This window comes from Benincasa hispida, chromosome 10 (genome assembly GCF_009727055.1).
Source record: "Benincasa hispida cultivar B227 chromosome 10, ASM972705v1, whole genome shotgun sequence".
Classification (NCBI taxonomy): Eukaryota; Viridiplantae; Streptophyta; class Magnoliopsida; order Cucurbitales; family Cucurbitaceae; genus Benincasa; species Benincasa hispida.
The window spans coordinates 14,759,105-14,831,193 of record NC_052358.1 but is presented as its reverse complement, the minus strand read 5'-3'; the positions used below and the strand labels follow the sequence as shown (position 1 = coordinate 14,831,193).

General features: G+C 33.0%; 4 protein-coding genes across 8 annotated transcripts; 2 read left to right on the top strand and 2 right to left on the bottom strand.

Moving 5' to 3' along the window:
* Positions 1–2,423: 2,423 nt before the first annotated feature.
* Positions 2,424–2,887, bottom strand: LOC120087630. The gene has a single exon (XM_039044469.1). It carries the CDS (start codon positions 2,858–2,860, stop codon positions 2,519–2,521), a length of 342 nt encoding a protein of 113 aa, XP_038900397.1. The 5' UTR covers positions 2,861–2,887; the 3' UTR covers positions 2,424–2,518.
* Positions 2,888–22,335: 19,448 nt separating this feature from the next.
* LOC120087645 (histone H2B) lies at positions 22,336–23,097 on the bottom strand. The gene has a single exon (XM_039044487.1). It carries the CDS (start codon positions 23,002–23,004, stop codon positions 22,546–22,548), a length of 459 nt encoding a protein of 152 aa, XP_038900415.1. The 5' UTR covers positions 23,005–23,097; the 3' UTR covers positions 22,336–22,545.
* Positions 23,098–35,536: 12,439 nt separating this feature from the next.
* Positions 35,537–40,754, top strand: LOC120088446 (putative pentatricopeptide repeat-containing protein At5g59900). 5 transcript variants are annotated; one of them, XM_039045752.1, is made up of 5 exons: positions 35,537–38,664; positions 39,040–39,111; positions 39,248–39,311; positions 40,132–40,273; positions 40,403–40,652. In XM_039045752.1, exon 1 carries the CDS (start codon positions 35,718–35,720, stop codon positions 38,424–38,426), a length of 2,709 nt encoding a protein of 902 aa, XP_038901680.1. In that variant the 5' UTR covers positions 35,537–35,717; the 3' UTR covers positions 38,427–38,664; positions 39,040–39,111; positions 39,248–39,311; positions 40,132–40,273; positions 40,403–40,652. The 5 variants fall into 5 exon arrangements, with proteins under 5 accessions (XP_038901680.1, XP_038901681.1, XP_038901682.1 ...); XM_039045753.1 differs by having other exon boundaries at positions 40,359–40,652; XM_039045754.1 differs by having other exon boundaries at positions 35,537–38,677; positions 40,132–40,754.
* Positions 40,755–46,180: 5,426 nt separating this feature from the next.
* LOC120087892 (histone H2A-like) lies at positions 46,181–46,842 on the top strand. The gene is made up of 2 exons (XM_039044900.1): positions 46,181–46,488; positions 46,573–46,842. The coding sequence occupies exons 1-2, from the start codon at positions 46,282–46,284 to the stop codon at positions 46,813–46,815; spliced, it is 450 nt and encodes a 149-aa protein (XP_038900828.1). The 5' UTR covers positions 46,181–46,281; the 3' UTR covers positions 46,816–46,842.
* The last annotated feature ends 25,247 nt before the right edge of the window (positions 46,843–72,089 follow it).

Sequence of the window (72,089 nt, the reverse complement as noted above, 5' to 3'; positions counted from 1 at the left end):
TGCTTTGTTTCCTTTCATCTCTTCTCCATAGGGTTTTGCCATTGTTCCCAATCGGCGTTGTTCCTGGTGGGTTTCAGAGCTTCTCCTTCTTCATTTCTGTCGATCGAATGCCATTGTGGTTCTCTTTGGTCGGATTTGAAAAAATCTTTCATAGATATAGACTATGGTATGTTTGGTAGTTTAGATCTGTGTTTTTCTCTAGATTCGTAACTCGTCCTCTTTCATCTTGCCATTCCGAACTCCACCTCTTTCGGTTCTCTTTGCTCTATTTACTCAAAACGAAGGTTTCCCCTTGCCGCTTCTTTTGGTTTTTCAATCTTTTGTGTTGTCCCTCCTGTCTATCTAAGTTCGAATCGTATAACCATGTTGAAACTCAGATCATGCTTGGTAGGGGATGGAGGATGGTGTTCGGATCTTGGTAGGGTTACCAGATCCAATGGTAAGTCTTCTTTCTCTTCACAGCCGATGATGAGCCCACTATATATTTTTCTTTCTTTCTTTCTTTCTTTCCTTTTTTTTTTTTTTTTGAAAATTTGTAAGCTTATTTTGCTCTATGCTTGATTTCAATGTTCTATTCTTGGTCTTTGATTATCGGTCTCTGATGATCAATGTATCTGTTATGTTCAATGATTGTTTAGGAAAGAGACGTTCGATGGTTGGGTGAAGGTAAAATTTCATAAACATTTTTTTTTCATTCATCGTCACCTATTATATTGACTAGTCATACTCTCCATGTAGAGCTATCCTGTAGCAAAAGGGCTCTTGAACAAGTTATTCTCATATTTTGATGACCTAGCCTACGTCTTTGGCAAGGAACGTAAAATTGGAGAAGGGGTAGAGACATTTGGTGACATGGCCTCAAATGTGTCAGGGCGTATGCATGAAGGTGCTTCTACTAATAATTCACAGGAACATGACCTGTCATAGGATGAGTTTCATGGAACCCCGATTGATTTTTTGTTCCAAAGGAGGCAATTCATCAAGGGGTAGTAAAAGAAAGCATCATGGATATCAGTCTGAGTTGGTTGAGGTTTTTAAGAATGCAGTGGACTTGTAAATGACGAATTGTAGTTCATTGCTGAATGACCAAAAAAGCAGCGTGCAACAAAGGTTGAGCTGCGTGCCAAGGTTGTGAATGAACTTAACGAAATTCCATAACTGCAAACCTGACATAAGGTGAAGCTTATGAATATCATATTCCACAATGTGCATAATATGGAAAGTTTTTTGTCTGTTCCAACAGATATGAAATTGGAGTATTGCGAGTTTCTTCTTATAGACAACGCCTGACCAACTATTTTCATCACCGACTTTTCCATATTTAATTTGGACATATATAAATTATGACTTGTACTTTATAAGACTTTTTATGTTTGACTCCGTACTATTTGATGAACATGAATGTGATTTAGTTTTCTTGTTTTGCTGTTTGTGAAATTTCTCTATCTCTACATACATTAATGTGTTGGGCAATGATTAATATCCTTTGAAAAGAATGGAATCGTATTTGTTGCATGTTCACGAAGTTTGATACGTCAAACAAGGTTAAAATCAGTAGAATGGACAATGCAATGTTCAATACATTTTATACAAATTGGTGGAACAAATAATTTTATTTAGGTTCATGAAAATATGATATTTCATTTAAAAAATTTTCCTTTGATATACGGAAAAGTATAATCAATTGTGATATATACTAAGATAATATGCATTTAGTTTACATACTGTTATAACCGACTATTATAATAATTTGCACCCAAACACAGATTATTATAACTCAGATATAATAACCTACCCAACAAACACAGACTATTATATCACATACTATAATAACTTGCACACTAAACAAAGACTACTATAATAACTTACACTTTCAAACACAGATTATTATAACACAGACTATTATAACCACGAACTATAATAAATACTTACTATTATGACTCACTCAGCGTTCCAAACGCCTCAGTGGCCCTACTATTTGGTCAATTATTAGAACCCCTTGAAATTAGGAGTGTTTTAAAATATTTGGTAAGTATAAGAAAATGAAGATACCAAAAAAAAAAAAAAAAAAACAATGAAGATGTTTCCAAGTGCCCCAGTCATATTTTAAAATTTTTTAAGTTTAAATTTTAAAATCATGACACGGAAGGCCTATAAATTTTATATTTGTATCCCATAATTTTAATTTAAACAAGGAAAAAAAATCAATTTATATTATGAACTTATCAAATTTGGATCCTCAAACTCTTACTTTGTTAGATTAGACCATAAACCTTAATAAATACTGCAATTTGGATTCATCCACTACTTCTATAGAAAGTGTAAATCTACATAAACTTTAAATTTTCAATAAAATAAAGTTGTGCAAATAAATAAATAATGTATAATTGTCCAAAATTAACGTATTTTGTTTAGGCCTTCTACGCATAAACCCTTTCATATATCTTGTTTCATCTCCGAAATTTTCAATTTTATCCGAAAACAGAAACAAATCCCCACGAATTGCAATCGAAAAATCTCAGAATTCTTCCCACAATCCCAGTGATCTAACGAAGCAAGCCGAAACGCCGACGCCGAGAGCCGCAAACACAGTAGGAACGAAGAAATCCAAACTGGACCGATTCACCATTTTCGCCGGCAGGCAGAGAACATCGCCGGGAAGGTCAAGCGGGATCCTGATGTAGCCATCGCGACGGCAAGATTTAGAGAACGAGGAATGGGGAGACGTTGCATTTGTGAAAATGAACTCCGGAGCAAAGGAGGCCACGGCGGCGGTTAGCGCTAATAGCGCCGTCCATTTGGCGGCGGAGCGACAGTGCGGCGGATCTAGAGAGAAGCGGTGGAGGAAAGAGATGGGCATTGGGAAGAAGAAAGGAAAAGAGACGGATTGTGATGCGGATGAATTATGAATTTGGGTATGGCAATGGGGAGGTTTTATTTGGATGTAGAAAGAGGGAAAATGGGTGCACGTTGGTTTAACCAACTGTCTCAAGAAAATTCTTCTTTCTTTCGTGTTTCATCATGTCGGGTTGCCACGTCTTTCTCTTTCACTATCTTATTTTCATTTTGTTCTAGTGTGTAGTCTAAAAAAATAAATACTTCTCTTTCCTTTTGTTTTATTCCAAGTATTTTTCAAAATAACAATAATCGTCAAGCATGAACAATGGTAAACCACGAATTATAAATGGAAAATTGCTTCCATTTGAAGAGTAAAAATGACAGAACCTGTGAGAAGTTCATTTTTGTCAACCTCTCTGAATTTGAAGAAAAAATAACTTAAATCAGTCATATAAAGATTCAAAAAGAATGAAAAAGCACTCAGTTTTATGGGTTGGACACCTTTTATATATGGTTAAAAATAAAATGGAGAAACATAATCATCGAAGTCGATAGTACAAACACTATGTACGTTTATATTGGCAAATGAATGAACTTAAGTTGAATATAAAAATATAAATTAGTATTAACTATTGATTATCTTTTCAAATTATCACATCAATACCTAACTTATTATTTAAGAGATAAAGATGTTAGAATATGAAAAAATTTATCTTTTTATTTCAACTTAATTTTTAAAAATGTATGAATTTATATCTTCGACCATTTTTTTACAAACATTTGAATTTCTCTTCTACTTAGGGTTGCTTTTCTTCTTTGTACTCGCTATATATATGTTTTGTTTTGCCTTATAACTTCTATTATAATATTGATTACTTTTGTGTTGAAATATGTAAATATTTTGTAATTTAAGAGAAAGACTTGAAGATATATATATCAGGGAGTAGGAAAACGTTACAACGTCAATGGAGGGCTTTGAGTTAAATGTACAAATATTCTTTCTTAGGATGTATTTAGTTTCTTTTAAATAATAATCATATTATTACTAATAATAAATATAAAAAACTTACTTACTTTCTTTATCTGTTTTATCTAGAGAATCATTTTTACTTTAAAAAAAAAAATCAAAATTTTTTATATGTACCCTGCTTAATTATTTTATTGTATTAAATGTAAATTAAAAAAAAAAAATCCATCCCACGTCTTACAAATATTGATGAGTATGAAATTGAAAAATCTATAATATTTAAAAGGGACTTCGGACGAAAAACATTCGTTTTCGCCTTTTTTAATAAAAAAAATATTTTTGGTTAAATTGGTTTGAGAAATTTGTCTTTTGCATAGGCTATATGAAATTGCACCAATAAGGATGTCCAACACAGTGAAAAACTAGATGTCAACTTATCTTCGAGATCTCCCCCAGCCTTTCGATTGTTGGTTTTTACTTCAGGTTTCTTATCAAAAAATTAAAATAAATAATAATAAAACTTATCAAAAAAATTAAAGAAAAAAAAAACACAATATAACTTCAAGGTTTCTCTATGTTATTTCTGTTATTGTGATTCTGCCATTATCCTTTCTTTATTTAGTAGGAGGATTTAGATGTTAGTATTTTTCATCTTATCTATCATTGAGATAAACTCTATTTGGAGTTATAGATAGTTGTAGATAAGCTCTATTTGTCAATTGTTTGTTTTTATCTATCTTATTCAATACTATAGAAATATTTGGTCATCAATCTATCCATATTTATATTATCTAAAGGGGCTAAGGAGAGAAACTCTTTTACCCTTTTTAATGATATTATAGGCAATTTCACAATTAAGATCATAAAATAATTCAAGTTTTTCCCCATATTTTGAGCATATGTCGTAAAGGGAAAAAATAAGTAAAAAAAAAAAATCTTATTTTTCCCTTTTTAGCGTCACATGTAAAAGGGTTTTTAATTANGATTATGTTCTTTTAGAGGATTATCAAGAAACTAAATCATATGAAATTTAAAAATATATATAATGATATTTTAGTTTGTGTGTTTTTAGAGTATTATCTTCATTTTGTTAGAAAATTGTTTTTAGATTTTTTTTTTTAAAAAAATCAACGACACATTATTCAAAATAAATTATTTATGTTTGATCTTAAAATTAGATTTTCGTTTTTAGTTTTCTTTAAATTATTCCTCATCATATTAACTAATTCAAAAGATTTTATTCAAAATAAATAATTTATGCTTGATTTTAAAATTATATTCACGTTTTTTCACGTTAAAAATATTTTTTTAAAGAAAAAGAAAATTATCCACATTAACTAATTCAAAAGATTTCATTCAAAATAAATTAACTCAAAATATTTTGATTGAAAATAAATTATATATCTACACATATACTAATTAAATATAATTGATGTCCATATAAAATTACTCCTTTTTCAATTTTCCAATTCTCAAATATTTCTTTTCTAATATTTCAATTCTCGATCATCTTTTAATCTAACCAATATATGTATGCAAGTCACAAACAAAGTGAATTAGTACATAAATACACATGGATCATAAATATACATGGATCCTCACACAAAAAAAATAGCGGAGAAGAAGACCGGTCCTTCACGTTAAGCAATTTAATGGTTCTTAGGCATTTTTTTTCACTTTTCAATTTCCTAAATGTTAATGAACACCAATAAATTTACTTTAGTGATTGTTGTTGAATGAGAAATTTCAACAAATCACGAGTTGCCACATCATCAAGGAAACTCCGAGTCTATTGAAAAAGTTATAAGTTGGATTGGGCCGAGTAATTAAAGTTGCTCAGGCCCAACCCAATTCAAACCCATTTTGAAATTTTGGGCTAAATTAAAAGACTACACACAAATCCAGTATTTTGACCCAACAATAAATGAGCCAAAATCCAACTTTAGGCAAACCCAATTTGGGCCCAATAAAGTAATTAGGCACAAGCCCATGTAAGGCCCAACCTCTATAAATAGAGGTCTCATCTCTTCATTTGGGGAAGGTTGGAGGAAATGAAGGAAAAATCTCTCTGAAGATCTGAAGTTTGAAGCTCCAAGAATCTGAAGAACATAACTCCTCTAAAGCTTTGAAGATCAGAAGATATTAAATCTCTGAAGATCATAAGACATATCAAAGCTCTGAAGATCAGAAGATATATCAAAGTTTTGAAGATCGAAGTCCTTTGAAGATACAAGCATCCTGACCACACTTGAAGACTGAAGTCCTTTGGAGATACAAATATTATGAAGACCGAAGTCCTTTAAATATACAAGCATTCTTCCAAGACTTCAACTTCGAGATCATCACATGCTTCACTTCCTCGAATCAAGCGTACACATTCGAGTGAGAGAAAATCAGAGGATCGAGTACTAGAGATCAAACCACATCGTATCAAATCAACATCAACATCAACACCAACTCAAGTTCAACTCTACAAAAAAAGGTTCTTCGTAAGCCTCGTGTGAACACTAATCCTTTAAAAAGATCATAAGGCCCAAAGTTCGATCATCCAAGAAGATCAAAAAGCCCAAAGGTCGATCGTCCAAGAAGATCATCAAGCCCAAAGGTCGATCATCCAAGAAGATCAACGAGCCCAAAGGTCGATCCTCCAAGAAGATCAACAAGCCCAAAGGCCGATCATCCAAAAAGATCATCAAGCCCAAAGGCCAATCATCCTAGAAGATCAACAAGTCCAAAGGCCGATCATTCAAGAAGATCAACTAGCTTAAAGACTAGTTTATTTTGAAAGAATCGAAATATTATGTATTAGAGATTGTACTCACTTTCCACAAAATTAATACAAATATAAAGTTCCAGTTCCACGAAATAAATTTCTATTGAAATCTTGTACGAACAAATTGGCACGCCTAATGGGACATCTCTACCTCTCATCTCTCTTTCGTCATCCTAGTCAACAAATCTACAAATCGCACCAAAGAAAGTTTCATCCAAAGCTACCATTGCAAGCAATACTTACATAAGCTCTGTCATCACGGAGAAAATCGGGGACCAGCTGATGGAATCTCCTGAAGGCGGGATCGTCATCAGAGAAAATTCCTTGTTCGACAACTATGCTTCTGCTACTGATCTATCAGAGAAAGAATCACATTTTGATGTAGTGTCTATCATGATGACTGACATAATGACTGAGTCGACCATGGCAGAGATGGAGGTAAAGATAAATCTCCTAATGAAAGTTATAGAAGAGCAAGATCATGAAATTGCTGCTTTAAGAGATGAAATACAGGCTCGAGAAACTGTTGAGTCGAGTCAATCTCCAGCTACAAAAGCCAATGACAAAGGAAAGACTTTCTTGTAGGAAGACAAGCCCCAACAATCTACCTCTGTCACCACCCTGTCAATTCAACCGCTGCAGAATATGATTACAAACTTCATAAGGGCTCAGTACGGAGGACCATCACTATCGTTCTTTATATACTCCAAACCATACACCAAGAGAATCGACAACCTGAGAATGCCAGCTGGGTATTAACCTCCAAAGTTCCAGCAGTTCGATGGAAATGGCAATCTAAAACTACATGTTGCACACTTCATTGAAACCTGCAAAAATGCATGACCCAGAGAAGACCAGCTAGACAAGCAGTTCGTCCATACCTTGAAAGAAAATGCTTTCGATTGGTATACTAATTTGGATCCATAAGTGATTGATTGTTGGGAACAGCTAGAAAGGGAGTTCCTGAATCGCTTCTACAGTACAAGGTGCACTGTTAACATGATGGAGTTGACGAACACCAAACACTAGAAGGGAGAGACAATCATCGATTACATCAACTGATGGAGAGCTCTGAGTCTGGATTGCAAAGATAGACTCACTGAATTATCTGCAGTGGAGATGTGCACTTAAGGCCTACAAGGGATAAAGCCTCGTACGTTTGAGGAGTTGGCAACATGTGAACTCTGAGCCCTAATTTCTCTACTTGAGTATGTTTCTTACTGAGACCAGTGTGATGAGTAGGTTGATGTGGAAATTAATGTGTGATTGTAGAGAAAATGGTGAAAAATTAGAAGAAAAATGTGAATTTGAAAGCTTGACTCTTGGGTAAAGCTTGGAAAAATTGGCTAAGTGTAACCCATGCGTTGGAAGCTAGAAAATTGGCTAAGTATTATTCCATACGTTGGCCTTGCTCATTTTAGAGGTTATTTGGACGTTGAAGGAAGCCAAAGTGTGGCCAAGAGAAACGCATGCGGCAGTCAGTGTCTTGAGGGATTAGCAAAATATACGGTAGCCTCAAGTTGCACGGACATGGGCGTTGGGTGTTGGAGGTGCGCACGCGAGACGATCGTGTAGTAATGAATGGGCGCTGGACTATCGTGTAGCAAATGAGCAGCACTACATCTGTCTCTTATACACATCTAGATGTGTATAAGAGACAGGAGCAGTGCGGTAGGCTGTGTGCTATGCGATAGGCGCAGACGCTATGCGGCAGCAGTACTAGACGATGAGCTAGGCGATGAGATAAGCCATGGTGGGCGCATGGTGAAACATCTTGCGTTGCCAAGGCTTGTGGTATATAAGGTTGTTATGCGTTGGTGATGTGTTATGTGCTAAGGACATCCGAGGGCATGTGGGCACATAGGATAAGGCTAATCCTATGTGTTGGCATTGAACGCATGGTGTGAACTATGCGACATGCTATATGCGTTGGACATCCGAGGGCATGTGGGCGCATAGGACGAGGCTAATAGTATGGTTGGAAGAGTGTTAGTCATTATCTTAATTGAGCGCATAGGGCAAAGGTAAGCCATGCAAGAGAGAAGGATATGTGGCCAAAGGTAAGCCTTGTGAGCATCTAGCATATGTGACCAAGTTGCGTCAATTGGATGTACAAGGTAAGATTGAATGAATGCATTTTTTATGTTGGATGAACGCATTTGAGGTTGAATGAACACATTTATGGTTGGATGGACGCATATGTGGTTAGATGGACGCATTTTCCAAGATGGCTTGCGATCATGAGAGTGTGGAATGCGCCAATGGTGATGTTAAATCATCCAGACATGTGGCTTGTTGGGGAGAAATCTTGGGCCTTAAGTAAATAAGGTGGATGCACAAGAAGACATGCAAATTTAAGCATTATGTGTTGGCTAAGGAAGAGGAGGACACCTTATATTGCGATGGCATGAAGGTTGCATCGATATGTGGGGAAAAGACACTTGGACATGCGGCCAAGTAGGAGGTGTCGGCCTTGGAGAGATTTTGGACGCTTATAAATAGGGCCAATGACTTCTCTTCAAATCATAACTTAAATTCTCTTCAAAGAACATTAAGAATAGTGTATGAAGGATGATTTTGAGGAAACTATGCGTTGATGAAAGAACGCATGCGTTGGTAGTAAAACCATGCGTCGGTCATAAAGTTTCAAGAGGAGGAGATGTTGTCGTACAGTAAAGTCTGGAAATAGCATCAATTTAGGATGAAGATATCTCCTAGCATACTCGTGCGTTTGGAGTGATTCCAAAGCCACCTGAAAGCTCCGCAAGTTTAGTTTTCAGAGGTCTCTTATACACATCTAGATGTGTATAAGAGACAGAGTCTAGGTTTCAGAGTAGGGCTTCTGGAGAAGAATCTTCAAGGAATCGGGCTGGAAAGTGAGGAAAAGACAGAAGGGCAAGCTGTCGGGTAAGCTTGGGTAAGTCTTGGAGATTTAATGATTCCGGTCAAACCACAAGAATTTATAAGCTAATATTTTAAGGTAAGCTTCCTGAGACATTGTAGAGCATGTTTACAGAAGGAAGTATCTCAAGATAAGGTATAAAACTATAAGTAATCTGAGCTTTAATTTGAATCTGGATCTTAAGGTTCAAAAGGGAGCCCGAGGAAACCACGGAACTTTTGGAGAGAAAAGTTCCTAAATGACCAAGGTGAGTGACTAAATATTTACAATATTTTAAAGAAACCATGTTTTAAAGAAAGATTATTCTCATGCTAGCTAGTTTTACAAAGTAATTTTCAAGCAAAACATGAGTTATATTTTAAACGCATGCCATGTATGATTGTTTATTGAAAAACTATTAATGTGTGTTTAAATACACCAAGTATGCGTTAGTATCTTTAAAGACATGTCTTTTATGCGGTATGCTTTACATGCTTTAAAGAGAAAGTCATTTTATGACTAGTTTTACTTAAAACTCGACACCGAAGGACATTTGAGAAAGTATCTGACCAACTCGATACCGAAGGACATTTGAGAAGGTATCCGAGCAGCTCGATACTGAAGGACAAGTTTTGAGAAGGTATCTGAGCAAAAGTACCTAAGGTATGACGGTACTTAGTATGGCCACGTGCACTTAGGTAGTTAAAGTCAAAGATTGAGCAAAAGGGTTCTCTCTTGACAAGCAGTTGATGTTGGGATTTAACCACAGTAAGGTTATTCTCAACTAAGGAACAGTTTTAATGTTTTCTGATAAAAACAACTTTATATGCTTTATACTTGGAAAATGTTTATACTGCAGCACAAGGTTACTGTATAAATTTATATTTCAGTTTAATCTCTTTATTGAGACTTTTGCATGAGAATCAGTTTTCTTTCTTAAGTCACTCACTAGGCTAGCAAGCTCACCCCATTTTCAAATGTTTTCCTTTCCCCCAGGTAGCGGTCAAATCCTCAAGAGATAGCTTTGCATCTGCTCTGCCACTAAAGGACAAAGATATTGTAACACGTCGATTAGGTGGTTATTATAAATATTGTACACATGTTACAGTTGTTCATGTAGGGACTAAGGTTTTGGGCATCAAGACTTGTGAAACTAGTGATGTAATCACTTTAAATATGTTGTGTTTTTTTAAACTTAAATGAATTTTTTCTAAGAGGCATTCGGTGTGTATGAGTTACATGTTGGTATCAAAGATTTCTGCTAGAGTTATTAGGCAGTAAGTATCGACAAAAGGGTTAATAACTACTACAGTCATATCCTTTCCTAGGCTCAGAGAGTAGTCTGGGGCGGGGTGTGACACAACACGCGCTCATGATATGAAGCTGAGCATCGCCAATAGGGAAACTAAAGATTTTTTAGTCCCTAAAGGGGAAAATACAAGAATGAAGTCAAGGGCACTGAAAAAATTGTGGATANATCGCCAATAGGGAAACTAAAGATTTTTTAGTCCCTAAAGGGGAAAATACAAGAATGAAGTCAAGGGCACTGAAAAAATTGTGGATAGTGCCATAAAATAATCTATGGTTGTTTATGTGATCACGCTGAAATTTTCCTCCAAAGGAGAACAAACAAAATTTGAAAGAAGGCACAATGAGGGCGAGAAGCGTCGTCCAACTCTTAAAGAAAGATAGGAGAAGGTTTATCCATTCCCGGATTCTGATGTGGCAGATATGTTGGAGCAACTGCTAGAGAAGCAACTTATTCAGCTGCCAGAATGCAAGCGGCCGGAACAAACGGGAAAAGTAGATGATCCTAACTACTGCAAGTATCATCGGGTCGTTAGTCACCCAGTTGAAAGGTGCTTCATGTTGAAAGAATGAATTTTGAAGTTGGCTCGTGAAAAGAATTCTGAAGTTGGCTCGTGAAAAGAATATTAAGCTAGATTTGGATGAAATAGCCCAGATAAAAGAATAAAGGTGCTATAATAGCGGCAATTTCAAATGTTCCAACACTGTCGGTGTCCCGTGCTCAAAGACAAAGCATGATCCCGTTTGGAGCCTTCAAGCCTATAGTTGTTCGATTCCAGCAAAAGATTCAAATAGCAAATTCCAAAAAGAAAGATGATCTCGTTGAAGATGACAATGAAGGGTGGATAGTTGTGACTCGTCGAAAAAGAAGACAACTAAACTCCACCTAAAAAGAGTCGCGTTCCCATTGAAGCTATAGAAGAAGGAACAAGACTCATAAAAAAAAAAAAGGCAAAAAGATGATGTGGAAGCCTAAGCCTGCTAAGAAAGAAGACGAGGACTTCCCTCAATTCCGACAACCGGCAAATTTGGCAGAATTTCTCCCAAAAAGATTTCTCAATAATCATCCAAAGAAAGTATCAGAAGTTATTGCATGTCACACTGTCGGCATAGTGGAAGTCGACAACAATCATATAACTACTAAAGAAGTCAACGATTCAAAAGAAATGAAGCAAAAAACTTATGTCTTCGATCGTATTAAGCCTTCAAGTGCTCGATCTTTATTCTTTCAAAGATTGAGTATGGCCACAGTAGGAGAAGAAGATCAATGTCCAACGACTACTTCTACTCAAACTTTAGCCTTCAAAAGGCTAAGTATATCCACATCAAAGAAAGAACGATCTTCAGCATCTACTTTTGATCGTCTCAAGAGAACAAGCGATCAACATAAAGGAAGGATGAAAATCTTGAAGGCAACGTCATTCCATTCGTGGTCCAGTCTATATTCACATTCGTGTCTCTTCATACATGAAGAGAAAATTTTCTATTGACATAAGTACAGAAGGTTTCTTGATATTCAAGCCAAAACTCATCATATTGACGAATCCTACAAATGAAAAGTATGATCAAAACCATGATGAAAGAAGAGCTTCTGAAGTTTAAATGAAGAAGCTCCTCATCGTAAGAGCCTAAATTGCATAGTTCTCCTAGCCCGAATGAGCTTAAAAGGTGAATGGCACAAAAAAAATATCTTTATTGAACTACGTTATGACTTTATCCCTGTCATTGTAAAGGGTATATAGGCAGCTTGAACGAAATTTCAAGTTCAGTCCAGTAAACAAAAAAACATTTGAATTACGTCATGACTTGATCCCTTTCTTCAAGGGTACGTAGGCAACTTAAAGAAATTAAGTCTATAAAAAGAGTACCACAATCACCTTACGTATGACGCTACATGACAGATTGAAGATATTCATCTCTGTTGGGGGCAATACAACAAATTGAAGATGTTCACCCCTTTAAGGAGCTAACACAGTAAATTAAAAGTACACACTTGGAATGGCGCTTCGCTTCCTCTTTGAAGTCAAGTTCGAAAGCTTCACCACTTTCTCTTTGAAATCAAATTTGGATGTTTCATTTCTTCCTTGTCGAAGTTCAAGTTTGGTGTGACTTCCCTATTTCCCCTAAAAAATATTATTCCCTGCAACTTCGCTTCTTCTCTAAAAGTTGTTGTACTTCTACCTCCTCTACAAAGATGTTGGCACTGCAGTTTTTTCATCTCCAAGTTCGAGGATCAGACTGTTGCTTTGATAGTTGCACCACTGTTTCTCCATCTCCGAATTTGATGGTCGCACTGTTGCTTCCCCGTCTCCAAGTTCGAGGGTTGCACTATTGCTTCTACAACTCTAACTTCGATGGTTGCATTGATGCCTCTCCATCTCCAAATTCGATAGTTGCACTATTGCTTCTCCATCTCCAAGTTCAAGGGTTGGATTGCATACCGCTCCATCTTCAAGTTCAAAGACTTCGTCGATGTCCCTCCATCTTCAAGTTTAAAAGCTTTTGTAAGAGTATATCAATATGCAGCGGAAGAAACAAAGATCAATAAGCATTCTAATTCATTAATTTTGGCAGAAACTAAAGCATGCTCATCTTAAATAAAAGAGTTTGTAATCATACCTTTGTAGAATTCTTCAAGATCTTGTTCTTCAGCAGTTGTCTTCTCCAAAACTCACCATGAACCACCTCAAGATCTTCCCCACTATCCTCTTGGAGCTTTAGAACGAGTTGTGGGACTCGAGAACAGCTTGAAACAACGGAAAACCAGGGAGAAGCTCACTGCACCAGTTTGTTTGAAGAACCTTTCTTCAACACGAAATTTTCTCTAAAATCTCTTTGCATGCATGCCTCAATTCCACTCCAATCTTCTTTATTTATTGCAGGTGAACATGCAAAGAAGATTACTGCATAAGATGCAACTCATGTTTGGAGTAATTGAAGAGAAGAGAAGTGGTGTTTGTGTGAGCAAGTAGAAGATGGGTAATGGAAAAATCTATTTTTCCATGTTGTGCATATTGTTGTAATTTTTCATTTTTTCCAAAAATCAAATGATTTCAATAAATTCATTTGATTTTAAAACTGAGAATATTATTAATTTTATAAAATTAATTTCATAAATTATTTTCTAATAAACATTAATAAATAATCAGTTAAATAATTCTATTTTTAATATCAAATATTAAATTATTTTTTTACACAAATTCATCTTCATATATATTCAAATCATATGTAAAATAATTCCCCTATTCCGTTTAATTCTAATTTGAACATTTCAAATTAACTTATCAAGCTACTCTAAAGCTTATCCATTAACGAGCTAGTAAGGGAACTCGCGGACCTACAAATCATAGGCTCTAACAATTCGAGATTAATTAGTTAAACTCATTAGACGCAATTAACCCTCGTTCGTTAACTAATGGGTCACTCCATTATAGCCCATAGTCGAACTCCCTTGTGAACTCCCTTACAAATCATTACACAGGTTTGTTCGTAGAGTTAGCTTAGGATTAAGATCGAGTTAACCTAGATTACTTAATAAATGAAATAGTTAGTTTTAACAGTAAATGGTCGTTGTAAAGAAAAGTGACTATTTTCGTAGTCCAGTCTATATGATGTCCCACTCATATGCAAACTCATTGCATGGATCATTCGTTGTAGCAGGATGAGATACCTAATTTCATCCATATACTTATTAACCATTTACGCTAAATACTGTTAACTTGATATTTATGTCACTACATAAGTTACAGTATTCAATACTATAACCATGGATATGTTTATTAGATGAATTATTATTGATAAAAGAATGTACACGAACTGTGAGTTCTAGGACATTCCCAACAATCTCCAAAGTCTGGTGTGGCCCGCTTCATCTCCAAAGTCTGGTGTGGCCCGCTTCATCTCCAAAGTCTGGTGTGCCCGCTTGCATCTCCAAAGTCTGGTGTGGCCCCGCTTCATCTCCAAAGTCTTGGTGTGGCCGCTTCATCCAAAGTCTGGTGTGGCCGCGCTTCATCTCCAAAGTCTGGTGTGCCCTCGCTTCATCTCCAAAAGGTCTGGCGTGGCCGCTTCATCTCCCAAAGTCCTGGCGTGGCCCGCTTCATCTCTCCAAAGTCTTGGCGTGGCCCGCTTCATCTCCAGAAGTCTGGCGTGGCCCGCCTTCATCTCCCAAAGTCTGGCGTGGCCCGCTTCATCTCTCCAAAGTAAATCTGGCGTGCCTCGCTTCATCTCCAAGTAATCTGCTGGCCTCGCTTCATCTCCAAAGTAAAATCTGGCGTGCTCGCTTCCATCTCAATCTCCAAAATCTGGCGTGCCTCGCTTCATCTCCAATCTCCAAAATCTTGGCATGCCTCACTTCAATCTTCAATCTCCAAAATCTGGCGTGGTCTCGTTCATCTCCAATCGTCCATAGTCTGCGAAAGTTGGAAAAATACTGAAATATTATATATAATATATATATATATAATATATATTAAAAAATTGGGAAACCCCCCCTAAGAATCACAATCTCTCTTTCTCTCTCCCTAAAAAAATCTCTCTCTCAAAAGTTGATGTCGCCGATGACCACACATCAAGTGCAACATAGTGCTGGTGGGTCTCGAAGGAGATGATCAACCATAGAAGCGTAAGAAAAAGGGTGAAGAAGTAGAAGCAAATAAATAAATAAATAAATATATAAGAGCAAAGGGGTGAGCTTCACTTTCAGTAAAGAAACCAAAGAAGACTCTAAAAAAAAGGAAGAGATTGCACATTGATGCCGAAGAAGAAGGAAAAAATACGATAGGTGAATTAAAAAATAAATAAAAAAACAGTGACCCATAGTGACAACAAAGAGGGAGGAATTTCTTTTTCAACAAGGATCAAACGTTTCCATGGGTTGAAGAATTGGAGAATTTTGGTTGTGCCCATTCTTATTTATAGATAGTGGATAAGAAATAATTGCAACCAACAAGGAGTTCAATTCTAAACACATTCAGGCAAGCCACGACATCGGTGAAATTTCACTCAAATAAAAATAAAACATTCAAAGATCGATTAAAAGCATAGAAAAAAAAGGGAGAAAATTGAAAAGAGAAAATAAATCTTGAAACAAAAAGAAGAGGTGAAAGGAAAAAAAGGGGTCGAAAGCTTGCCGATGAAATTGAAGGAAAAAAAAAAAAAAAAAAGAAGAAGAAGAAGATTGAGAAAAAGTAGTGGAAGAAGTTTTTAAAAAAAAACAATGCTTGTTGGCTAAACCAAATAAAATGGCTGAAGAGTTTTCTCTTCATTTGAGATATCGATACCGATGTAGACATCCCTATTTATATAAGAAGGGGAATCAAATCACAACCACCAAAGATCTCAAATTTAAATAGCAAACAAGAAAAAACCATTTTTCTGAACCACTTCGAAATTTTGGATGTTGTGATTCAATCCTAAGTTAAATGCTTGCCAAAATTCAAGGATTTATTTAGTTAGATTTCTTGTTGAAGACTTCATTTTAGCTCACCTCATATTTTGATAGGTCAGAAATCCACTCCATATTATTAAATTAAAGGCCGAAATTGGGGTAGAATTTTTGTATAAATGGATAGTTGGATTCTAATCTAAACCATATTTTTGGAGTGAGTTCAAATTATATTCAAAATTTGATACACTCCAAACTTGATGCTAATGCCAAATCGTAATTGGAGTAAAATTAAAATCATATTCCAAATTCAAGCCAAGATTTGGGTCAACCAAAACTTACCCCGTCAAAATTTGGATATAATTTAAATGTTGCCCCAAATCAAAATATGGCGTACTCCAAGTTTCACTAAATCAAAGTTAAAGGAAAGAGAAAGACGAAGTCAAAATTCTACTTCAAATTTGCATAAGAATTGAGTATGTTCCAAAATCTAAAAAATGGTAGGATTTGGGATAATACTTAAAATTCTATTTGAAATTAAAGTAGAGCATAAATTCTACTTTAGTTCAAATTAAAGTTTATTTAGGAACAAAAAAGTCAAAGTTAAAAATTCATCTTTTGCTTATTCGATGAAAAGTTGTTAAGCATACAAGATTTCAAATCAAAATTTTGAGCTAAATTCTAAAATTTTGATCATGATGATGCATTAAATTAAAAGAGTCAAAATCATACTTTGATTCCAATTTTTTTTCGAGATTCACACACCGTATAGACACGTATATAAATCTCAAAATGGGGCATTGTTGGATGAGAAATTTGAGTTACCACATCATCAATGAAAGTCGCCTATTGGAAAAGTTATAAAAGTTATAAGTTGGATTGGGCCGAGTAATTAAAGTCGCTCAGGCCCAACCCAATTCAAACCCATGGTGAAATTTTAGGTTAAATTAAAAGATTAAGCTCAAACCCAGTATTTCGGCCCAACAATAAATGGGCCCAAGACAACTTTAGCCCAAACACAATTTGGGCCCAATAAAGTCCGAGCCTAGGTAAGACCAACCTCTATAAATAGAGGTCTCATTTTGGGGGAGGTTGGAGGAAATGAAGACAAAATCTCTATTTGAAGCTTAAAGCTCCAAGGATCAGAAGAACATAACTCCAAAGCTCTGATGATCAGAAAACATATCAAAGTTCTGAAGACCTGACCACGCTTGAAGACTAAAGTCCTTTGGAGATACAAGTATTCTGAAGACCGAAATCCTTTAAAGATACAATCATTCTTCCAAGACTTCAACTCCGGAAGTCTCGTATGAACACTAATCCTCGAAGAAGATCATCAAGCCCCTTTAAAGATACAATCATTCTTCCAAGACTTCAACTCCGGAAGTCTCGTATGAACACTAATCCTCGAAGAAGATCATCAAGCCCTTTTAAAGATACAATCATTCTTCCAAGACTTCAACTCTGGAAGTCTCGTATGAATACTAATCCTCCAAGAAGATCATCAAGCCCAAAGGCCGACTATAGTTTAGAGGTAGAACAACAAGCCCAAAGGTCGATCCCAAAGGCCGATCGTCCAAGAATATCAACAAGCCCAAAGGTCAATCCCAAAAGCTGATCGTCCAAGAAGATCAACAAGCCCAAAGGTTAATAGTTCAAGAAGATCAACCAGTTTAAAGACTATAGTTTATTTTGAAAACATTATTAGAGATTGTACTCATTTTCCACAAAATTAATACAAATACAAAGTTTCAGTTCCACGAAATAAATTTCTATTGAAATCTCGTCCGAACAATTGTATCTCTTTTTTGTTTTCTCAATTATGTTGTACATATGATATGTGAATCATATATTTAAATAAATGATAATATTTTTAGGATTTTTCATTTATATTAAAAACCAATAGTTTTGTTTGAAATTAAGAAAATATCATTCCAGAAATTTGTTAATGAAAATGAGATTTTAGAGTTTGAAAAAAAAAATTAAACCTAAAAAAAAGAAAAAATAATAATAAGAATTTGGTTCAAATTGAAAACGGAAAATAATAGAGAAGTCAATAAATAAATTAAAAAAATCAAATAAATAAATAAAACAAATCATAATTTCTATTTAGATTCAGTTGGATCATTATGTTATATATTTATTTTTAAATTCTATTTTTAAAATTATTTATTGTTTTTTAATTTTGAAAAAATGTTATCAATTTTTCCTTTAACCATATAATTATTTGTATTTGGTTAAAAATCAAATCTATTGGAATCAAAATTTTCTTTACAATAATCAAACTCCACATCCAGCACACCCCCCCTCTTTATATATAGATGGACAAATAGATTGTTTTGATTGTTTTATTATCTACTTAATATAAAAAATCTAAAATTTTATAGTTATTTATTAAAATAATAAACATTTTATTTATTTGTTGTTCAAGGTTCTCTTTCAATATTTGTATTTCAAATTTAGGTTCATGATTTCTAGGTTTGGACAATAATATCTTGAAAATCTATAATTTTATTTTTTTTTAAGAAAAAAATACAAATCATCAAAATATAATATAAAAATAAAATTTAAGTTTTAAATCAGATTTTTTAGATCCTACTTTGGTATTTAATATATAATCAATAATTTAAAAGTCACTTAAACTAAATAAGAAAAATCATTTATCTTAATTCAAGAAACTGTTTTTATAGACAAAATCAATTTATCAATTTAAAGAAAATTTTTATAAATAAAAATTAGATTAACAATTAATAATTCAATTGTTCAAAAAAATATATTTTATAATTTTATACAAAACTACAATATTTAATTTTGAACAAAGATGGTGGTTACTTAATCTAGGTAGATGTGGATTTTTTTTTTTTTTTTGGCAAAAGTATTATAATTAAAATATATGACGAGTCTGACTTCGACAATAGTACGAATACTATGTTAATTGAGCTACACTTATGTTGATTAGATGTGAAATTTTGAGGATTCTTTATTATTTATTATTTATATAATTTAGATAATTACATTCCATTTACTTAATTTGATCATTCGTTTTCTTCTATGATTTAGATAGTCACATTCCATTTATTTAATTTGATGACCATACAGTTTTTTTTTTTTTTTTCGTTTTCTAATTCTTTAAAAGTATTTATTGCATTGCAATTTTTTTCCTGTAGATATCACTATACTTTTTCACAAATATATAGAAAAGTTCTTATTTTTTAGAGTTGCTTTCCTATATAAAGAAATAGCCAAATGTTTCCTTATCCCATTAAAATATATATATATATGAAAATATTTGAAAATATTTTCAAGAGTTTGCCATGTAAATAATTTCTATAAAATTCTTAAACTAGAAAAATAAATAGTTCATTTCCTAAAAAGAAAGGAAAATAGTCCATTAAAACATACATCTTGTGTTCCTTAATTATAATTCTATTTAATATATTTATAAAGAAACACATTGTTAAGACAAATAAATAATTGTGTTTTATTTTTTGTTCCACTGGTTGATTCAAGGTTGTCGACTTTTAACTTCTTTAATACTCATTTTATTTTAAAAATTAAATCGTTACTATAAATTCAATTTTTTTATATCATAATTTAATTTATAATAAACAAAAGATACATTGTAAGAGTCAAACGCTTATGAATTACGTACTAAAAAATACATTTAAAATAATTTTTAAAAAAGGTTGCAATATAATTTTCACAAGTGCAAGCACGTTCATGTCATCTAGCTCTATTTGAGTGATATTGAACTTTCCGACGGTTGAGGGCCAAATTTGTAATGTAATGTAATTTAAAATCTCCCAAACATTTTCTTATTTCTGTTATGTCCTTAATTCATCACTCATTCTAATACTTCTCTAATTTTCAATAACCTTAATTACATTCAAACCTCCCAAACAACTCCTTTAAGGCTTAAATAGGAATTTCAACTTTCATAATTAGGTGTATAAATTGATTTTGTCCCTTAATTTTAATATCTCCGACAAGATAGAACAAAGTCTCTCTTATTTGTTGATCATTTTAGATGAATTAGCAAAGCTTCAAGGATTTGAACTTTTCGATCAAAATAATTTGAAAAATTATCAAAAATAACACATTGAAGTTTTCATCTCACAAAACTAACGCATTTTTAAAAAAATCATTCAAACAATAGTTTCATCTCAGGTGAGGTCGACATATTTAGTTAAAAAATTAAATTGGATTGTTTTAGTCTTTTTGGGTCTTTATCGATACATTCGGACAAATTAAATACGGAATTATGTAATCTATCCAAATCTTATATATTTTAAAATTTTCTTCAAATTCGATTATCTTTTCCAAATATTACATCAAAATGTTACGTAATTTTTTAAATTTATAGCTCAATTTCTAATTTCCAAAACAAGTTACCAATTATCCAGTCTTTTAGATGGATTTCAGTTGATTAATTTTAATTTTAAATTTTTGAAAAATATTTAAATTAAAAAAAGTTAAAATATGAAAAATATATAAAATATCACATAAATCTTGAATAGATTAACACTGAGATTGATGAATATTTGGATAGATTAATACCAAGATTTTATATATTTTTCCTATTTTACCTTTTTTTTCTTTTTGTAAAATTCAATCTTTCCCAAAAATTTGGTATAAGATTTATGTAGATAAAAAATTAGTAGACTCTAATCTAGCTAGTTAAAAAGACATAAAAGGCCAAAATAATTGATAAATTAGAAAAAAAAAATAATAATTTTTTAACCAAATCCCAATCGAAAAAAACTATTTAAACGAGTTTTCAATCAATTTTGTGGGATGAAAACTTCAACATGGTAAGAAAAATTAATATGAAACAAGCAGATTTGTATGGAAAGAATTTAATATGAAACAATAATCAGTAAGGGGAAAGAAACATTTCAAAACAAAATATGGCTATCTCATTACAGAGACAACGAAGTATTCAAATATGGAATTGCCCTGATTGATATTTATATTTGTAAATCCAGATGTGCGCAAGACATTTCTTTATGATATGTATTAGGTTACAGAGCATAGTTCAACTTATTTCAAAACAGAGAGAGAGAAAAAAAAATATCAAAATATAATACTTAAGGATGCAATTGCCTTAAATCTATAATCAATTAACAAACATAAACCCAAAATAAACTCTTAATTTTCAAACTTATATATATATATAAAGAAGGGAAACTGGTAAAGAGACAGAATGCACCGCGGGAACCCGCCACAAAATAAATTTTCAGACGTCCAAATAAGACATCAACAACTTTGGAGTCTTCTAATTACATGCATAGAACAAAGCAAAATGTTTCATCCAATAAATAGCACATAACAAAAAAGATTTAAGAAAAACAAATTAGACCCCTGTAATTTTTTAAGTATTGCAATAAGCTCCTTGTGATAATTGATGTTCAATTAGAAAAGGGCAAACTTGTCCATTATTTGCTCAAAAGAATCGTTGGAGACTTAAGACCAAGTGCATTGGTTCTCAACTGAAATCGATTTTTTCTATGTAATTTAATGGATTTTGAGTTGAAATCCTCTTGGGTTATTGCAAACACTTAATAAATTATAGAGGCTAATTAATCAAATTAAAACTTAAATGGGTGTATTTGTTAGCAGGGGTTGTTTGTGTAATTTTACTCAATATTATGTAGCCCAATTCATCCCTGACATGCTCTAAAAAAAATCTTAGTCTCATTCTTTTATATTTTGGGTAGATACAGATATATCTAAGTTTAAAGGATTAAATTCAATGACATACTCTGTACACAAACGTCCTGTGAAAGTTCATAAGAAATACTAATTTCAACACCGTACATAACAATGTCAAAATTTCAGAAGAGCAAAGATATCAAACACCATACAACTCATATGAACATCAATAAGAGGGTAGAATTCGATTAGGAATAAAGTTACTCCAAAGCTATTGAATCTAATACATATGATAAAATAGGAGAATGTTAAAATGAATAATGCCATTGATAATCTCCACCCAGATAAAATACTCCTTTATGATCAGAATCAAATACCCGTGTAAATAAATGACCTGTTTCTCGATGATAAGGATCAAAATTCAAGTAACATGTTTCAGATAAGATCAATAATTATCGAGTTAACAAACAGATTCCACAAATTATAATGATTTAAAGGCCACCCAGAAAAGTTACTTCAGCAAACAGGAAACATGGATGAACAAAATCACTTCCATTACCGGCACATACAAAGAAGCATTTACAGATCTAAAGCGTCTAAATATGCTAAGAACCTGACAAATCCAAAAGATGTCAAATACACCAACACATCGTAATAATTAAAACAGAGCTACAAACCCTAATTTCTTATAGTTTCTTTCACCTAAATCAACCTATTGGATTTCATCAAGACTCATTCACGATTTAGGAACTTGTGAACTTAGTCACCGCCTTGGTGCCTTCAGAAACAGCGTGTTTGGCCAACTCACCGGGAAGAACGAGTCTGACGGCCGTCTGGATCTCCCGAGAAGTGATGGTGGGTTTCTTGTTGTAACGAGCCAACTTAGATGACTCTTGAGCGAGTTTCTCGAAGATATCATTGATGAAGCTGTTCATGATCCCCATGGCCTTGCTGGAAATACCGATGTCTGGATGAACTTGCTTCAGCACCTTGAAGATGTAGATCTTGTACGTTTCTACGCTCTTCTTCGTCCTCTTCTTCTTCTTGTCTCCGGCAGCAGCCCCGCCTTCCTTTGGAAGCTTCTTACCGGCCTTGGGCTTCTTCTCCGCCGGAGCTTTCTCTGCAACGGTTTTCTTTTCCTCGGCCGGCTTGTCGGAGGCTGGCTTCTTCTCGGCGGGCTTCTTATCGGACTTTGGTGCCATCGGAATTTGATTGAATGAACAAAGGTCGGCGGAAAATTGAGAATCGAATTCGATTCGTTTAACAGCTGAAGAAGGAATGATACTCTGAAAAAATCGTTTGGAGTTATGTATTTATACTTGCGTTCGATCAGTTCTAATTCGCTGATGGCTGAAGCCACAGATTGCTGACATGGTTTGATAACATACGTTCGATCGTGTTTTAGATGAGCATTGAATCAACGGTCAACAAGAGGGATGACTTGAGAAAGTGTCCTCCTTGTCTAGACCGGCCGCCACGTGGTTGTTTCTTATTCGTCTTGCAAATTGGTTGCGGATTGGTGAGTTGTAACAAAGGATTGTGCACTTCTCGACCTTTTTGATGCAAGTTACATAATCATAATATTGGGTTAAAATATTCATTTTTCCCCCTCGTACTAATATAGTTCCATTTTAATTTTTGGTTTAAATCCTATTCTAATTTCTAAATTTTCAATCTCATTTTATCTTAGTCTTCAAATTTTTTAAAATATCTTTAAACTTTTAAACATCTTTAATCATTTAAAAGTACAAATCATTTCAATTTCGGTTAAATAGTTAACAAAATCTGAAGACAGAGACCAAAGCAAACTCTTTTTAAAAGTATTAAAACGGACAGTTTTAAAAGTTTAACAACCAAAATAGAATAATATTTCAAGTTTGATGACCAAAATAGGATTCAAACCATAATTTTTAACTCTAATGTCATTTATTAATAAACATAAATAAATAGTACATGTACAAGTATGTTCTACTAGAAATTCTTCTCAAAAAATGTTCCACTAAGAAATAAAGGAAAGTTTGAGGCGATAAAATGGTTATTATAGTTTTAGGTTATAATAGTTAATGTTTGGGGCATAATTATTTTGGTTTGGATTATAATAGTATGTGTTTGAAATGTAAACTATTTTAATTTGAGAATGAAGTAGTAAACACTATAGTAAAGAATAAAAAAATGATGAATGTAAAATAATAAAACGGTAGCAAATAGTAAATACCATAGCGAATGGGGTTTTAAAATAATGTTGGTTGTAGCTAATTGATAAATACAAAATAGTATTTACCGTAGCAAAAAATGGTTAATATAGTCTTAAGATAGTCATGGCTCCAAACACATTCTAAATGGTAAACTCATATTCAAAATAGCAACCTGTAATGTTTTCTTTGAAAATAAATATTAGTTATCCATAATTTAACCAGTAAAATATCTCATTATGCTATACTAAGGTTTAGGTTCTTCAACTATAGTATATATCCATTTTTAGAATCCAATTATTATTTTAACCACTGAGTTAGAAATAGCGTTAGGGTAGGATTGTTTTATACTTTTTTTTTTTTTAACTTTAAATGCTTTTATATAATATATATATTAAAAAATAAAAATAAAAAAATAAGAGGAGCATTTTAAATAAAGAAAGCTCCATTTTTTGAGTTGTACAAAAGAAACCAATTATCCAAGTGCATATTATTGCACATAGCTAGGACTATGTGCAATTTGTTTTTAGAGGTTGGGTGTTGAGAATAAGCAAATGAAAACAAATTTTGGAAGAGATATCGTTAAGGGTTGTTTGGGAGTTCGAAATGAGATGAGATGACATTCCCCACCCCCCATCGGTCAACTTTTAAAAGGGCGATGGAGATTTAAGATTTTACACACTTATGATATTTTAATGTACTATATATAAATTTATCTTATATATTGTGTTTTGATCATTATACATATAGGGTATGAGGCGTCAGACTATATGTTTGTTAAGCAAATACTAAATAGGGCTTATTTACAGGTTTCAACAACTACTTAGGCATCCAAAAGTAAACATAAAATGTTGTGACTTGTATGACATTAAATATGAAGGGATTGAATCCCAGTGCATAAGCGATTTATCGCTTTTTCCAAATTGTGTTACAGGAAAAATTACAAAACAGAAACAAATGAACTAGACTAAAGATTAAAGAAAAGATAAATACCTTTGTAGAACCTCTTCTTCGAGTCTTCTCCCAAATCATTGTAATTGATGCATGATTGAAAAACAAGCAAGACACGAGAGGAAGAGAGATTTCTATTTAGTTTATTGGGGTTTTAGAATAATACGAGATAGGAGTTAAATCCCCTCACCCGACTGACCATTCCCCTACAATGCATGGGAGTTTGACCAATTATTTAATTTAATTTTAAATTAAAAACTCAATTTAATTTAAATAAAATAAACAAATAAATAAATGATCAAGATAATATTTAATTGATATAATATTTGAATCATGTTCAGGTATACTTATCCTTCATAATCTATAATTTTAACACGAATCTCATTAAAAGTTTAGTGTATATGTTTAACATGAACCAATTTATATTATTTAATATTTGAATCTCAAATATTATGCTCTCATATTATATAGTTTTAAATTGCAATCTAATTTAAATAAACTATATATTATAATGTATCTATATACATAATATTAAAATGTATCATATACAATAAAATTCCCTAAACAATGATTTGAACACTTGAAATTTGCAACACCTAAATCATTGATTGATTTCGTTATGAGCCAGCAAAGGGATCTAATGGACCTACAATTATAAGCTTCAATGATGCGAGATTAATTAACTGAACTCTTTAATTAAATTGATCAAAATTTATTAACTATGAAGGCGCTCCACTATAGAATCATAGTTGCACTATTATGAACTGTCGAATATTTATGTGTCCATTGATTTTTTACCATTTCACGTGAGTTAATCCTTCACAAGTTATTTGTAACTACAAATGGGTCAAATTATCGTTTTACTCCTGTAATTACTTTATGCTTCTTAAGTACCATTAATCTTCTAATGAACAATTTGTTTATTGTCCAACTAAAAACAAAATTCCTCATGGGCCAATGAGAGGGTGAGACCTTATTGTTCAAATCTCGGAGTCAGCATTTAAGGGAACGACCTATTTGCTTACCCTACAGAAAGGAATGAGTGAAATTCGTCTTATGACGCCATGTTCCCAATTCCCCACTCGGTATTGTCCCCAATATGATAGACTTATCAAGTTGACAACTAGGGTCACTCTCATCCATATAAATTAAAGGATAACCCTCACGAGTTGGAGTTCATAGCTCACTTGGGATTCAAATTGAGTCACATGGTAATCATTTGAAATATTAGTCACTTTAATTAACGGTGTTATAACGAGCGACTATATATTTCACGATCCAGTTTTATACAATTTCATTACATAGGATGCCCCACCCACATGTCCCCACATGAACGATTTGAATCAAATCATCTGCAACAATTACAAAGTATCCATATTGTTATCAGGATAAAGCATCCGACATTATCCATATACTATAGACCTTATTATTTGAATGTAATTCACTTATATGTCAGCCACGTACTATTCAAGTTACATGAAAATAACCTTAGATTTTAGTTACTGAATTTGAGTTACACGATTAAATAAATAATGATTATTTATTGAAGATAAAATAAAATTGTATTCATATAGTTTTTTTTATAAAAAACAAATTTACAGACTATGAATTCAGGACATAAATCCCAACAAAATATACATCTCAAAAAATGGTATGAATCGAATATACCTCATAGTGTATATTGGATATTTTCATTAAATCTATATTATATGTTTCTTAAGCAAACATTGTACAAAGTTTACAACATGTATATGCATGTACACGTGTGTGTATATATATATAACCTTAATTGTATGTTGAGGATCAATGATTTTAACTTATTTCTTTATAAATTTTGATATATGCATTCATTTTAACATGGTATATAAAATAGGTCTCGATGTGATATACACAAAGCGTATAATCATATGGACAAAAATAGAAAAAGAAAAAATAAAAAGTATATCCTATTGTATCAAACACATATTGTGTATAATTGATGTCGAATGGTTCGTGACTTCCGTATTTTAGATATTTTTAGATTTAATATGTTGTATAAAACATTTCAAGATATAATCAATTATAAAAGATGGAGTCAAAGAAAATGAATCACTATGAATCAAAATAAAAGTATGATACATAACGTCGCTTCTCAAAAGCACCAAATCTTGAAAATAGCAAAATGAGCATATCATGGATAGAACTGTTGTTTAAACGAATGTTTATATCTCGTTCGGTTATGACCAAACCGTCCACAACGAAACAAACCTTCATCGAGCGGCCAATTTCTATTTGCTCCCTCAAATGTTGGTCGGTCGACTTGCTGAACTCCATAACTTGGTACTCTACTTCATTTCTTCCATCATAAAACCATCGTCGTGACATCACTCTTAATACTTCAAGCATAGATGAAATAGGTAATTATCTAGCTTTTAGCAGGCAGAATTTAGACTATCAGACACGTTTGTTGACATCATCATATATCTTCGGCGAGTTGAGTAAGCATGGGACCATCGTGAAAAACCAATTGATTCCAACTCGTCACATATACCCGGAGCACTGGATTCCAACTGACGCATTCGATTCTCAAAGTCTACAACATTGCAAGCTCTGGCACATGTATGAAATGTATTGTCAACAATTTTCTCATACGTTTTCTTTAGGTTCCTCAACAAATGAACTATGCACATGTAATGGAACATATTAGGGAATACTAGGTCCACGACTTTACAAATGCTCTTATGCCTGTCAGATACTATGACAACATTGTCTCTCACCAATAATTCTCTTCAATCGATTGCAGGACCAAGTCTACGAAGAATCCTTTTCGGAATCAACAACACAGAAAGCCGAAGGGAATATTTGATCATTAGCATCCAAAGGGCATGCAGTTAATAAAGTCCTAGCAAACTTGTTTCATACTACTGTCATCAATAAAAATAATAAGACGACAATGTGGCCAACTAGAAATTGAAGCAGACGATCCCATGAAAAAATATAAAAATATTCCTTCACCATCAACCTTATATTGAATTATCGAACCTACGTATGTGAGACTATATTAATAAGATTCTTCACAAGTATATATGTAAAATCAACTGTAACATGTACAATATATACTATGGTCTATATTAAATATTCACAACTTGTAAAGCAACTAACCTGGATTCTTTAAATTTAGCTTGTAGGAAAATGACAATATCATCTTATACAAGTCTTCAAGAGATCCCCTTACTTAATCTATGGCAGCTTCATTTGCATGCCAAATTTTTTTATAACTGATGTTTAATCTGTGCTCGTAATGAATATAATGCACTATATCTTTTGGGGTGATCAATTTTGTACTGGCAATAATATTTTTTTTCTTTATTAGATCATCAATAGCAGGAAATGTTGCTTGCTTGTGTTCCATTAAATAAACATCTAAGGAGCGCGTATACTCTCGATCAAACCTAGTAATGATCCACATGGATCTCAAACATAACGTACGTAGCGACCATAAACAACCTTGAACTACACACTCTAGGATCCATACTTGTTTGTTTGATTTAATAGTCTTGTATTGAAAATTATCTCTAATAGCAATAATTCATAGTGAATTTTGCAATACGTCATTGTTGGCAAACTTGTCATGCATTTTAGCTTCAAAATTAGAGGAAATCTTGGACAAATCAACATATTGGAAAAAAAATTACCCCTACCATCAAGGACTTCTATATTAGAAACAATGGGAGATCTACTGTCCATAGTCGTAGACAAACTGCCAACTGTATGAACAATAAGAGAAATGTATTGTTTGACATTGGCAAATATTAGGCGATAAACCCATTTGACATTATTGTCGTTCTTTAGAACCAATCCCTCTTTCAAACATTATTTAGAATCTACGCATACAAATATCTCTACTTTCTTAATTCAAAGTATTCAATCACTTGGATATTAAAGAGTGTTTTAATTATTCAAAAGACATTTGTGCATAGATATCAACAATTGATACTCTATAATTAACATAGTTATTCAATTCTTCGAAATAACCATCCTAATAAATAGGTACACTTGAATTACTTGAGAATAATGAAAAATTGAATAAATATGTCAAATAGGATAGGGTATATAACGGGCCACAAATATCATCAATAATATATATATTGTATTATGATAAATATATATTTGCTAACTAAATGAATTGTAATATAATAAATATAATAACTGCCTGATGAATATAATAGAAAATACGTCATACATATACAATTTATCATGAATTCACAGTATATATTGAAAAAAATTAGTAACACATTATATACAAAAGTTATCTCGATTATGCTAACTATACATTGAAAAAACAAACTAACACGTATTTGAAAAATCAAGATATGTTATGTGATATACCATATACAGATATCTTACCTGAATGAAAGGCCTCACCCGATCCATATAGTAGGAAATGTATAATGGTACATATGGAATACATGATGACAAAAGTAGCTATATTTGGGAAATATACCATCAAACGACTATTTACATATGAAAATGTTGAAAAAAGAATAATACAGTATACAGACAAAAAAAAAAGTACATATCATGGTACAATGAAACAAGAGTATATAGCAATAGTCATTAACATACATACCCATAAAAAATTAATGATACTAATTACCCAAAGTTGAAAATATGTCTGATAACATTTGAAATGGTAACTTGACCAATCGAATAAATTGAAAAAGTCCAAAAAAAAATTTGGAGATGGAAATAGAGTCAACAATCAAATGAACCATATCAACGGCGAACTAAGAAAAAATGGAGTCAACAATCGAACGAACCACACCAACATCATACAGAGAAAGGGGAAAGAATATTGCAACTGAAAAAATATAAGAAAAATTGGAGATGGAAATGGAAACAATAACTGAACGTTCTAAACCATCCAATGACAAAGAAGAAAGGAGGAATAAAATTGATATGCCATACTGTAGAATTAGTAAATTGTTAACTTACTTCCCTAAACAAATTCCTTAAAATATAGGGGTTGTTTGGGGCGTTGATATGATATAGGATGTGGGGAGTTCTGATCGAGTATGTTCAAGCATTGAGATGATATACGAATCACGGAAGAAAAATGACGGTAAGATACAGAAACACGTTCCAAAAATGGACCCACAACTAATTAAAATTGGTGATATAAGATAATGAGCCTCCAAACATTGAGATGATATAGGATATGTATCCATGTTGGACACCCAAACAACCCCATAGTGATTTTTACCTTAAAATAAGAGGATACAATAAAAAAAATATATTAAATAAAAATTCAACCATTAATTACAATATTAATTGTATTTAATGCTAAGAAATAAAAAGTAATTGCCTATCAAAATTGGTGACATTTTTTTTTATTAGTAAACAATTATAAAAAAATTATAAGTCATATGTGCAATAGAGTTAAATTTGTCTCAGATTTTTGTAGAATTCTATATATGTAAATTGATTCAAGCTTATGCCATTTGTCAAATAATACCTGTAATGGTAAAATCTCACATATAATGTCATGGGGTCACATCTCTAAATCTTACTGTAATGGTAATAGTAAAAGTGTCACGATTCATTAGTTTTCATCTGAACAGTAACAATAGCAGTAACTCTACCGTTAACGATAATGATACAACATAATTTTCAGGCACAATTGAATTAAGCACGCTCCACTTGTTAATTAATTTGCGTTTTTTTATTACAAATTTAGAAATGGACCTCATGTGTCGATATGAATACATGACACAAGTAAATAATGCCAAATGTAATCAAATGTGACTCGCTTCTCACATTGGCATTGATTTATTATATTTTCACTTAGATCAACGTGATCTTAAATTAACACAGGTACGAAATTCATCTAACAAATTAAATTTATTCGAAAATTTCGTCCAACCGATATATTTGTAATGTAGTTGGTAATATGTATAATATATTTAATGGTAACGTAAAAACTCGAACAATATATATTTGAAGATTATAGCCGATTTTTCAACCTTTTCTTTGGGTTATGTAATTAGTATTTTTTTTTTTTTGGCAATATTTGCATATTTGGAAAGTGATGCTATATTTGTAATTAATAAGTAATCTCTTGCTATATTTTACAAGCACCACCATTACAAAGACATATGTAACTTACAAGATCGATAAGATCTAAAAGGGAAAAAATGGTTTTAGAGCTAATATTTTGTTGGAGTCCGAGTTAATTATTTGATGGTTAAATTTTGTATTAACCACCATTGATTTTCTACCATGCTCAATTTTACGAAAAATTAACGAATTTTTACAAATTGTTATATATATCTTTGTTGGGTTAAGATCATTAGACGTATTGGTGAACAGTGAATAAATAGTAAAAGTTAACACTCATATAAATTAGATAAAACTGATCATTTTATTATTGTCAAAATTATAACATGTATATTGTCAAATAATAATTATACCATTTAAAAAAATATAAGACAGATTCATGTACTGATTAGCGATAATAACTCCAACCCTTTTTTTTATTGGTAATTAAAATTGCTTTCATAGTTGGTGAACTACGAATTTGAAAACATTATAAACATGAAATATAATTCTATTTCTATTAAACTTCACATTTTTTAAATTCATCGAGTCAATTATGTTATAGTGCATCTCGCACTAACGACATCCTAGCCATCGAGGATATTTCAATAACATCCACACTTCTTTAGTTCCTAAAACAACAAATTATATCACCTTAAAGATTTGTGACTCATCAATATTATGAAATCAACTCGACGTTATTTTTAAACGTCTTTCTATCTACTTCAACTATCTTTTATAGATGTCGGAGCGAGCATATATATCTCAACTTATATAAAATTATTATTTAAATTGTCAAGAGAAACATATACCAAATGACATTAACTTGTACAATCAATTTCAAGATGTGAGATTTGATCTCTCATCCACAATATAATTTTTAATTTGTGGGAATAAGTTATAATTTAGACCTAAAATCTACTCTTAATTGTCTTAATCAATCTGAACTTTAAATTTTTAATTTCATAAATTAGACCATTCATTTTTCCCAAATTCACATGCTAATTTTAAGATAAAGTAGTGTAGAAAATTTCATAAACACATTCATTTCAATGGAATAGAGTTTTTTAATAAATTAACCCATTGATATTTTTGTCAAAATTCATAATTTTCAATCAAACAAAGATAAAGATTGATTTTACATCATACCTATGTTTTATAATTCATCGAGATCTTGTCTGTTTCATAGGTTTTTTTATTGGATTTCAGACAAACATTTAATATCCTTGTTTGTTTCGCATGATTTCAACCTAAAATATTATTATCTAGGGAATTTTAAAATCCACATGACATGGGTATTTAATATTCTGCATGGTGGGATTTATATATCGGAGAGATGAACGGTAAAATATAGCATGATTAATTAATAAATTAATATTGATTATTCGTCAATACTAATTTTAATTGATTAGCCACTTTCGGCGACCCTACCGGCGAACTTCCAACCAACGATTCTGGCCAAATTTCGGCTACCACGGGATAACTTTGGAATTAATAAAAAAAGTATATAAACAAACTTGATACTTTTAAGAAATACTTGTCACACATGTGTGTTTTATTTTAAGGATTTTTTTTTTAAATCAAAAGTGTTCAAATAAAAATGAATTTTTGAAAAACACTTTTTTCTAAATCATTCCAAACATCCCCTTAGTTTAATTGCAATAATATTTTTTTTTTAAATACACTCTCTTTTTCTTCAAATTATTTTTTCATTTGGATTTTTTCCTTTTTAATTATAATTATTTATTAGATTGTCTTTTTTAATTCTCTCTATTCTCTTATTTGTTTATATATTTCCGAGGTTTTATTTATTTTCTTTTATTTCTCCTAACCGTAAATCGACCACTACGATAAAAATCTTTAATATACTTATTTTCGTATTATATTTTTATTATTATATATACATTTTTAATAAAAATTGAATAGTAGGAAAGTTGGAAAGTAAATTGGACTGCAATAATAGAGAAGCCTGAAAAGTAAAACAATAGTTCATTAGATTACAATTGTGTAGTTAAGTATGTTTATTTAAGCTATATGTGTAGAACACTCTAATTTAAATTAGTTAAAACTATAAATTTATATAATATTTTATTTTAAAACCTAGTAAAATCAAAACATCAAATTATTACAACAATAAATTAAATAAAATTATAATTTTATTCAAATCTCCATTTCAAATTTTAAAAAACATTCTTCAAAATTTGTTTAGATTTTAACTATATTGAAAAAATTAAGTTGATAAATTTAAATTAATATAAAATCCAATCAACAGTTGAATATAAGAAAATATTTCAAACTCAACATTTATAAATTTGCACTTCATTCCCTGACTTCATGTGTTTGGAGTCTAAACCTAGACTTCCAAAACTTGCATTCCAAACACGAGTTTGTAAAACCCAGACTACCTAAACCTCATAGTCTAACCCCCAGGCTTAGCATACTAAGTCTACGTGCCAAACACTCCTCGAACGAAAATGAGTATTTGATGAAAAATCAATGTTAAAAGTGTATCTCAAAACTTAAGACTCAAAATGAAACAAAAGCTGAATCTCAAGCATAAACTTGTAACATATTGGACTCAATTGAATCTAAACTTGCCAAATATATAATATTTTGAAACCTAGGGTCCAAATGAAAATTGAATAAAAAAAAATAAATCATATTTTTGGTCTCTAAACTTTAAATGTTGTTCTAATTTGGTTCCTAAACTTTAAAAAACATACATTTAAGTCCCTAAATTTTTTAAACTACTTATTTTAGGCTTGCTATTAAGATATTGTTAACTCTTAAACAGAATGATGAGATGACTCGTATTTTTTTATGAATAGACTACCAAATAAGTTAACCATACTAAAAAAATCAAGGTCTTCAAAATTGAATTAGGCGGTAAAATAATTTTCTATAGGAGAACTCAAAATCATTTTGTGTTGAAGACTTTGGCCGTTTACTACTTTGGCGCATTGGATATTGACATTTTACTTCACCTTAATTTTGTTCAAAATATGGTAGACACAATTTCATTTTCAAGTTAACCAAGGGACCAAAATATACCATTTTTAAAAGTTCAAAGACAACAAGATCATTTATTTTTTAATTAGGGATCAAAATAGAACAATATTCAAAGTTAAAAGACCAAAATAGAATTTAAACCTAAACAAATATAGAGATAAAAAAATATCTTTTTCCTTTGTTTTCCCCCGATATTTGGAGCAATAACTCTTTTAGGGGCTGCTTGGGGGTGCTAAGATGATATAGGATGTGGGGAGTTCTGATGTTCTGATGTGTGGGGAGTTTTGATGTATGTGTTTAGGTGTGCAAAGTTATTATATTTGAGTTTATGTGTCAGTGTTTGGGTGTGCAGAGTTGTTATGTCAGTGCTATCTGGTTAAGTTTTTATACTCTATAATAATTTACTTGTATGAACATTTTTTTTTATTTTTAAATCTTATAATCTAATATTTGTATCCATCCTATTTGGAATAAGACATCGATTGCATTTTTTTTTATTATTTTCAATCTCAAGACGTGGTATACAATTCAATTTTATATTATTCATTCCAAACTTCTCAAAAAATAAAGGGGTGACAGTTCACCCACCGTAATAATTGAGAGTAATAGAAGTAGTTCAACATTACATCAATTTTAACGAGAACAATGGTAAAAAGGGAACCAACCTCCCATTAATTTATCTTCGGAAATTTCGCTCTCTCTTTCTCTCTCTCGCTCTCTCTATTTCTTTCATTCTCTCGCTTTCTCCCGGCCCAATTCTTTCCTTCTCGCTCTCTCTCAACCCAATTCTCTCTATCTCGCTCTCGCTCTCTCCCAGTCCAATTATTTATTCCTTGCTCTCTCTCGGTCCAATTCTCTCTATCTCGCTCTCGGTCTCATATGAACAAATTTCATAAGAAATCATAAGCTACATATGAAACTAATTCAAACATGGAAGAACCAACGACGAGGAATTGAAGTGATTTTAGAGGGTGAGAAAAAGAAAGAAAGAATGGATTAACATATGTGAGAATAAGAGAACGACCTCCCCCTACTAAACTCAAAATCGAACACCCACTAACCATGCATCAGATTGGAGAAAGGAAACCCTTATCCATGGAAAAACCAACGCTGAAAAATATTTGAGGAGAGAGAAACGAGAGAACCAAAATGTCAGGCAGAAGGTGGGAAGACGAGTGATGTGGGAAGATGAATTGCGATATCGGTGGGCAAAACTTAACACCGTGGGAATGGGAGATCAGATGTGGATATCTGGGATATTAGTGGCCCAAACGGTGACATTTAAGTCACTCACATGACATGTCTTCTCAACTTGGGTCCCCAAACAACCTCATAGAGTTAAAATTACAACATTCAAATCTAAGGTTAAAAAAAAAAAAAAAAAAGTTCAAAATTGATAAAATTGGATTTTATCCTTAATTCTACAAAGGGCCGAAAATGTCGATTTGGCCATTTTTTCAATCGAAACATAAAATTCGGCTATATACTCGAATTCCCCTCAAACAATGGAATAGGCCAAAGATCACGTTGGACTTGCAATCAAAAGCTACCAATTACTTTCGCTATGGGCCTTCTGCGGATTTATCCAACATTGTTCATACTCAATTCAACTATCACTCCCATCCCAAATCAAATCAAAGCGTCAAGTTTCGAACTAGTTCCGCTTTCAGTCTCAAAAGAGCATCGTCATGAAGCTCGTACGTTCTCGTCGATGGCTGAGAACTCCTAATGTAGACAGAAGAAGATTCAGAAAGTTTTGTACATGGCGGAGGGATCTCGAAGAGGACAATGAAAATGATTCGCACTTCGTTTATGTGCTCGAGCAAATTGTACGAGGAAATCAGAGCTGGAAGATTGCCTTCAACAATGCATTAATTTCAGGTAATTTAAAGCCCCATCACGTAGAAAAGGTTTTGATTCGAACTCTCGATGACTCTAGGTTGGCTTTGAGATTCTTCAATTTCTTGGGACTTCATAGAAATTTCCATCACTCCGCTGCGTCATTCTGTATTTTAATTCATTCCCTCGTTCAGAATAGTTTGTTTTGGCCTGCATCTTCGCTTTTGCAAACCCTTTTGCTCCGTGGACAAAAACCACTTGAGATTTTCGAGAATTTATTGGAATCTCATAAGAAGTACAAATTTTCTTCGAGTTCAGGTTTTGATTTGTTGATTCAGTATTATGTGCAGAACAAGAGAGAAATAGATGCTGTTTTGGTTGTAAATCTCATGAGGGAGTATGGGTTGTTGCCTGAAGTTAGAACTTTAAGTGCTTTGTTAAATGCTTTAGCGCGAATTAGGAAATTCTGTCAGGTATTAGAACTATTTGATACACTTGTGAATGCAGGTGTTAAGCCTGATAGTTATATTTACACGGTGGTGGTTAGATGCTTCTGTGAATTGAAGGATTTTGACAAGGCCAAGGAAATAATTAATCAGGCCGAGTGCAATGGATGTAGTTTGAGTATTGTAACTTATAATGTGTTTATCCATGGGCTCTGCAAGAGCAAGAGAGTTTGGGAGGCTGTTGAAATCAAGAGATTGCTAGGTGAAAAGGGTTTGAAAGCAGATTTGGTTACCTATTGTACGTTAGTGTTGGGATTGTGTAGAATCCAGGAATTTGAGGTTGGGGTGGAGATGATGGATGAAATGATCGAGCTGGGATATGTTCCAAGTGAAGCTGCTGTTTCAGGAGTCATAGATGGGTTGAGGAGAATAGGGAGTATTGGAGGTGCTTTTGAGTTTCTACACAAAGTTGGGAAACTTGGAGTAGTGCCTAACTTATTTGTTTATAATTCGATGATCAATTCATTGTGCAAAAGTGGGAAGTTGGAAGAAGCTGAGTCGCTTTTTAATGTAATGACTGAAAGGGCTTTGTATCCAAATGACGTCACGTACACTATCTTGATCGATGGATTTGGACGAAAGGGCAAACTGGATGTTGCTTCCTATTACTTCAAGAAAATGATAGAGTCTGGCATTGGTGCGACTGTGTATTCATACAATTCTATGATAAATGGTCAATGCAAGTTTGGGAACATGAGAACGGCGGAGCTTCTCTTCAAGGAGATGGTTGACAAAGGATTGATACCAACAGTGGCAACTTATACTTCATTGATAAGTGGATATTGCAGAGATGGGTTGGTGCCAAAAGCATTTAGGATATATCATGAAATGACCGGAAAAGGCATTGCTCCAAATACTTTTACTTTTACTGCTCTTATTTGTGGTCTGTGTCAAATTAACAAAATGGCTGAAGCCAGTAAATTATTTGATGAAATGGTTGAACTGAACATTCTTCCAAATGAGGTGACTTATAACGTTTTGATTGAGGGGTACTGTAGGGAAGGTAACACCACAAGAGCTTTTGAATTGCTGGATGAAATGATTAAGAAGGGCCTATCACCAGACACATGCACCCATAGGCCCCTAATTGCTGGTCTTTGCTCTACTGGTAGAGTTTCCGAAGCCAAGGAGTTCATAAACGACCTTCATCACGAGCATCAAAGGTTGAATGAGTTGTGTTATACTGCACTTCTGCAAGGTTTCTGCAAGGAAGGAAGAATTAATGAAGCGTTAGTTGCTCGTCAAGAGATGGTAGGACGTGGAGTGCATATGGATCTAATAAGTTATGCTGTTCTTATCTGTGGAGCTTTGAAGCAGAACGATAGAAGATTGTTTGATCTTCTAAGGGAAATGCATGCTCATGGACTGAGACCAGATAATATAATATACACCACTTTGATTGATGGCTCCATCAAAGCAGGAAATCTCAGAAAGGCATTTGGATTTTGGGACATTATGATCAGTGAAGGATGCATTCCCAATGTCGTGACTTACACAGCGTTGGTGGATGGATTATTCAAGGCAGGACATGTCAATGAAGCCAAACTGCTTTTCAAGCGTATGCTGGTCGGTGAGGCTATTCCCAATCATATAACTTATGGTTGTTTTCTGGATCACCTCACAAAAGAAGGAAATATGGAGAATGCTCTACAACTACACAATGCAATGCTCAAACGGACTTTAGCAAATCCTGTCACGTATAATATACTTATCCGAGGTTATTGCAAGATAGGAAAATTTCATGATGCAGCCAAGCTTCTTGATCGAATGATTGGAAATAGTATCATCCCCGATTGCATCACATATTCGACATTTATCTATGAATATTGTAGGAGGGGTAATGTGGATGCAGCTATTGAGATGTGGGAGTGTATGCTACAAAGAGGCTTGAAGCCTGATACAGTAGCATTTAACTTTCTAATACATGCCTGCTGTCTCAATGGTGAACTGGACAGAGCTTTGCAGTTGCGCAATGACATGATGTTAAGGGGTTTGAAACCAACTCGGTCGACATATTATTCCCTGATTGGTGCGACTTGCTCAACGAGCTAGGTTGACACCAGTTCAGTGGTTGGTGAATTGATGACAATGCTTGAAGGAAACCACGTCGCGGACTTCTAACATCTGCAGTTGCAAAGAGGGGAGACTCGACACTGTAGTTAATAATACGTCCTGTAGAATAGAAGCAGGAATGATTGTTGTGCATTAGTGATGGATGATGAGCAAAATAAAGCGTACAAACTTTGTTTTTGGCGGCAACAACATTAAATACCCAGCTTTCAGATGTTGGGTAAGTTCAGCGGGTAACAATGATTTTCGAATACATAATATATATATTTCCATTTCATGTCTTAATTTTGAGGAGTTCTAATTTATCTTTTATGTATATGTATGAAATTTTTCAATGAATATATTTTCTGTAATAATAATTATATATGAATTTGGTATAGTTCCCAACTGGTGGTTGGAGATGGGTGAGTTCCTTTAAATTTTCTTGATTGATTTTGCAAACACCCACGTTATGTGTGGCCTAAATTTACCCATAAATGTGTTGGCATTAGATTTAAGATTGGATTTTTTTGGTAAGAATTAAAGCTCCAAAAACACTTCTTGATTCACATATGTTGTTGTAATGTGGGTTGTAATACTTGATTTTTGTGTTCAGCTTGGTTTCCATTGACTATTGGGGGGTTTGAAGTGAAGTGAGATCTTAGCGTTGGAATGCCTAAAGGCCAAGGTTGGGTGTTTATTGTATGTTTTGGGTAAAACCATTTATTTCGTTACTTAGCATCTATTTAAAGTATAACCTTCATATGTTTTTTTTGATTAGGCGGCCTCAACTTGTATTTTAAATGTTGTTCTCTTTTGTCTAGGAGTTAATCCAAAGGTTCTATAAGAGAAAGAAGTTTGGTTGTGGTTTTGAACCCAATTTTTGAGGTAAGGGACTTTCCATTGTGAGACTTATCAAATATTATAATTACCATGTGAATGTTTAGAATGAGACTGTAATGAGAATGATTGGTGTTGATCTATTATGGGAATTACTTAAAAAAGTAGCTACCATGTTGTAAAGACTTCTCTCTTCATATTTTCAATTGGAATTAAGGATTTAGTTGTTTGAAAAGGAATGATTGAATTGTTTTTTAATTATTTTGTATGGTTGGGGATGAGGTGAATCAAACCAAGATTACACTTGGAAAATATCTAGATGAGTTAACCTTTGAATCTACACTTAAAAATTGAGAAGAAAGGGTCATGGACAGGTTGGAAATTTAGCACAAAAGTGATGAAGCCAGTCCAAAAAGAAAAGAAAACTGCTATGCTGTTAAGTTGTTATTATTTTATAATTGCTATTTTGGGTTGATATGGGGTGTAGATTTGCCAATTCATTGAGGGAATTTGCTGATTCAACAAGTGGACATTGTTAGTCTAGAAAATAACTTAAAATAACAGCCAAAAACTGTCAAAAATCTGCATTGCTGTCAAATTTGCTTTTTTTTTTTTTTTTTTTTAGTTTGTAGCCTGATTAATTGGCTTGAAACTTCCAAATCATATCATATTCAATGACTTTGGATAGTTTTAATTTGAGTTGGACTTCACATTTACGGATGTATGAATCAATTTGTAGTCATATTCAATGTTTTGATTTCAAAAGAATGATTTAATTTGAAGCTCAAAGGTGATTTTTTATTTGTATTTTTATGTTGATGAATGGTACAACTTCTAACCACCTATGCACTTTATTTTCTTTTCGAAGGATGATCCTTTCTCCGGTGCAAGTTTGGGCATTTTGTTAATCTCAATGCCATCATCCGTAAATGTGATGCAAACTTCACTACAAGGAATAAAATTGATCCAAAATATGTATGTGTATGTTATAGTAACCGCTTGGAGTTGAGGTAAGAGAATTTTGTTTTCTTGTTTATCTTACTGAATTTGGGCTTGTTAAAAACATTTTCAGACCTAAAGCATTTTGTCTTTCAGTTATCTTATTTGATGGACCTTTTCAATTTGATTCTTTGAAAAAGGTTCTAATTTAGAGCAGTGGACAATTGGAGCTAGTGAGGGAGGAGTTGTCACTTTTTAGTCATCCCAATCTACTTCCACCTCTGTCTGCTTTGATTTATAAGCTTTGATTTGATTCACGGATGTAACGGTATTTCGTGTTAGGTTTGTGAATCATGTTACCAGTAGCTTTTTCTTAAGTTTTTAGGACTTTGTAGATGGTATGAAAATGTATTCATATGGGGTTGATAGTTAATTATATTTTTGAACTTATCCATATGGGTTCATATTCTTTTAACTTAGAAATTGTTCATTTGAACTTTGTTATGAACTTTGTTAACATGAAGTTATTATATGATAGTATATATGTTCAAGATATATGAACTTTCTTAGGTTGATTGAAAATTTTGGTTGATTGATGCTTAGATTATTCATATATATGTGATGTTTGTTTATTTGGTTAATAAATAATTGTCCTCTTCAATTAAGTTATTTCAATATTGGATCTCAAAACAGGAGCAATTTTAGGTAATTTCTAATAGTACGTTTTTTAAAAAAAGAAAAAAAAAGCACATACGAACTTGACAAGCAAAACGTGTCAAGTATTCATTAAGTTGTCTATTTTGGGGTGTCAAGAAGATATTATTATATTTGATAAGTAAAAACTATCAAGTTATGAAAACTTTGATTCATAATCAATGTCAAGAATTTAGATACTTGACACTTAAAATAAATTAATATGTCGTATACTTTATAGTTATAAAATATTAAGTAAATTACAGCTTGACGCTTTTAGCCAGTAAAAAAAGTTCTCTTATTCTTGACATAGACTTGATGTTTTTAAAAATGTCAAGTAACACTGATAGTTGACTGCAAAAAAGGTCAAGTAATACAGTTTTTGTAGTAATGGATGATCAGTGTTTAGTGGAAAATGATAACCATACCTAGATACTCGATTCAAGAGCCACTGATCACGTTTGTACTTCATTACAAGAAGCTAGTTCTTAGAGACAGCCGGCAGAGGGAGAGATGACTCTATGGGTTGGAATAGGAGAGGTTGTCTCGACGGTTGTAGTTGAGAGTTTGAAGTTTTTTTTTAATTGAAGTTTATGTTGTGAATTTGATTTCAGTTTCATGTTTGTTGGAACAATGTTTTAATATATCTTTTATTTGGAATAGAGCGTTTATTTCGAAAAATTGTATTGATATTTATTCTGCAACAAATAAAAACAACTTATATGTACTAAGACCATTAGTATAGAAAATGCTCCACAATATTGAAATGTTCAACACTACAACCACTAAAATTGAGAAAAGAAAATTTTCTCCTAAAGAAAATGCTCATCTTTGGCATCTAAGACTAAGTCACATTAACCTCAATAGGATTGAGAGGTTGGTTAAGAACGGACTTCTAAACGAATTAGAAGAAAATTCTCTATATATATGTAAATTTTATCTGAAGGAAAAATGACAAAACAACATTTTACTGGAAAATGTTATAGAGCCAAAGAACTCTTAGAGCTTATACACACTATTTTGTCACTTTTACGGACAATTATTCAAGATATGGGCATGTTTACTTGATGCAACATAAGCCTGACACACTTGAAAACTTCAAGGAGTATAAGGCTGAAGTTGAAAATTTGTTTGGTAAAAGGATTAAAATGCTTCAATCAAATTGATGTGGAGAGTACACGGATATTGAATTTCAAAATTATTTGATAGAATATGGAATCACATCTCAACACTTGATACACCTCAACAAAATAGTGTATTAGAAAGGAGAAATAGAATCCTATTGAACATGGTTCACTCTATGATGAGATATGATTCTTTACCTATCATGTTCTGGGGTTATGAAGTGGAGACTGTAGCTTACCTCTTAAACCAGGTTCCATCAAAGAGTGTTATTAGAACGCCTTTTGAATTATGGAGAGATCGTAAAAGTAGTTTACGACATATCATGATTTGGGTATGTCCAGCACATGTGCTCGTGACAAATCAAAAGAAATTGGAACCATGTTCAAGATTATGCCTATATATAGGTTATTCTAAAGAAACAATATATGGTTTATTATTCGATCGAAAAGAAAGCAAAGTATTTGTATCAACAAATACTACTTTCCTAAAAGAAAATCATATTAGAACATAAGTCAAAAGAGCCGAATCGTATTAAATGATATTTATAAATAAACTACTGAAACTTCAACAAAAGTTGTTCATGTTGCTTCATCTAGGCAAACACATCCTTCTCAAGTGTCGAAAGAGCTTCGACATAGTGGGACAATTGACCCAATCTACTCGCTATTTAGGTTTAATAGAAACTCAAACTGTTATATTAGATGATAAGGTTGAGGATCCATCGTCTTACAAGAAGGCAATGGTTGATGTTGACAAAGATGGAAGGATCAAAGCCATGAATCAAGAAATGGAGTCCATGCATTCCAATTCTGTCTAATAACTTATAGATCAACCTGGTGGAGTAAAACCCATAGGTTGCAAATGTATTTACGAGAGGAATCTGGGTGTAAATGCAAACCTTTAAGGCTAGACTAGTAGCAAAGAGTTATACCCAAGTTGAAGGATTGGACTATGAAGAAACTTTCTCACCTGCTGCTATGATTAAGTCTATATAGATTCTCTTATCCATTGCCACGTATTATGACTATAAGATATGACAGATGGATGTCAATATTGCCTTTTTGAATGGTAATCTTGACGAAACCATCTACATGACCCAACCAGATAGATTCATTTAACAAGGCCAAGAGCAAAAAGTTTGCAAGCTTAGTCGGTCAATTTATAGATTGAAACAAACATCTCGATTTTGGAATATAAGGTTTTATATTGCAGTCAAATCTTATGACTTTGATCAAAATGTCGATTAGCCTTGTATTCACAAGAAGATCATCAACAATTCAGTAGCTTTTCTTGTGTTATACGTGGACGATATTCTACTCATTGGGAATGATATAGGTTATCTGAATACCATTAAAGAATGGCTAGTTGCTCAATTATAAATGAAATATTTGGGTGAAACACAATTTGTTATAGGGATCCAAATTATAAGGGATCGAAAGAACAAATCACTGGACTTGTCTTGGACATCCTATATTGACAAAGTGCTTGTCAAATATTCGATGCAAAATTCCAAGAAGGGTTTGTTACCTTTTAGACATGAAATTATCGTGTTTAAGGTACAGTATCCTAAAAAAGTCAAGGAGATGAGACGGATTCCTTATGCATTTGTAGTAGGTAACCTGATATATGTCATATTGTGTACTAGACCTGACATTTGTCATGTAGTGATAGTGGTCAGTAGATATCAATCCAATCCATGATTTGATCATTGGACGACAATTAAAGTTATTCTCAGGTATATTAGGAGAACGAGAAACTATATGCTCGTGTATGAGGCTAATGATTTGATCGATACACTGACTTTGATTTTCAAACTGATAAGGATTTAAGGAAATCCACATCAGAATCAATGTTCACTATGAATGGATGAGCTATAATATACCGCAACATTAAGCAATGTTGTATTATGGATTCCACCATGGAGGCTAAGTATGTAGCTGCTAAATAAGCCATCTGGCTTAAAAAATTTCCAGATTTAGAAGTTGTTCCAAATATGTTATTGCCCATCACATTTTATTGTGATAATAGTGTTGTTGTGACAAACTCCAATATTATGTCATTTTATTAGATAGATTGTGTAATGGGGAGATGTGATCATCACAGAGATTGCCCATAGCACAATATTGCTGATCTATTTACAACGACTCTCGTGGCTGAAGTATTTGAGGGTCACTTGGAAGGTCTGGGTCTACGAGATATGACGAACCAAAGTTAGGGAAAGTGGAAGATTTTATTGGGTATATTGTATGCCATAGCTTATTGTATTGTATATTGATACTTAACTTTTCCACTAATCTTTTATTGTATGTTGATACATTCCACTAGCTTTGGTGAAGTGGGAGATTGTTGGGATTGATGTTCTAAATGCAGTGTATCTCGTGGTTTGTAGTTTTTGTTAACACAATTTATTTATATAATAAAATCAGAGGTATTTTATTTGACATTTAAACAACATTAATTCATTCCAATAAACTAAGATTCAAGGTTATATGATGTCACTTGAACAGTATGTAGTTAACATTTGGGTGATTCATGTTCAGGCAATAACCTAAAAGGTTTATAGTAAATGAATGAATGTTGGGTGCCTTATCTTGGTAACACTGCGGATACGACCCGTTTTGTAATTGTTACATGAGATGTAAGTGTTACAAACAATATGAATCATATTGTTCACGTGAAGACATGTGAGTGAGGATATCATGTATAAAAGAGTTTATACATAGACCGAACCACAAAATAATTAATTTCTCTTTATAATACCGTTACTCGAAGAAACTAGTATTTCACTAGGATGACCATAGGAGACTTGGCCTCAATCATAAGTGAGTTGTGAACTACTGTTTATGACAACAATCCTTTGATCTGATGGGTGAGAGTGACCATGATAGTCGACTCAACAAGCTTAACATTTTAGAAATTTTTCTGATTAGAGAGTTGGGAACACAACTACATACGATGGAATTCACTCCATCTCATTTATTGGGGAAGTAGATAAATTGCTCCCTTAATAATTGGTTATGAATTTTGTATGGTTAGAGAAATCAATGGAACTTAAAGGAATTAAATGTAACTGTAAGAGTAAACGAAATTCCAGCTGTAGTTATAAGCATATGCGAAAGATCATCGCTCTGTTGATTGGTTATATCATGGACATAAAAATATATCTACAGTGCACATAGTGCAATTATTGGTTTTTAATGAAGTGATCGGTAGTTAATGAATACTGATTCATTGGATTAAAAAAGTTTAAGCAACTAATCCTATATCATTGGAGTTTCCAATCTTTAGGTCCATAAGATCCCTTTGCTAGCTCAATGAAATTTTATATTAACAAGATTAATATGTAATGATTAATCATAACTTCGTTTTGGTATGTTTCAAGAGGAGATTTTGGTTTTGGAATTTTGTGAAATTTATTAGTATTTTATGTTTTAACTTAAAATCTTGATCTTTATTTTGGTTGTTGAGAAAATTAGTGTAAGATAAGAATAGAAAAATTAAGAAAAATATGAGTGTACCTAAATGAAAAAAATAAGGAATTCTATATAATTTATTTTAAAATCGGTTCTTTTCGAACTTAAGAAGATTTCAAACAAATTGATCAGTAAGTGCGTTTTTTTTTTTAAAATTTCTAAAGTCATTTTTGTCATGAGGAATTAACAATTTTATTCAAATACTAACGGTTGGGGTATTTTTGAACTTTTATTAAGTTAAGAGTATTTTTTAAACAAAATTTTAACGGTTTTCATCCAAAACTAACAACAAACGTATTTTTGAACTATTTTTAAAAGTTTAAATGTACTTTTAAAACTTTTGAAACCATAAAACCTAATGTTTAGGGACATTAATTATAATTCATTTTTTTTTTAATTATTAAATAAGGTACGTAAGATACAATCCAATTTACCCAAACAAATTGAAATGAATGAAAAGACCTCAAATTTTCCAAAGTGGAAACATAGCGGGAAATTTGAAATTTTCGCCGAAAAAGGCCAAAGAATTCAAATCTCAATACTCGCTTCTCATTGGTTCATCCAAAAGCGCCACGGATCGCCAAAATAAATCATTCTCAACCGTCGATCAAATACCAATCCGACAGCTCACGTTCTCCCAACACATTTGCCGGTTCCCACTACGGTATAAAATCCACCACTCTTAGAAACTATCCATCTCAGCATTGCCTGATCCCAACTAACACTGATAACTCTTCGGCGACTGCTACCTTCGTTCTCTTCACGGTTAAGCATCAAATCAGCGTTCAATGGAAACCGGCGGCAAGGCAAAGAAAGGCGCAGGAGGAAGGAGAGGAGGCGAGAAGAAGAAGTCAGTTTCTCGCTCCGTCAGAGCCGGTTTACAGTTCCCCGTTGGCCGTATCGCTCGTTATCTGAAGCATGGAAGATACGCTCGGCGTGTTGGTACTGGCGCTCCTGTCTACTTAGCCGCAGTCATGGAGTATTTAGCCGCCGAGGTAACTGAATTGTCATTTTTCCTCTTCTTCATCTAGCTCTTTCGAATTGTCATTGTATTGATCTTCCATGGATGCGATATGCAGGTTCTAGAGTTAGCCGGAAACGCGGCGAGAGACAACAAGAGGAACAGGATCATTCCAAGGCACGTTCTATTGGCGATTAGGAACGATGAAGAACTCGGAAAGTTGCTCGCTGGCGTAACTATTGCTAGCGGCGGCGTTCTTCCAAATATCAACCCGGTTCTATTGCCAAAGAAGACGGATAAGGCTACGAAAGAGCCGAAATCTCCATCGAAGGGTGCGAAGTCTCCGTCGAAGGCGGCTTGAAGGTTGAATTGCAGAGTTAGGGTTGGATGAATCTGTAATTTATGATCGTATTTTGGAGGTCTCATTCCATTTTTTTTTTTTTTTTTTTGGCCTTTTGGGTTGTAACTGTAGACGAAGAATTAGGGATTTGGGATGCAAGACTGTATTCGATATGGCTATTTTACTAATTTACAAGCAAGGAATCCTCATCTTCTATAATTCTTTTGTCGATCAAATTTTCTACCGTAGGAAGGATATCATTAATAGCTCTCCAAACAAAGTGTTTTATTTTGACTCGGATATGAATATTCCATAGATTCTTCCAAATACTCTTCATTGGATTCAAGCTTGATGATTTGGTATACATTCTTGATTTTTGATACCGCCTACATCCATTCTTGTTCTAATTTTCACCTTTTTTTTTATCAAATGCCTTATTAATTTAGGCCCTCCAAGATATTTCGACAGGCAAAGTGTCTCCCATTTAATCCATGATCCCCACTGGAATCTTGAGAACAATTTAGTTATATGGACACAAAAATTGGCTGGGATGTTTAAAGAGATACTCATCCCATAAGTTGAAATGGTTTGGTCAATGCTTTTAATAACAACTTCCTTTGCCTCTTATTGAAAAAAGATTTTTTTTTTTTTTTTTTCCCAACCATCAATAGCTGCCATGCTGTCTTTTTCTTGATAAGGAGGATGGAAGATCAAGATATAGGCCCAAATCATCTACATGTTGAACTCCCAAGATGTTGCTTTGGAAGTTCCTTCTATTTGTCCCAAGAAGATCATAGCTCATTTTGATAGATTAACACTTGCACTGAAGGCTTTTTCATAGCAAGTAGTTTCTTCAGGTATGTACATTCCAATTCATTTGCTGAACAAAAGATAGGTGTGTATATTCCACTTCACTTGCACTTGGATGATATTGCCTTTAGGTTTTCCATTAATGAGGATAGAGAACCGGGTTGATGAAATACAATTGAAAGATCTTTTTGATCCAAATAGTATGGAAGCCCATCTTCAACATGATAGTTTTAAGGAAACTCCACTCAATCCGATCATAAGCCTTGTTTAGGTCTATTTTAATTGTTGTACATTTGTCTCCGTAATGGCTCTATCAGGGACAAAAGTAGATTGGGTTTTTGAGATAACATCATTCAGAATGTTCTTCATACGATTAGCTAGAGCTTTTGTCACAATCTTATAGGAAACATTGCAAAGACTGATTGGACGGTAATCACTCACGTCTTATGGCGTCTGGCCCTGGAGCTTTAGTAAGAAACATTTGGTTTACTGCCCTTTCAACTTCCTCCCTGGTGAATTTTGCCAACAATTTCTCATTCATGCTACGATCAACTTTCAGCTCAAAACAGCCAAGGACTTCATTTATTTGTTCTTCACTAGGGTAGCTTGAGGTGAATAAATGTTGGAAATAAGACATAAAGGTCCTTTCAATGATTTCAGGATTCTCAGACCAGCAACCCTGTTCATCTCGTAAGCCAGAAATCAGATTTTCATTTCTGCGAATTGATGCCTTCTTATGAAACCATTAGGTGCTCCTATCCCCCCATTTCAACCATTTTTCGCTTGATCTTTGTTTCCAGTATATCTCCTCTTATGCCAGTAGTTTCTCTAAGTTCAAATGCTATCTCATGAATTCGTTCAAGGTCCATACTTGGATACAATCGTAAGAGGCCTGCAATGCCATTTTACAATCTTCAATTTCCTCTTTACGACTCTTGTTTAGTCTACTTCCCCATCCTGCTAGATTATTCGAGCAATTTTAAAGACTTTTGTCCAATGGAATATTGCAGTCACTATCCCTCCAATTACAAGAGTTTTCAATTATATCCTCACACTTCGGATAAAAATTTACAACTCCTCAAATTTGAAAACTCTTTTCCTCTTTCTACAGGGAAGTTGATTAAAATTTAGGTGTTGATCAACGGTCGATGATCATTGGACAACCAATTTAAATGTTTAACTGATTTAAAATCTAAGGAATTCTAGGGTTGGTCATTTCATAAGTGAAAGGGATCGAATCCCAGTGTAGAAACGTGTGAATACTGGTGTCAATAATTTTAATTTTGGAAAATCAAGAAAAACAGAGAAAAAAACATAAAAAGGTAGGATAAACATTCTAAAGGATGCTGATATAAAGAAAGAAATCTTACTCTTAATATTGTTGTTTTTAAAACTATTTAGAAAAATATCGAAGTTTGAAACAATTTAGAGAAATATTGTAGGTTATTTTTTTTTTAATTTTTAAATTTAAATTTTAAATTTCATTATTTGAGTTTTCAAAACTCAACAAAGGAATTCGAGTGTTCAAAACTAGACAAGGCTAAGTTGAGTGTTGAACACTCTGACTTTTTATTTTATTATTTATTATATTCGACTACCATTTGTTATTATTTCCATTTTCTTAACTCTTAATAATAATATATTACCTTCAATCCTTAACTCTAAGAAATATCATAGAAATAATATTCCATTCACGTTTTCTACCATAATTTAAAAATAATAAAATATAAATTAAAATATTCACATTAATATAACTACTATCTCATTCAAAAAATAATTAAAAAAAATCAATGTGTCCCACAAGGCGGATGTCGTCGATTTCAAGTTGTTGTTGTCGACTTTGATCTCGAGGTTGCTCTAGTCCCTCTTGATGTTGCTATGGTACTTCTGCCGGTGCTTCATAGTATAAATATTCATTATGCTCTCCACGGCCGCGACCATGTCCATGCACGTATGAAGATGATGGACCAGCCTCTGAATTATAATATCCTGAACCAAATTTTGGTATCATCATCGGACTAACATAATTAGTTTGGCTTTGCGTCTGCATCATAGGAGGCAATTCTTTCACATTGTGGGCAACCTCAACTCACCTATCTTCTCGAACAGGTCCCCTATGTCTAGGAACTGGTGGAGTAACAATATGTATATCGTACATAAAATGTATCTTCTCCATATAGCTCTCGGTGTTACTGCATATAACAAAAACCCGATTCAGATCATTTGCAACATCACATAATCTATTGTTGTTTGATCTCTGTGAATAATAAAATGATTAGACAGTATTTAAAATAAATTCAAATTAGAAATAATTAGACAATATTATTTATGTACCAGATGACCCATAACTGCTCCCGGACAAGTAACCCAACGTCTTGTAATATTATTGTACCAGTCGATATAATTTTGAGTGACATCTCTATCATATTACCTAATAGAAACCTCAATTGCAATAAAACTTGCATGATAGTGCCATTGCACTACCAAATGTGCAACTTTTTCAGACCAATCTCCAATTCTTAAGTTGACGAATTGTCTCATTAGCCTATCAGGAAGATGCCATTCACCAATGTGAAAACATGTAAGAGGACTTATCATCACCCATATGTTTTGACCGTTTGTATAGAATTTTGGCAAAGTGTCCATAACAACTTTGTAAGGCTCCCAAATAATTTGAAACACAAAATATTAAAGACAAATACAATAAAAATTAGTATAAAAAATTCAATTTGGTTCAGTATTAATGTACCCGATCATGTTAAAGCAGATTAAACATGTATCTGTACTGACAAACTACATGTGTGGCTGTCCTAGTCACACAAAATTTGTCTCTCTACCTAAATTTTCAAATCAATAATTTAGATTTTGAATTAACTAGATCAGTCATATAAAAATAAATTGAATAAAAATAACATATCGAGAATTGTAGGCTCGCCCAGCTAACTAAGCGTCATTTACATATTGGAGTTGTGGAACCATTGTTGGAAATTATTCCCAAACCCATAGTTGCAAAGGTATCAGACGCCCAAACGCCTAGTGATCTTGCGAACTTTAGGTTTTGTTGCTTTGCACAACTATCTATACATCTATGCCAAACATGCTCCACCCCAAGAATACCGTCCCGCATAATAGAGATTAGCTAACAATGACAGGAATATCAAATGAACAAAATAACTTGATTTGCTTTCACCCATCATCTGCAGTATATATGCTTGCGTATATCTCATGACGGTTTCCTCATCGCATCATTGGCAAGTTCACGAAATTGTTTCCTTAACCATATCAAACTTAACCTCAATCCTTTAATTTTATCGGCAGGCGAGGTCACACCGAGGTACAGTTGACAAATATACAACCAGTCATCATACATCACCCGGGAGATTGGCTCACCGTCAACAGGTAACCCGAACAACACTTCTATTTCCTATAATAGTACACTCTCCAGTGAGCATATGTAATCTATGCGTCTCAGGCCTCCATCTCTCGACCAGTGTTGTGATGAGATGCCAATCTAACTGAATGAATCACAATCTGACAGCTCCATAAAATCCAGACATACAAAGTAATGGTAGTATTCGATGGTGGAGTGGGATAGTTGGATGTATAACTAACTCTCGATGTCTACATGATATCTCGCTAGTAGTACGATATTGACATACAATTGATGATCGATGAATCAATGTACAGGATCAGTAGGTTCTGAATTTAAAACCATGATCTAAAAGAAAAAAAATCAATTCCATCAATACCATCAATCACATTACCATCTGTAGACAACATAAATCCTAATCATTTGTTCGCTATTTTCTAAAAGAAAAAAACCAGACAATATATTACTAATTATTTTACTAATTATCAAACTTAAATACAATATATATATATATATATATATATATATATATATATAAACAACTTAGTTTGAACATCAAAATATTAAAAACTAAAAGAATTGAATAAAAAACTTTTTATACTAAAAAATTTTAAACTTCAAATTGATACCAAACTTTTTAAGACTATCTTTTCAAAGTTAATACTAAAAAAATTAAATATCATAAAAAATATATTAAAAAAATCACAACAATTTTGTATTAAACTAAAAATACTAAAGTTTTTAAATTATAAACATCAAAGTTTATAAGAATTATATATAACAAATCACTCAAATCAATAATTTTATGTTAAACTATAAACTAAACCTTTTAAACTATACATATCAAAGTTAAATAAAAATCAATAGTATAAAAAAATATAAAAAGCCATTAAATTAGTAATTTTTTAATTAAAAACAAACAAAATACTAAACTTTTTAACTAAAAAACAATACTAAAAATAGAATACCATCTAAAAAAGACAAATAAACAAGATTACTTCTTTTTCTGTTAAAAAATAATAAATAAAAAATGTATAGAAAATTAGAATTAGAAAAAACATATCGTACGAACAAAATATAAACCTTAAAACCAACACTGATATTATTTAAATGTAAAAGAGAACATTAACATGTAGATATAACATAATATATATAAATAAAAAAATTACTAACATTATTATAACAATATTAGTGAATTCAGACTATTAAAAAACTATTACTGAATTGAGACTAACATGGTAGATCTAAAATATTAACATGGTAGAATAACATAAACATGATAGATCTAAAATATTATTCAATTCAACGTAATATCAATATATAACTAATATTTTTTAATATTAGGATCTAAAATATTAACATGGTGGACAATAAATATTAATAGTAAAAATTAGTTAATAAATAAAAGTTAAAATTCAACTCCAAATTCAATAATATTTTTCTTCTTCTTTCAAAGTGACAACATTCACTTTTTTTTTTTTTTTTTTTTGTTCTTTTGTTATCCGGCAATAACAACTACAAAAAATAAAATAATATTAGGATCTATAACATATAGTTTTGATAAAAAGAAAGCAATTTAGTTGATCGAATGTATACCTCTTTTTGAATCTTTGTTTCTCGAACAACAATAGAAACTATAAAAAAGAAATAATAATATAAGAACAGAAATATAATTATTCTTAAAAAATAGAAATCTAGTAGAGTGAATTAAACCTTAATAGTTTGTGATAAGATAAGGGTAAAGTGTGGGGAGAAAGGATCCACACGAAATAGAAGAAGAGAGTAAGGCACAAGAAACATAATAAGAGAACAACAACCAGAAACGCGAAGGGAAAGAGAGCACGAAGGACGACAGAGAGCAAGCAAAAAATTTGTGATATGAAAAAAGGGGTGGAGAGGGAATTTTAAAACCATAGGCCGAGTGTTAAAAACTCGACCCACGGGCGAAATTTATAAAGTTGCCGCCAGACATTCAAATTCGGTCAAGGCTGGCATGTGAAACGACAGGGCATGGAAAATGGTAGGAACGACAGGGTATGAAAAATGGCAGGAACGACAGGGCATGGAGTGACAAGTTGAGATGGTTGTCATGGGTTGAAATCTTGACCTATGTAGGTCAAGTTTTGAACCCTCAACAAGTTTTTGTATTATTTAGTTTTCCTCTATATCGAGATTTCAACCCTCGACAAGTTTTTTTTCCACCTCGGAATTTTCAAACTACCATAAATTTTTAAATACTTTTCAAACTACCCTATTTTACTAAATACTTTTCCAAATTACAATGTTTAAATAAAAGTTCCGAAAATGAGTTATAACTCCCCTCCACTAACTCATAAGATAACTCTCTGAGAGTTATCTTATTTAACTTATTTATTTAATTTATATTAAATCTAATTTAATATATCACTAAATATATAATAATAATAATAATTAATTAACATTTAATTAATCATTAAGATAAATATCACATATTTAATCAAAATTATATTGGAATCATATTCAAATATAATCCTTCCTTATAACCTATAGTTTTAATATGAATCTCATTCATATTAATTTATAATATTAATTAATTAATTAATTAACATTTAGGACATTCGACGCGTAGGTTCGCAATCAAATGCCTAGTTATTAAATACCTGAGGGCTTATTTAAAAGGCTTTTGATGCATGGGAATCACTAATTTTTGTGCTCGGGTGCAGGACTTGGAAATCTGGGTTTCTGAAGCCTACGATTGAGGTGTTGGTTTTGAATTCCTGGGTTTAGTTAGTCCTTTTTTGTGTGAATTGTACAACCTAAATTATATCATGTATCAAAATTTGAATTGTAGCCCCTTTGCATATTTTTGTACCTCTAATTCAATTTTCTTACTCTATTGATTTTAATGACAATAATGTAAAAACGAGAAACTTTAATATTCAACAACAATAATTTTGATTACAATTAACATGAACAGTCCCAAAGTTTAGGTTTAACATGAATGACCTAATATAGTTAACTGATTATTAAATATGCCCAATATAACTCTTATATTGGATAGTTTAACAATAATTATTCTTGTTTATTGAACTCTTTAATAAACCTAATCATTTATTGCATGTTTATAATATAATTTTCTAATTCATCTTCCACGTCAGTTCCCAGGTAGGGGTTCTGTTTTTGTCAACTTAAATACCCCAGCCTTAGACATAACCTTCTTTAGATAAAGCTCCTATACAGAAAATTATGTTATAAATTTAATCTTTCATCAATCCAATTTAATCTTATTAAAGAGAAAATAAAAGATTAACTTATTTCTAATCATATTAGAAATGTTTTAACAGCGCGGTCATACCAATCGAAGGGATTAAAATTTAATAAGAGGAAGCATATAAACGTCTTATGTCTCCATTTCATTTTACAGAAACTTAAAATTACAGAGGAAGATAGAAACTGAGATAAACATGCAAACCCTAAGCATGCTTTCTATTGGAAAAATAGAGAGGAAAGAGATAAGAAATATATATCCTTGAAGAAACACTTTCTTCATGTATCCTCTCCACAACAAGATATCATGAACATGACTCCTCTTTCTTGATCTTGAACACCACAGACATAGCAATTCAACGAACATCATTTCTTGAACACTACCACAAAAACTTCCTCGTAATTCTTAAGGTGAGAATTACAAAGAGTGTGTGGACTTCTGTGTTTCAATTTTGGTGCAAAGGGAGTAGAGATCTTGAGAGTGTTTGGTAGAGGAGGAAGATGAAAAGGGAGAAAGATTCTTTTTCAAAAATTGAAAAACACGTATGAATAATCCAATAACTCCTCTGCCATAAACATATTTGTGAGAAGTGAGGGAGTTACTCCAGAACTCACCCCAAAAGTTCAAAATATCTTCCTTAGGAGTTAATTTTCAAATTTCAAATTTAATATATATTAAAATTAAACCATATGTTATATCACATTTAACATATAACCTATAATTTAATTTCTCTCATATAACCTATAGATTAATATGAATCATATTCATATTAATGTTAATCTATAGTTTTTATATGAATCACATTCATATAATTAATATTTGAATCATATTCAAATATTTATTTCTCTCATTAAACTTTATATTATAGTGTATCACATACAATTAATTCCCTTTAATTAATTTAAACAATTCAAATTAATCCAAAATTAATTTGATTCTCATTAATCCTTATTGAGCGAACAAGGGGACCTTATGGACCTAAAAATTGAAGCTCCAATAATACAAGATTAATTAATTAAACTCTTTAATTAAATTAATTTCCATTTATTAACTATCGGTCACTCCACAAAATACCAACAACCACACTCTTCTCTTTGTAGATATGTTTTTGTATCCATTGGATATAACCAATCAACAATGCGTTAACCCTACATAATTTCTCATAAGTGTGCTGGGTCAAAATTAATGTTTTACCCTGTAGTTACATCTAACTTCTTAAGTACCATTGATCCCTTTAATGAATAATTAGTCATAGATCAACTATAAGTGAACCCCTCTCGGGCTAGGAGGGGCGTGACGCCACATTGTTTAAGGCCCAGAATCAGCTCTTAAGGGAGTAATTTATCTACTTATCCTAATAATGAGAAGGAGTGAATTCCTTCTTGTATAACCGTGTTCCTAGCTCCTCAATCAGATGATTCCCTAAAAATGATAGGCATATTGAGTCGGCGAATCTGGCCATTCTTACCCATGTAGATCAAAGGATCGCCCTCATAGGCAGAAGTTTACAACTCACTCAATATTAAGGTCAAGTCACCTATGGTCATCCTGGTGAATGTAAATCTCTTCTAGCAACAGTGTTATAAAGAAAGACTAATCATTTCGTGGTTCAGTCTTATACAAACTATTTGTATAGGATAACCTCGCTCACATGTCTACACATGAATGATCATGAAAAATCATTTGTAACATTTACAACAAATGTAACAATTACAAAGTGAGCCCTATCCATAGTGTCACCAGGTTAAGGTACTCAACCTTATCCATCTACTACAAACCGTTCAAGTTATTACTTAAACATGATCCACGTGTATATCTCCACATATATGTTGAAGTTACACTGAATAACCTAGGATCTTAGTTTATTGGTTTTGAGTTAATGCAACTAAATGTCAAATAAAATAACAACTTATTTTATTAAATAAATAATATGTTTTTACAAATAACGATTATAAACTACAAGACCACGAGATTTAGGACATCAACCCCAATAGGTTTCACTAGCATAATCACAATCTACTTTGATGATTTAAGTCATTTTGCTAGTGTGACATAAGGATAGTTTAATTCCTCCCTAAATCTATGAGTGACAAAAAACGATATCAATCTTGGTACCCCTAACATTATTTTAAATCTAAGTACCGTTTTTAGTGTTAGTAAAAAAAAAAAAAGTTGCCTTACGTTTTTTTTCCCTTTAGTAACCCTTTCTTTTATATAACTTCTTTTAGGATAATTTTATTTTTTGATAACAAAGTTTTTAAAATATAGATTTATAAGAAATTACTAAGATTTCAAAAAGTTCGTAGTTTAGTTTTCTTTTTAAAAAACAAAGAATGTAATAAATTGTATAGGTGATTGTGACCAGATTGCCAATTCAATATGCCTACCATTTTGGAGATTAGTCTGACTAGGGAGCTGGGAACACAACTACACGAGACAGAATTCACTCCTTCGCCGATGTAGGGGCAAGTAGATAAATTGCTCCCTTAAAGGTTGATTCCGCGGCTTGAACATAGTGACCACATTCTCTCTTAGCCCGAGAGGGACTTGGTCATAGTTGGACTATGACTTATTATTCATTAGAGGGATCAATGGTACTTAAGGAGTTAGATGTAACTATAGGGAAAAAACGATAATTTTGGACCAACTGCAATTACGAGCAATTTGTGAAGAGTCATCGCACTGTTGATTGGTTATATCCAATGAACATAGAAATATATTTGTAGTGCGAAGAGTACAACTGTCGGTCTTTAGTGGAATGACCGACAGTTAATGGATGCTGGATAATTTAATTAAATAGTTTAATTAATTATCCAAGTACTGTTGGAGCTGAAGGAACTCTTATCAAAGAGTACCTATGAGCGGAAGCAAGATTGTTCCAAACTCATTGTGACAGAATTACCGCATTCACAATCAAACAAACTAGATATGCATTTAACAACAAATTACAACCATGCTTTGAAATTTAAACAACAAGAGACCAAAATACATACCAGTTGAAGAACCCTTCTTCACCAAAATATCATTCTTGTACAAGGACTGCTCCTCTCTCTCTCGCTGAGATCGTCCAAGCAATCGTCCACCAAATCGTCTACCCACAAACAGACTCCTCACGAACTCGGCAGCAAAGAAGACACCGCCACTTGGAACCCTCGGTATTCTCGATGTGAGAATCCAGGAGGTGTGGGATCTGTTTGATTTGGTAGAGGGAAGGAGGAAAAGCCAATCGTATACCAAGACCAAGTAAGTGGGAGAATATCAGGTGTCGATTGTATAGACGATGCTTGATCGTTTAGGAAGAGGTACACGATCGTTTAATAAAAGGGCCGCGATCTTTAGTAAATGCTCGGGCATGCGATCGTTTAGGAAAAAAACTAGATGATCGTTTAGTAAATCCTACGCGATTGTTTAGTAAATCGCACACATGTATACGATCGTTTAGAAACGTTAAGCTGTCGTGTAGGCTCTAGATTTGCTATGTGATAGACAATATACACCACTCGTGAGCGAATGTCTGATCTTCTTTGCAAAATGAAAACATTTTTTGTTTTATCCTTCAGTTATGAAAACTGAATGTAACCACCCACTATTATTCGGTTACGGAGAAAAAAATCGGGCAACAATTATCCTATAATTGTCAAAATTAAATAATAAATTTAATCATATTATATTCATTAACCTATGGTTTAATATCACATCAAATGCAACATATGAACCATAGTCTTTTTCTCCTCCACTAGATACAAATCATATTTATATTATTTTCCTCCAATTAATGTATCTCAAACATCATGTCAACAATATCATATATAATTGACCTGTTCAATCATATCATATATAATCGAACTCCCTCTTGTCAATTTGAACACTTCAAACTGACCCAAAAACTGATTCTCAACTGGAATTCATTGAACTACCAAGGAGACCTTATGGACCTATGGTTCGAAGCTTTAAGGGTATGTGAATAGTTGACTAAACTCTTTAGCTACGAGATCCACCATCTGTTAACTGCCAGACATTCCACTAAAGTCCTACAGCTGCACTCTTCTCACCAAGATATATTTCTGTATCCATCGGATATAACCAATCAACAGTACGATAACCTTTCACAAATACTCATAAGTACACCCAGGACAATTTACCATTTTGCCCCTGTAGTTACATCTAACTTCTTAAGTACCATTGACCCCTCTAATGAACAATACAACATAGTTCTACTATGTGTGGACACCACTCGAGCCCTGAGAAGGTGTGTTGGGTCACATCGTTCAAACTCCAGAATCAGCCTTTAAGGGAGCAATCTATCTGCTTACCCCTACTTCAGGGAAGGAGTGAATTCCATCGTATGTAGCTGAGTTTCTAGCTCCCAAATCAGACGAATCCCTAAAGTGGTAGGTTTGAGTCGGTGATCTGGCCATTCGCACCCATGCAAATCAAAGGATCGTCCTCAAAGGCAGGAGTTCCCAACTTACTCAGGATTGAGGTCATGCTATCTATGGTCATCCTAGTGAAGTGAAGTCTATGTCATGAACGACGTTATATAACGAGACTATAACACTTCATGGTCCAGTCTTATACAAACTTCTTTGTATAGGTCGTCCCCACTCACATGTCTCCACATGAATGATTAAGATCAGACCATTTGTAGCAAGTCACAACACTCGTAACTATTCTACAAAGCGACCCGCATCCATAGCGTAACCAGGATAAGGTTTCCCTTCTATATCCATATACTACAAACCATTTTGGTTATCACTTAAGACATGATCCACCCGTATGTCTCCATATACATGCTTAAGTTACAAATAACAACTAGGGATTGTAACTATTCTACAAAGCAGGCCGCATCCGTAGCGTTACTAGGATGAGGTTTCCCTTCTATATCCATATACTACAAACCATTTTGGTTATCACTTAAGACATGATCCATCTGCATGTCTCCACATACATGCTTAAGTTACAAACAACAATTAAGGATCTTAGTTTATTGGTTTGTGGTAAAGAAAATAAAACATCCAAAGTTCATATACGAAAGTGAAGAAAATATCATATATTATATATCACAAGCGTTTGTTCAAAACTGTGTTTACAAATTACAGGACCCAACGAGAGTTTAGGGCATCATCCCCAACATGAGCTTCAATCTACAGGTTCATAAGGTCCCATCTGTAGCTCAACAGGGATTTAATTGAGAATTATTTCTGGATCAATTTGAAGTGTTCAAATTAATTGAGAGAATTAATTATATATGATATAATTAATTAAATTGACTATATATGTGATATAATTAATATAATATATTTGATACATTATAATATAAGGTAATATGAGGGAATTTGAATATGATTCAAATACTAATTATATGAATGAAATTCATGTAATTAAATTTAATATAAATACACTATAAGAATTCTTGCCTTTAATATCGATTGGAAAAAGTGAAATTGGAGATATAATGTCGGTTTAAAAAAATACACGGATCTTTAATGTCTGTTTTAAACCGACATTGAAGACAAGCTTTAATGTCGGTTTAAAACCGACATTAAAGGTCTGATTTATTATTTCTTTTTCTTACTTTAATGAAAAAGTCCTAATTTTTCTATTTTCATTATCACGCTGCCAAACCATTTCATTTCTCTCTTACCCCAAACCTTGGTCATGCGAAAGGCTGTTCGTTGTCCAAGTTTGGCCGTGCGAATCAGGTTACCCGTCATCTGTCTGTGGTTGTCCATCGTCCGTTCGTGGTCGTTCGTTCATGGTGCCATCCGTCCGTGGTTGTCCAGCTGTGGTGCCGTCCATCCGTGGTCTGTTTTTAGCAGAATTACGCTATTTTTATATTCATAAACCATCAACATGTGAGGTACACCAAATATTCTTCCTTCCTTATTCATCATTAAACCACATGTTGAATTTGAAGTACATTTTTTTAATAAAATATCTCCTTTACTCTTCCGTTCCACCACCTTATGGCGTCTCTCCACATTCTGAATAGGTAAAGGGTTCCAATCTGCCAAGTTAGATGGTGATGATTACTTGGAAGAAACCCCCAGGCAAAAGTTACAAGGAAGCACGCCATTGTGGAAAAAGAGGTAAGACTTTTATAATCTTCCTTTGTCCGCTTCCATAGCTATGACACTCACACGCTTTGAGGGTACTTTCTTGAGACATTTCTGTCTCTGTTTATTTTCATATGACATCATCACTGAGGTACATGTGAAAATTTGATTGAAGTATCAGTCTTGGAAGCTTAAGTCATAGGTTATTATTTGAGCATTGCTATTATATCACATAGATAAGTGGATTATACTTCGTAGTATATTAACTTTTAACACATACAAAGAAAATCCTGATTCCCCACTCAGATGCATATCCTTTTTTATAAAGATATATTTTTGTGGCTTCTGTTAACTTGTATTGTTTAAGTTCGTTTAAGGTAATGGACATATCAAGTGCTGGAGAGGAATTGGTTGGTAGGAGAATAAAGGTTTGGTGGCCCCCGGACAGGATGTGAGTACTTTATGGACTTGCTGATTGGACATTTTATACATTATTAACTCTTTATTTATTTCTCTATTTCTATCAAATTTGTTTATGACTTGCTCTGTTAAAGTAACCAAACTAAACCCTCGATAGTTTATTACCAACTTGAAAATGAAATGTTAAGGAATAATCACTTGCTTGCTGAGCTGAATGAGTACTGAGGACAGGACACCATAATTGAAAATTAACAGCATTCCTCAGGAGATCTTGTAATTTTCCATGTTTATAGGAGAATGGTGTTATGGTGTATTTTTCAGTTCTTATTATAGGTGAGAGTCGTGTGTCATGATGGTGTACGGTCTATGACAGTCGATATATTAGAAAAATATAACAATCAACTATTATCTTCATCATCTTTCTTTGTGACTGAATTGACGGCTCTGATATGCTTTAGTGGATATAGACATTATTGAACTACTCTAACAATGCCTATAAGATAGGCACAATTTTTCTCGGTTCTTGGTAACTGGCTAAACGATCTTTGGACTCTACATCTTATACACCATCATTTTGTGTGATATTGACAATTTTTAGTGCACAAACAAATGAGATTAAAAAGATAGAAAAATAAAATGGTCCAAAGGAAGTTTGAAAGGATATTCTGACTCCAATCAAGTATATATTTCCTCATTTGTATGTATTTTCTCTTTGATGAAACATGAGAATCGGTTACCTCATTGTATTGTTTGACTGAAATGAATTGATGCCTAATTGAGTTAATTTTCGTTTATTTTGCTGCTTCTGTTGAACAAATTGGGGCTCAATTTGAAAAATAGAGTGACCCACTCCAGTATTCTTGTTGTTGTAGTTTTACTTGTACATGGTGGAACCAATGTTATGTAGTTAAAATTTAGTATCTATGGTTTGTAATTAGAATTTAATCCCTATAATTTAGATGCTTGGATTTTTACAATTGATGCATCACTCGAGTTTTTTCACCTAATTTATGTAAATAACTTGGAAGGTGGAGATGTAGCCATTTTTGCTATTAAATTTTCGTGCATAATGCTTAAACCTTTTGCTAAATTTTTGTGGATTCACCTTACCAAGAAAACAGGATTTCACCTTACCATAACAATTTTGTCAACCTTTTGCTCTCCTTGTAGGGTTTTTTAGACATTCTTCACGTAGGGTAGTGTAGGGATTTGTGGAGTCATTTCTTAATTTTTGAGAAATAGAAGTGTTATACAATTGTTTCTATATTGTTTCAGAACATTTTATGAACTTGAAGAAGCAACAAAATATAATTTCGTATTAGAGAAATCTCTTTTTCCAAATACTATAGGTCTTGAAGAACATCGCTCGGAGAAGAACAAATGTTTAGATGTGTAAATCCTAAATTTTGATCTATTGATTGATTATTGGATGTTTAGATTTTATTATTACTCCATAGAACTACATGTTAGATTTGTGATATGTTTCCATTTGTATTACTTGTAATTTTTGTTTTCAAGGCCTGAATTATTGTACGACCTTTTAAATTATAATTTTATAGCAGAATTTGTAGATTAAATGTAATAGATTGACAATCCATACATGGATATTATGTCATACGTGCTTCGTTGCAGTAGCCACAAAAATACATGGATATTATGTCATATGTGTCATGTTCTACAGTTAAACTTTTTGACCGACATTAAAAATGGAATAGACAATGGCATTAAAAAAACGGACAATAATTTTGGGCTTTAATGTCGGTTTAAATCTGACATTAAAATTGGTTCAAAACACATTAAAGGGCTTTAATGTCAGTTGACAATCGACATTAAAGATCGTGTTATAAATGGTCTTTAATGTTGGTTTTAAACCGACATTGAAGATAGCCTTTAATGTCAGTTTAAAACCGACATTAAAGGGCTTTAATAACACTAGTAAACCGACATTAAAGCCCAAAATTCTTCTAGTGATATGATTTATATTAAATACCATAATTAAGTTGAGAGGAATTAAATATTTGAATATGATTTAAATACTAATTATGTGAATGAGATTCATAATTGAATTTAATATAAATATGATTTATATTAAATTCCATGCATTAATGAGAGAAAATAAAACTATAGGTTATATTGTATTCGATAAAATATAAAACTATAAGTTATATGTTATATTTGATATAACATATAGTATACATATATGTAATAAAGTAGTCATTGTATTTTATTATTAATTTAATTTAATTAAAGAGAGTGAGTTACAACTCTTTCCCCCTATTTTTCTCTCATCTTTTTACGTGCAGAGAATTAGGGTTGTCTTCTTCCACAAAAAGTGGATATTATATTTGGTGCTCTGGAAAAACTCTCTGCCAAGAAAAGTGTATAGAAAAAGAGTTCTTCTCCTCCCTCTCCTCCCTCTCCATCTTCTTCCTTCTTCTAAAACCCTAAGGCAAATCCACACCTCCTACCATTCTCATTCCCTAAGGAGAATACAGGACGCTCCGTTTGGTGGTGTCCCTTTTGGAAGAAGAGATCCAATCGAGGGAATTCTTGAAGAATCGTTCTTCAAAGGTAAGATCTTTCTTCTCCTTTTCTTTTAGAAAAGCATGTTGTAAGTTTTATTTATAATCCATAATCATTCTTTCTTTTAATTTTGTAATTCTTGTAAATTATGTGAAAAATGAAAATTGGGATCGATCCCCGCATTCCACTGCATAAACCTGGTTCCCTTCAATTGGTGTCAGAGCGCGGTTTTGGATCCCAATTTTTTGTCCAATAACAGAATTTTAATTACAGAATTGGTGGGTGCATTCTGTATTATTTTTCATATGATGAATATTTTTATGGAATGGGTTTTGCATATTGGATGTTTTCGAAATTAGCTAAAATTTACTACTTTAAAGTTGTAATTGCCCGGTGTTTTGGGCATTTAATTTCATAAAATCGAGTCTATAATTGTCCGTGATGGAGTTTCGACTTCGAATCGATGATTTTTTGTAGCAAGAACGGAACAAATCGGATGAACGAAAGCAGAGCAAGCTTTCTGCCACGTAGCGTTGCGATGCTTCTGTCACAGTGTTGTAACATTGCGGCAACATAAAAGCTAGCATCGCAACACTAGCATCAAAGTGTCGTGATGCTTTAGATGGTCAGTGCGTGCACCTAGATTCCACCAAATTGTGAGTTTGAGTCTTCCTAGTGGTTTCTTTGTAGTTTTTTCTTTTTATTTAATTATTAATTTGTAATAATTAACTATTTATTGTATTTTTATTAATTAAATTAATATAATTGTTATATTAATTTAATTAATGGTTAGGATGCCAATTTCAGTCAAATATTACTTTTTATTTAATTATACATATGATGTATGATTTTAATTATTTATATGTCATATTGTATGTCATATAGAATTAAAACCTATAATAGGTTATGCATTTAATTTCATGCATCATTTATATTTTAAGTGTTATAGTATATGTATATGCATGATGTAATTTTATAGCATGCTCATGTATCATATAATATAAGTCTTATACTATATGCTTGCATGCATAAATAATATAGCCATGCATCAGTTATATTATGAACGTTATATTATATAGTTTGAATGTATGCATGTAATGTATGTTATATATAAGTATTATATATATGTTGTAATGAATTGAAAATTGCATGATGCATGACATTACTTTAGGTAATATTATAAATATTATAATTTTATAAAGTATGTCAATCAATGCAATGTAGGTATTAATTTGTTTCATTTACTTGAGTTATAAATAAATGAAATTAGAAATTAAAATCAATAACTAAGAGTTGCATGCAAAAATAGGTAAAATCATTTTTTAAAATAGTTTTAAAACATGGTTCACATAGACCTAAGTTCAAAAATTTCTAATGAGATTACAAATTAGATTCATTTTTTTAATCGGTTTAATAGGATTAAATTGATTTCAATAAGGCTTCAAGTGGTGGTGTCGTCTCCAATTGCTTCTTGTTCGTGCATTGCCGTTTGTGTAGACGATCGTCGTACTGTTAGGCGACTGATTGCTGGGCGATAAGAACAGTAGAGGAGTCACTTCTGCTGGATTGAGTTCGACTAAAGATAGTTTTCAACTGGTACGTTTACTCAATCGTATTTCATTTATCAAAACATGCCTATAATTAGTGTGAAATTGCATACCTGTTTGTTAGAATGCGTGTGTGGTAATTCAGTCACAATGAAATAGGAAAGATCCGAACCCGCTCATGGATGCTCTTGTTTAAGAGTTTCTTCAGCATGAGTGCAATTATCCTACTCGTGATTTGGAGTTGGCAGCTGTAGTGTTAGCTCTGAAGATTTGGAGGCATTATCTGTTTGGTGAGTGAAGCCATATATTTACTGATCACAAGAGCTTGAAATATATTTTCGATCAGAAGGAATTGAACTTGAGATAGAGGAGATGGTTAGAATTGATCAAAGACTACAACTGCACTATCGAATATCATCCAGGTAAAACAAATGTAGTATTTGATGTTGGAGTTAATTTCCTAAATCGAGTATATCTTGTAGTTTGTAAAGACAAATTATATATCTAATAAAATAAGAGGCATTTTATTAATGTTTAGACTACATTAAATCAATCTAATAAACTAAGTTCCAAGATTATTTTATGAAACTTAAGCATGTATGTAGAGACATATAGGTGGATCACGTTTAAGTGATAACCTAAACGGTCTGAAGTAGATGGATAAGGCTGGGTACTTTATTCTGGTGACACTATGAATACGACATGCTTTGTAGATGTTACAATTATTGTAAAGTGCTACAAATAATCTAACCCTGAGTTCATGTGCAGACATGCGAGTGGGAGTATTCTATATAAAGAGTTTGTATAAGACCAAACTGCGAAATGAATAGCCTTTGTATATAACACCATTGCTAGTAGAGACTTACATTTCACTAGGATGACGATAAGTGAGTTGACCTTAATCTTGAGTGAGTTGTGAACTCCTATCTATGAGAGCAATCCTTTGGTTTGTATGGATGAGAATGACATTGTTAGCCGACTCAACAAGCTTACCATTTTGGGGACTTGTTCGAGTAAGAAGCTGGGAACACAACTACACAAGATGAAATTCACTCCTTTCCCGAATTTAAGGAAAGTAGATAAATTACTCCCTAAATAGCTGATTCTAGGTCTTGAACATTGAGGCCTCAACCTCTCACTGGCCCGAGAGGTGTTAGTTTATAGTTGGACTATAAACTGTTTGTTTATTAGAGGGATCAATGATATTTAAGGAGTTAGATGTAACTATAGGGGTAAAACAATATTTTGACTCAACTATAGTTATGAGCAATTTGTGAAGGGTTATTCATTGTTGATCGGTTATATCCATGGACATAGAAATAAATCTACAATATAAAGAGTGCAACTATCGATCTTTAATGGAGTGACCGATAGTTAATGAAAATTGATTAATTTAATTAAAGAATTTCATTAATTAATCTTGTATCATTGGAGCTTCTAAACTGTAGGTCTATAAGGTCCCCTCGTTAACTCATTAAAGAATATATTAGAGAAATGGTGTAAATTATTCAAATCAATTACATATTATTGATATTAATATAATATGGTTAATTATAGACGTGATCTATAATTAAGAGAGAAAAATATTTGAATAAGATTCAAATATTAAAGAGATGGATACATATAAATATGCGATAATTATATGTTGATTAATTTTATATTAAATATGATTTAATATAGTCGTTTAATTGATTAATTAATGGTTAATTAATTGATTAATTAATGGTTAATTAATTGATTAATTAATTTTTTTTAGAAGTAGAGATAAATAAACATGCGATGTTTATATATATATATATATATAATTGAATTTAATATATATGGTCATTTAATTATTGGACTAATTAATTAAATAAAAGTTATTTAATTAAATTAAAACTAGAGTAGGAATAGGAAAGACAAGGAGAAGGAGGTTACCCCTCCTCTCTATAAATAATTCTTAGGGTCCATGTTTGTGACACAGTTGAATTGGGATCGTAAAGGATAACAAGGTTTCACTTACGGTGGTGTCCCTTAATCATTGAAGAGACGTTCCGAAGAAGATGCGAAGGAAATCGTGAAGAATTGGGAATATACAAATGTAAGTTTTTGCTCTTCCTTCTTTTCTTGTCTTAAATGCATGTTAATCTTGATTGTTTATCTATTATGTTATTATTTTTATACCATATTTTGCTTATGTAAAATCGAAGACAAAATTGCAAGGCGATCACACGCTTCCGCTTGGGATTCAATCCCTTCAATTGATGCATTGAGCAGGAAGTCAGGATCAATAAAAGCTACTCTTTGCACTGTTCGAGGGATGCTGATGTAGGAACTAAAGAGCGTTGATGCCGTTTTGGTAGTTAATCGAGCAGGGAGTTTGATAGCTTCTTTTTAGCTTCGTCCTATTTTATTAGATGACCTTTTTCGAGAGTAATCAATAGATCCTAATCTCTGGAAGTTAGCTGAGGAAATGAGTAACAACCAGAGGTTGGACTATGAGTTGAAATCAGATGGAGCCTTACTTAAAGAAGGAAGAGTTTATGTACCTAATGTTGTAATGTTGAAAAAGGCTATTTTAGAAGAATCTCACAACTCGGCTTATGCTATGCATTCAGGTAGTACTAAAATGTATAGAACATTGAGGAAGTCCTACTGGTGGCCTAGAATGAAATGAGAGGTAGCAGAGTTTGTAGATGGATGCTTAATATGTCAGCAGGTGAAGCCTGAATGTCAAAGGCCTGCAGGATTACTTAATCCACTTCCAATGCCGAAGTGGAAATGAGAGCTTTTCATGAAGGATTTCTTATTCAGCTTACCCATAACACCCTCGGGCTATGATGGTATTGGGGTAATTGCCGATAAGATGACTAAAATGACTAAGTTTTTACCAGTTAAAATCACTTTTACCCTGGACCAGTTAAAATCATTGAAAAGATAGTAAGCCAGTATGGAGCTCTTACATCTATAGTTTTGGATAGGGATCCTAGGTTTACTTCGAAGTTCTGGCCCAATTTATAAAAAGCTTTAGGTACTAAGTTATACATTAGTACAACTTTTCATCCCAGATAGATAGCCAGTTAGAGCAGACGATTCATACATTAGAAGATATGTTGAGAGCGTATGTATTACAATTCAAAGGCAGCTGGGATACACACTTGTCATTGATAGAGTTTGTTTATAATAATAGCTATCATTCCAATATTGGAATGGCTCCATATGAAGCCCTATATGGAAGACTGTGTAGAACACCAGTATATTGGAATGAGGTTGGAGAAAGAAAATGGATAGGGCCAGAATTAGTGCAACTAACCTCGGATAGTGTTAAGTTGATCAGAGAAAATTTGAAAGTAGCCAGAGATCGATAGAAAAGCTATGCAGACAAGCGAAGAAGGGAGTTAGAGTTTGATGTAGGGGATCGAGTATTCCTTAAATTATCTCCTTGGAAAGGGATACTCAAGTTTGGCAGGAAGGGTAAGCTGAGTCCGAGATACATAGGACCCTACGAGATAGTGGAGCGAGTTGGCCCAACAGCATACAAATTAGCTTTACCTCAAGAATTATCTTGGATATATGATGTTTTTCACATATCATTGTTGAGGAAGTATATACCAGATCCTTCCCACGTGTTGCAAGATCAACCAGTGCAGTAAAATGAAAATTTAACTTATGAAGAAGAGCCGGTACAAATCCTTAACAAGAAGAAGCAGGTACTGAGGAATAAAACGATACCATTAGTAAAGGTATTATGGAGGAATCATGAGATTGAAGAGGCTACTTGGGAGATTAAAGAGCAAATGAAGAGCAAATACCCTCATTTGTTTGTCTAACGAACTTGGAGCAAATTTTGAGGACAAAATTTTCTAAGGGGGAGGTAAATTGTAAACCCTAGGCCTTGATTTTCTCTATTTAAGCATGTTTAAGTTAATGTATTGAAGTATGGTTAACTCTATGGTATGAATGTTGTTTGTAGGATGGGGTTTAGAAGATTACAAGGAAAAAAATATCCTAAGCAAGGAAGCCTAGGCTCTCGGTTAGAAAGGGATGTGAAGATGTCTACTAGTAAGAGGGAAAAATGGCTATGTTGTGCTTGGTGAAGGCCAATGTGTGGGGTGATGAGACAACCTAATTTGTCCAAGGAGGTTAGGAGAGGTGTCAAGGCAATGGCAAGGCGGGCTGTGAGGCATAGGGCGTGCACAGGTTAAGGGCCAAGTCTGGGCATGAGTGTGTGAGGTGATGGCTGAAGATGTTGAGGCGTGTGCGACAAATGAAGGAGCATGTGTAGGCTCAAGGGGGCATTGAAGCGCACAGGGGAGGCAAAGTAGTGATGAATAGCGTGCGTCAACACAAGAGGGTCTAAGCCATGAGGGCAGGATACGGAGGCTAGAGACGCGTTGGCTGAGAGAAGGGTCAATGCATTGCAACTAGCCTATGCAATGGAATGTAGCACTTGTGTTGGTGAAGAAATGGAAGAACTCAGTTTACTAACCTTAATGAGCCAACTTTGTGGTTAGATGCCTTAATTCTACTTAGTGGGCTAGCTGTCACCTTAAGCATGTATGATAGTCATGCACTCCTAAATATATAAGGGAGTTTGAAAGAAGAAATCAGTTTGGCCATTTCCGCATGCGAGGGAGAAGAGATTTTGCTGAACTAAAGCTTGAAGGTTGATGATAAAGAGTTGGGACTACTGAGAGGAGATTCCCACAAATTCAAGTTGAAACTAGGGAGAACTCCTAAATGTCTCAAGTTTCCAGATGTTCCCGGGCAAGGTGGAAATATTGAGGGATTATGAGCCTAATAAAAGGAATCTGAGGCTCAAATTTTAAAGTAGGGATTTTAAGACATTTATGAACAAGTTTGTAGAAGGAAGTTCTTCAAAATGATACCTAGAATTTAAGTTATTCATGCTTGAAGTTGAAATATGGAAATTGGGGGTTGAATAAGCAGGCAGTTGCTTCTGTGGGACAAACAAGCAGTTGGCAAGCTAGGTTGGGCGTTAGTAGGCGTACTGGAGTGTGCGTGGTTGAGCGAAAGTGCTATCTGTGGGTGTGTGATGTGAGCACACGACTGTGTTGTTGTTAAAGCCACTGACGCATAGGTGAGCGCGTGGCGTGCTGGCATGGTGAGAGTGTCCTAGCGCATAGGCAGGCACTTGTGGCTGCATAGTACCCATTGACCATTCACAAGGTATTTACTTAGCTAAGTGTAGGATGCGCTAGCTGGAGTGATGCGTTGATGAATGTGGAAGATGCTCTAAGTTTGATGTTAAGCTTATACATGTAAGATAAGCTCAAAAGGGAGCTAGTGGCATTAACCAAAAGTATTTGTCAATGTAACAGGGCAAACACCAATAGGAGAAACCTATCAACCGTGAGGAAGTAGCCCAAGACTGTGAGTGACAAAGTTTATAATTTTTTTTTCTCAATAAGTCTTCCAACGCATGGTTTACTATTAAACTAGCTTTAATAAGTTGTTTTCTTAATGATGTACCATGCGCAAGTTTTAGTTTTATGAAGAAGCTTTCTAAGTAACCATGTTTCCCTTGAGATTTACTTTGAAGCAAGCCTAATGTGATAATGAACACATGAATGCATGACATAAATTTTTTAACTTAAAGTTTAAGGAAGCATACATTTACTAGCATTCCTGTGATTATGTAAACCTTTTATGATAATTACATTGAAAGTATATTTTTTTCTAGAATGCTTAATGATCAAGTTGAGTTTTCTTCCTTAAAGTTTGAGCTATGACGACATGATGAGGGAACATGATATTGAAGGACTAAGAGAAGGTATGTGGGCCCCTAGTACCTAAGATATAAATGTATTCAGAGTGTAACCACGTACACGTAGGTATGCTTTGACGTTGTTTGTATTGAGACCACTCCACACCAACCAAAGATTTCAACATTGGGAGATTGAGTAAAATGGCTCTGTCTCAACTAAAGCTATATATTAAGGATTTTTGTATGAGCATACGATTTCCAAAGTTTGAATGTTTTACACATTGATGCTTCTGAGTTTGAGTATTTAAAACTCTAGAGTTTTATATGATTAATGCTTACTTAACTTTCAATAAACATGTTTTTAAATGGTCACTCACTAGGCTGGTAGCTCACACTTTTCGATGTTTTTTCTTTTCCTCAGGTAGCGGTCAACTTCCCCGAGGATAGCTGTACTGCTAGTCTACCACTCAGAGTGAAAGTTGAAGAGCAAGGAAAAGGAAGAGAAGCTTATGTGGTTTTGTCCATAGTTTAGTTATCATGTACAGATTGAGGACAAGGGAAAAATCGACGGGACCCTCTGTATTGTGTGTATGTAAATATGTTGCACTTGTTCAAGTTACTATAGTTATGAAATGTCTGTAGGTAGAATATATATTATGTTATTAGGTGTCTAGGACTAAAGTGTATGACAAGTTTGTAGAGATACACAGTAGTTGCCATAAGAGGATTGGTAAATGTTGTCTTCACATCTCCTTCTAGGATAGGAAAGGGGTTCTGAAAGGGGGTATAACATCTATATTATACTTAATTTAACATATTTATAATATTTAATACATTGATAGCTAGAACGAAGACACGGATTATATACCAAGTCTTTCCTATTCGACGTTTCTCGCAATTGTCACTTGCCCTGAGCTTTCCTCAAGTTAGCTTTCGTCCAAGCTTGAGTTTAGAAGATGAACGACTTCAATTCTTTTTCGTCTTCTTATAACAAAAACTTTATTCAATAAATTATCACAATATGATTCTGTGAAGGAACTTTATTTACGTTTATCAAAAGAAAAAAGGGGAAAAAAAAAAAAGGAAAGAAAGGAATGGTATTTACTGTGCGATTGTAAATACCACTAATTTTTTCGTTAGAAAAACGGTTAATTTCATTTAATAAGAGAAGAAAAATTTAAAAATTCAAAATTTAAAAAGAGATTGTAATTAATTACTTTAATAAAAAAAGATGAAACGATTTATTTTTGAAATAAAAGAAAAACGTTTGCCATTTACTCATTTAAATTTTGCAGAAAAAACATTTAATATAAATTATTTTTAAATAAACAAAAATTTAAAAACAAAATTTCCAACACAATAATACACTCACTTGGATCTGACAAATTATTTGTTTTGTTTTGTTATTTATTTATTTATTTATTTTTGACAAATATCAATTTATATTCTATGTGAGTTGTATCAATTTAAACTCTAGACTAACAATTATTTTAATTTAAACCTTGAACTTTAGGGATATATTAATTTAAACCCTAAATTAATAATTATATCAATTTAAATCATGAACTTTAATAAGTATATCAATTTAAACCCTTTATTATGTTTTATTTGGATA

Coding starts and splice junctions, on each gene's coding strand:
- LOC120087630 (XM_039044469.1), bottom strand. CDS start 2,860: ATGCCCATCTCTTTCCTCCACCGCTTCTCTCTAGATCCGCCGCACTGT.
- LOC120087645 (XM_039044487.1), bottom strand. CDS start 23,004: ATGGCACCAAAGTCCGATAAGAAGCCCGCCGAGAAGAAGCCAGCCTCC.
- LOC120088446 (XM_039045755.1), top strand. CDS start 35,718: ATGAAGCTCGTACGTTCTCGTCGATGGCTGAGAACTCCTAATGTAGAC.
- LOC120087892 (XM_039044900.1), top strand. CDS start 46,282: ATGGAAACCGGCGGCAAGGCAAAGAAAGGCGCAGGAGGAAGGAGAGGA. Junction 46,489..46,572: donor TGGAGTATTTAGCCGCCGAG/GTAACTGAATTG, acceptor TGCGATATGCAG/GTTCTAGAGTTAGCCGGAAA.